General features: G+C 39.9%; 4 protein-coding genes, 1 long non-coding RNA gene, 1 other non-coding gene and 2 pseudogenes across 7 annotated transcripts; 5 read left to right on the plus strand and 3 right to left on the minus strand.

The window, feature by feature from the left end:
* The first annotated feature begins 7,174 nt into the window (after positions 1 to 7,174).
* b3gnt7 (UDP-GlcNAc:betaGal beta-1,3-N-acetylglucosaminyltransferase 7) lies at positions 7,175 to 15,269 on the plus strand. The gene is made up of 2 exons (XM_088350373.1): positions 7,175 to 7,356; positions 13,614 to 15,269. Coding segments are annotated over exons 1-2 (1,242 nt in total). The 5' UTR covers positions 7,175 to 7,354; the 3' UTR covers positions 14,854 to 15,269.
* A 7,026-nt stretch (positions 15,270 to 22,295) lies between these two features.
* nucleolin (nucleolin multifunctional protein) lies at positions 22,296 to 29,504 on the minus strand. Its single transcript, XM_088349795.1, has 16 exons — positions 29,332 to 29,504; positions 28,360 to 28,455; positions 27,368 to 27,482; positions 27,172 to 27,279; positions 26,689 to 26,931; positions 26,364 to 26,516; positions 26,135 to 26,218; positions 25,915 to 26,038; positions 25,699 to 25,835; positions 25,499 to 25,625; positions 25,301 to 25,437; positions 25,087 to 25,210; positions 24,772 to 24,917; positions 23,954 to 24,080; positions 23,324 to 23,637; positions 22,296 to 22,973 (listed from the first exon to the last, which is right to left on the minus strand). The coding sequence occupies exons 1-16, from the start codon at positions 29,347 to 29,349 to the stop codon at positions 22,906 to 22,908; spliced, it is 2,121 nt and encodes a 706-aa protein (XP_088205921.1). The 5' UTR covers positions 29,350 to 29,504; the 3' UTR covers positions 22,296 to 22,905.
* On the minus strand, positions 27,002 to 27,139 carry LOC148355254 (small nucleolar RNA SNORA57). Its single transcript, XR_015852364.1, has one exon. It is a non-coding gene; the product is annotated as a small nucleolar RNA SNORA57 (small nucleolar RNA).
* A 355-nt stretch (positions 29,505 to 29,859) lies between the features above and the next one.
* LOC148355255 (U2 spliceosomal RNA) lies at positions 29,860 to 29,949 on the plus strand (annotated as a pseudogene).
* A 337-nt stretch (positions 29,950 to 30,286) lies between these two features.
* LOC148355256 (U2 spliceosomal RNA) lies at positions 30,287 to 30,443 on the plus strand (annotated as a pseudogene).
* Positions 30,444 to 36,082: 5,639 nt separating this feature from the next.
* On the plus strand, positions 36,083 to 41,675 carry LOC148355257 (WD repeat and FYVE domain-containing protein 2-like). 2 transcript variants are annotated; one of them, XM_088350386.1, is made up of 5 exons: positions 36,083 to 36,340; positions 37,176 to 37,231; positions 39,283 to 39,356; positions 40,425 to 40,479; positions 40,539 to 41,675. In XM_088350386.1, the coding sequence occupies exons 2-5, from the start codon at positions 37,192 to 37,194 to the stop codon at positions 40,718 to 40,720; spliced, it is 351 nt and encodes a 116-aa protein (XP_088206512.1). In that variant the 5' UTR covers positions 36,083 to 36,340; positions 37,176 to 37,191; the 3' UTR covers positions 40,721 to 41,675. The 2 variants fall into 2 exon arrangements, with proteins under 2 accessions (XP_088206512.1, XP_088206511.1); XM_088350385.1 differs by lacking the exon at positions 36,083 to 36,340 and adding an exon at positions 36,443 to 37,104.
* A 3,530-nt stretch (positions 41,676 to 45,205) lies between these two features.
* Positions 45,206 to 47,271, minus strand: nppc (natriuretic peptide C). The gene is made up of 2 exons (XM_088349625.1): positions 46,985 to 47,271; positions 45,206 to 45,506 (listed from the first exon to the last, which is right to left on the minus strand). Exons 1-2 carry the CDS (start codon positions 47,255 to 47,257, stop codon positions 45,237 to 45,239), a joined length of 543 nt encoding a protein of 180 aa, XP_088205751.1. The 5' UTR covers positions 47,258 to 47,271; the 3' UTR covers positions 45,206 to 45,236.
* Positions 47,272 to 58,700: 11,429 nt separating this feature from the next.
* On the plus strand, positions 58,701 to 66,977 carry LOC148355259 (uncharacterized). Its single transcript, XR_015852237.1, has 3 exons — positions 58,701 to 58,846; positions 64,741 to 64,833; positions 66,878 to 66,977. It is a non-coding gene; the product is annotated as an uncharacterized LOC148355259 (long non-coding RNA).
* The last annotated feature ends 4,612 nt before the right edge of the window (positions 66,978 to 71,589 follow it).

Consider the following 71,589-nt stretch of genomic DNA (forward strand, 5'->3'; position numbering starts at 1 on the left):
GTTATTTTGTTACAGTCGTATACTCTCAGTCGGGAAGGACGTCATTTTGAGGTAAGTTTTACCCCTGAGGGCTTTGAAATAAATTGTGTTGAAATAAATGTATGCTACTTTTCTGTATAGGAGAAACTGTTATACATTTTTTTTAGATATTTTAACTCCTCTCAGATCATCTGCAAAGCACAAATATAGATTCATCTTTGCAGAGGATAAATAACCTATACACATACTTTTTTCTGTCTATATTCGACAGTTTCTTAAATTAAAGTAGAACTACTACCTATACTTTCAAGTATAGGCAGTAAAATATACTTTAAGTATATCGGTATTATTTGGCCACCAGATGTGCTGAATTGTGCCATGCAACCAAAAACGAGTATTTGAGTATTTATTGTACTACAAATGCATATTTGGTCCTTTCAGCCAGATTTCAGTCAGCGACCTAATGGAGAGAAACTTATGATATTTTCTGGTTTTGGCAAAAATACCCCCATAACAGTTAACATACAAATTTCTCAACCAATGAGTATTTCAAATAATGGACTTTTATTTGATAGTTATTGTATTTTTGCCTATTTTTAGATCTACATTTTTAATCAATGATGTTTTATTACTACCAAGAGGCACACTATGCATTTGAGTAAACATAGAAAAGTACTTGAATGCAAAAAGTGAAAATAATTTATACCGGTTCAGTCATATCTGTTCATCAAAAAACAAAGTGAGACAAAAACAGCAACAACTCACTAGCAAATACTGAGTTTAGATTGATGGAAAGGCAGTAAGGCGAATTGTTATTGGTTGCTGGTTGTTAAGCAGTTACCACCGCCTGCCACTTTTCTGGTAAGTGTATCCGAATGTATGTCATGTGTGTCAAAAGTAGTGCACTAAAGACTACAGATTGCATTTTTCCTCAAACAAAAGTATTCATCATCAAATGCACTCACTTAAAGTACATAAGAATAAGTACTATAGCGAACTATATTTACGTTGTTTTACACTGGTTCAAACCCTCTTCAGTGTTACTATTAAACTAGCAGACTAAAGGTAAACTGTGTTGTTGTTTGAAACACTCAAGGTATGATTTTTTTCTGTTTCAACCTGCTGCCGTCCGGGAAACGGCTGCAGAGTCTCAGAACCCGAACCAGCAGGCTCAAGGACACTTTCTTGCATCAGGCTGTCAGGAATCTGAACTCTCCTGGCTTTACTTTTTACCTCATTGTTCTTTGTATTGTGTCTTATTCATTGCATGTTTGAACGCGGAGAAGAGTAAGTAATGTCATCTGTGCTGTATTTTTGTGCATAAGGCATAGTTGACAACAAAGTTGAACGTTAATTTGGCAGAAGTTGGATGGAGCAATAAACCAACAGCAAGAGACCAATTAGAGGCCAGGATTCCGGGGTCACCAACTCGTATCGTTGGAAGAGTTTTGGGGAAAAGCTTGTGGATTTTCAGTCAACATTTAGGGAAAGACAGGGAAATTAATTATAGATCTCTTTTAAACATTAAAGCAATGAGTATTCATTTTTAATGGTAACTTTTAACACGACATGAGAGAAGCATGAAAATTTTAAACATACAGGTGTTGGATATCGGGATTTACTCGGGAGTAGTGACACTGGCGGGGTCGTTAATAGTAACCCTTAGTCACATAGTGACCAAGAAAAAAGGGAAGACTCGTTTATAAAAAAACAGAAAGAAAACAAAACATTGAGAGTTTGCACAGTCACTGCTCATTAACAACAGGACCTTCAGCTGACATCACATCGTATTGTATCACCAAGACTATTGACACTAAAGTTACTCATTGTGGAGCTTGTGTAATGGAAATTATTTTGTGAGCAATATTGATTACCTTCAGTTTTGTTTTTTGAAAGGTTATCCAATACAGATGCTGCCCAACTTACAAACGAGATTCCGGACGATCGTTCATAAGTTGAATTTGTTGGTAAGTTGCCGCAGTCCTATATTTTGTATGTTTAAGGTTTGTATAAGTATGTTTAAGGCAGGGATGTCAAACTCATTTTAACTCGGGGGCCCCACGATAGAACAAACATTCTGTCGGGGGCAGGACTTGTAAATTAAAGAGAAAGAAAAAGAGAGATAAATAAAAAAGAGAAAGAGGGAGGGAAAAGGAGAGAGAGCGGGACAAAGAAAGAAAAAAGGGAGAGAGGGAGAGAGTGTGAGAAACAAAAGAGATAAAAAGAGAAGTTGTGAGAGAGGGGGAAAGAAAGGGAGAGGAAGAACAAAATCCAAAGAGAAATAGAAACACAGAAGGAGAGAAAAAAGAAAAGAAAGCGCAAAGGGTAGGAAGTGAGAAAGAGAAAAGGAAAAAAAGATGTTAGAGCAAAAGAAGTTAAAAAGATACAGAGAGAGAAAGAGACAAAAGAAGAGAAAAAAAGAGACATAGAAAATTACAGAGACAGAGAGTGGGAGAAACAGGGTGGAAAAGAGAGAGTGAGAGAGAGAGAAAGAAATACAAGTACAGTGTCTTTGTTCGAGGCACCTGGCTTTGGCAACATCAAGTTGACATATTTCAACCTAGAGCTTGTTTTTCTCTTGCGCTTCTCTGAGTGTTGTCTCGCTGTGGTTTGAGGCTTGTATTAGTAACCTGAATTGTTTTGTCCTAAAAAATAAACATTTCATAAAATATGTGTGTAAGAGTTAGGCAACTTCCTCCTCCGTGGTAAAAAGTGGCCGAAAAAAGCATTACAACCATTTTCTCAACCGCATCAAGCTTTCTTATTCCACTTTTATTTCAAAAGAAACGGCTCGCCTCCTCTTTACACTTTACACCAACCCTTTTGAATGGATGCACGAGATATTAAACAACAAAAACGTCAAAGTTCTTAGCGCGCTAGAGATACAGTATACGTAGTATGTTTACACACGAAGTAGAAGTAGAAGCCGAATTTTTTTCTCCAGGATGGATGCTGGGTGACCTCTCACAGCGCCACTCGGCGGTAAGAAGCAGGACAGTCATGTACTGAACTTAGAAAAAGGTGCACTCAATACAAAATCGAATTTACAGCAGTGTTCGACATCCCATTACCTTTTTTTGTAAATCGAATGGTCGTAAGTAGGGGAGCTTCTGTATATTTTCTACATCTCCCATATCTGGGCAGGGCAAACTTTTAAACTCACAGGCCACATTGGTTTCTCAAATTCTGCAGAGGGTGTTCTCCCGAAACGTCCTAACCAATGTTCCCTCTAATTTTCCAGGGGTCTGAGCGTTCACACAAAGTCGGTGAGCAACGCTTGAACCAACAGTGAGCAACAGCAATCCCAAGTGTGGCAACTAAACCATTATCAAACATGTCCAAAACTTGACATCAAGTTACATTTTGCTGAGTTTCCGGCAATGCAAAATTATTTTTCTCTTTTGAATGAATTGATTCCTGTGCTATTGCCAAGGTTGTAAGGCCTACAAACGTCAGTTGTTTTTACAATTATTTCACAAGATATCCATTTCTTTTTTTTCCTGATATATTTTGTCGCATAATACTAACATTTTGGGTGGCTTATTTAGTCGGTTGCAAGATACAGAACTGTACTTAATCACCTTTTTTAGTGGAAGTACAATGTTGGCAACAAGATTCACTTGATATAAGTGGAAATTATTTGAATGCAACACAAACTTTTCTTTTTCCCTGTTTTTAAATTCCTTTAAAAAAATCTCATTGTGTTTATTTTTTCCTAGCTGTTACTTTTTCCTTTTTGTTCTCCATTTACTTTTTTCCTTTGTTTCTTTCTTTTCTTTTTTTCCTGGCTTTTTTCTAAAATTTTCCATCTTTTTTTGACTTCCTTTTGTTTCTTTTTTTCTCAGCTTTTCACTACTTTTTCATTTTGGTATTTTTTTCTTTTTTGTTCGATTCCCCCCTTCCTTTAAGTCATTCTGTGCATAATTTTACATAATATTTGGTCATGTTGGGATTAAAGAAGCAAAAACAACCTGATGAGCCGTTTAGGACCCTAAAGAGCCGGTTCCTTTTAGTGAGCCGTTCCAAAAAAGCCGGTTCTCGAAAAACTCTACTGACTTTACTCAACTTCATTCTACTTGGACTTTGACTTCAAAATACCGCATTTAGAACACAGCGTCAGTGGAACCCGTGTATTTTTTCCTTCATGCACTGTAACTTTGACCTAATTCTCTTTTTAATTAGCAATTTTGAGCCCTCATCTTTGTGAGCTGGCTAGATTTTCTTGTGCGCTGAGAATGTGAGGGCAGTGCGCGATTGCGCACGCGCGCAGCTTAGAGGGAACATTGCTCCTAAGTTGAAACGTCCTATCGTGGGCTGACCTAACAGCAGCAATTTTGCACTGACATCAGAATTATTGCAATGAGAACTTTTAATAATGATATAAATCGAGGGTTGGTATGGAAACATACAGGGCCTGATTGCCGTGGTCAACAAACTCCATGCTAGAAAGCTACAGTATTTTAAGTGGACAGTAAGCTCTTACATGTTCTTTTGCTCCTTCACTCCTCCCTCACCACAGACTCACCTCTGTTACGGCAACTCCCTCCATGCTCATAATAAACTCACATTTTATTTTGATAATATCATTTCATTTATCTTTTTACTGTAATTGTTATGTTTTGTTACTATTTGAATGCGTTTTTAGTGAGCAGGAAGTTGCGTTTTATTACTGTTTAGGGTTAACTTGGATGCTTTTGCAAGTCGGCTACTGATCGATTGGTTCTTAACTATTTCATATCGGGAAAAATTGTTCGTTACACGAGCAATTCGAGCTGTGAGCACGATCCTGGAACAAATTAAGGAAATGCAGAGATCCCTCGGTTTTTGGGGTTAATGGGGACCAGAACCACCCGTGGAAAGTGAAAATCCGTAAAGAAGTGTCCCCCCCCCCTTTTTTTTTTAGTAAAGCAGACTTGCCGACTGAAAAAGCGAGAAAAAGAGAAAACAAATCGAAAACAGTTCGATTTTAAAGGTAAACAGTCATTTAAATTAGTCTATGTGTCTTTTGGGGGTGGTGTGCCTTCATGAGAGCGAATTTGCCGATTCACAGACAGGGAGAGAGAGAGAGAAAGAATGAGGGAGAGAGAGAGAGAGAGAGAAAGAAAGAGAGAGAGAGAGAGAGAGAGAAAGAGAGGGAGGAGCATGCTAATATCTGCTCGCTCCTACCACTCAGCCAATCAAATTGCTCTGGATGCTTGGCTGGTGTTTTTGGCTGTTTACTTTTTGTTCTGTGGATTTTCATCATAAAGTGTCCCAACAGTGACCATGCATTGTTTAGTATCTTCTATACAAAGAATTCCTTAGAGACGTAGTTGGAACCAGGTACAGTTGTAACCTATTTTGCTTTCTCCCTCCCCATTTTATGAACTTTTGTGATAGTCCTCTCAAACCTTTATACACAGTACTGTACCTTAATTGGTCTTTTACAAGTAAACATCAATGGTAGAGTGCTTAGTAGCCCCAAAGCTCCAAAAGGACAAAGGGTGAGGGACACAATCTCTTCTCACCAAGATGCAGAAAGAACATAGAGCAGGTTTTACAGTCACAATACAGTATTGAAGATGCTATGATATGGATTAACCAATCAGCATCGGCTTGAATCTTGGCTGTTCCTCGATGGTGCGGAAAGCATCCCTTGGATTTGTTTTGTTAATTCAATCTTTTTTTTTTTATTGTATATTTTTTTCTTGCGAAGGAATGATTTAGCAATCACCAAAGTGCCAAGTATTAAACCGTCTCTGTACCACTGTATTTTTATTTGGCTGGTCTGTTTTAAAAGCCTTACAGTCCGGAGGTGGCCCACGGGCCATAGTTTGCCCATTTCTGTTCTAAATACACTTTTTGATCCACACTTATATTCCATCCCTTTTGAATGACCTATATTTCATGTTGACGATCGATAACGTCCATGCAGCCTGGTCATCCTGGAAGAGGGATTATCTCAAGTGGGGTACATTCTCAAGGTTTCGTCACTTTACCTTTTCCCTTGCCCTCATGTAGGTTTTAGATCAGGGGATAGTGTAATCATATTCTGTGCAGCCCTTTTAGACTTCTTGTGATCAAGGGCTATAAAAAATAAATATGACTTGACTTGATTAGCTTTGCATTCCTGTCAAGATCCAGGGCTCCATGCCTTACAAACTCATATTTTCCCTTACAACATACAAAACAATCTTACACCATATTTTTTATCCAAACGTGTTTATTTATGTAGTTTAACATGTTATATGCTACATGTGTTTCGTTAGATCATATATATCGTTAATTAACATTTTGTTGTTAGATACTGAGTTGCTCGACATGAATGAGGTTCATTATAAAAAAAAGTTAAAAAACGAAGTAGCTTGGACGTTCACTGTAGAAGGAAAAAATACATGCAAATATAATTAAGTAGAATAATACTTTTTCTTATTCAAATTATCAATTCATTTTCTGCATTAAATTATTGTTGGTAGTATACTGATTAAAGGGATAACCACAAACCTGTCTTTTTTCATTTTCTCCTTTTATACTTCCTTTTTTTCTTAACTTCTTTATACAACATAATAATTCGTAATATAATGCATCAAAGCAAGTGAGCCGTTTGAGAGACAGCTCTCTTTAATGAGTTGAGCCAAAAAAGCCGGTTCTCTAAAAAGAGACGGACTTCCTTTCACTACACAACTACCACATGGATGCAATGGGAAATCCCTAGGTGGCAGACGCATGCGCACAGTAGCATCAAACCACTCGCTTCGTTTGCAATGGAAAAAAAACGATACCGAGAAAGAGAAACCGCGGCGAACTTGTTTGACTTGATTGATTTGCCGTTTCGTGATAGTCGTGTATAACGGATGGTACCCATAATTGAAAAATTTGCGTTTTTCCGTACAGATTTTCTTGTACGTCGTACACGTCTTAAAATGCATAATTAACGTACTTTGTACGGCAAAAACGTACAGGTTGACAGGCATGGCTTTCTAAATATAAATCATTAAAATAACAGGTTAAATATTGTACATCAAATTCGGATGGTGAGTTTGTGCAAAAACAGAAGGGAAAAAAAATTCACTGTTATGACCGAAGATGCGAAAAGTGTGAAGCAGTTTTGTGTGCGCCGTTCTGGTTGGTTGGCCGGGCTCTCCTCCGTGACGTCATGCGCGAGTGCGCGTATTAAGCACGCGCAGTGGGTGCACGTTCAAAAGCGCGAGCTGTGCTGAGAGCGCGTCGAGTCGAAGGCTGCGCGCCACGCCAAGTCGTGATTTCTTTTGAAAATTGCGCACCAAGTTCACGTTTCCTGGACATTATTATATGTAGTTATTTTGCCTTCGAATGGTTGACCGTCTTCAACTGCTGGTCCAAAGAGAATTGGTTTCCCTGGTCACCCGTGCAGACAATGTGAGTGGTATTTAAATATTTTGGGGGTTTTCTTTTGGACTTTTTTATGGAACCTCTGAGGGGCTGTACCTGAACACACCACGAAGGCAAAAAATAGCTAGGTTTGTGCTTACCTGGGCATTTCTATGTCTCTTGATTAGGTTGCCCCTCTGCTTTTCATCTTGGTGTACTGACAGTGATACTTTGCACAAAACTCCAGGCTTGCAAGGGTGCTTGAAATCCTTGAATTTGAAAGTTGCGTTTTCAAAGTTTGAAAAGAGTTCGATTTTAAGTGGATGTCTTTTAAATGCTTGAAATTCTTACAATGTTTCTGTTAGTCTGACCCAATAGACCACACATTAGATGAAAAAAAAAAAGAAGTCGGCTTGAAAATGACGCCAACACGTCTTCGTTCACACTGAAGTTAAACTTTAGAAAAACTGACTTTCCTTTCTCTACAGTTTGACGTCATCGAATGCTGACAGTTGGTAAAAGACCCAAGAACATTTGGTACAACATGGAGGAAGAGAAGCACCAATAAATTGGGCACAACAACTCCGTTTTATATTCTATGTCCCATTTAGTGAACGATAGCTCCTGTATTGATATTTGGCTAAGGATTTGTCACATTTTATGTTTCCTTTACCTACTGGCAGCACTCAGTCACCCCAAATAACACAGTTATGGATTGATTCACCTTGGATTTTATTATTTTAATGGTACTGGAGAATTCGGAAAACTGGGTCTATAAGACTTTAAAAAGTGCTTGAATTTAGCAATGAAAAAGGTGTAAAAATCTGACTATGTAATTATAACTGCATTTAGTTAAAAAATAAAATAAAAATGTATCCTTTTCTTCAACTCATTTCCTACCAGTTTCAACTAAACGTGTTACAGACGCTGCCCTAATTACAAACGAGGTTCCGGACGATCGTTCGCAAGTTGAATTTGTTTGTAAGTTGCTTTAGTGCTATATTTTTGTAAGAGTAACCTGTATTGTTTTATACTAAAAAATAAACATTTCATAAAATAATATGCTCTATAAAGATAGATAAGGTTGAGTTTAACCTACTTTTGGAAGATGCGCTTCACGAGTTAGGCGACTTCCTCCTCCGTGGTAAAAAATGGCCGAAAAAAGCGTTCCAACCGCATCAAGCTCTTATTCCACTTTCATTTCAAAAGAAACAGCTCGCCTCTTCTTTACACTTCACACCAATCATATTGAATTGATGCATGAGTTATTGAACAATAAAAATGTCAAACTCTTAGCGCGCTGGAGATACAGTACTGTACACGTAGTATGTTTACACACGAATAGAAGTAGAAGACGGATTTCTTCTTCGGGATAGATGCTGCGTGACCTCTCACAGCGCCACCGCACACCGGTAGTGGCGAAAGAAGAACTACAGCACACAATAAAAAATCTAACCTTCAGCAATGTCCGGATATTTTCCCGAAAAAAAATGTTCGTATCTACCGTTTTACGTAAGTCGAATGGTCGTAAGTAGGGGAGCGTCTGTATAATGTTTACTGTTTAAATTTGTTGAACTTTAAGTGTCCGGGTAAATCTGTAGCTGGTAAGGTGCAATACATATGACAAGGTTCTAGAACACAACTACATGTTTGTTCTTCTCGATTTAACTGAGTCGAATACTGCTCAGAAAATGTCAAACTCTTTGACATACAACAACTTTGGTTCAAAGTAACGGAAATAGTTACTTTTACTCAATAGTAATTCAGTTACTTACTTTCTGGAAGAAGTAGGGAGTTACTATAACTAATTGCCTTTTTTAAAATAAGGTGCCCATCATTGCTCATACAACACATAAGATCTTCAGGGGGACAAGGATCTTGAATAAGTATCCTGCTAATCATCAGATGATGTTTTGGTAACAGAATGAATGAATGAATTAATGGCCTTTATTGTCAATATACAAATGTCCAACCAAATTCTCCCCTCAGTGCAAAGCAAGACGAATTCGAAAAACGAAAATGTGTAAAAGGATAAAAATACTATATATTCATGATATATTATAAATGCGTGTATATCCAAATGGGCAGTAGTACTGAACATTATGTTCATGAGTACTGTAAAAAGGGGTTCAGTATAGCACGTTATATGAGAAATGAAAACTATAGAGAGGGGACATCAAAGACACTCAAAAAATGACTGTGAAAAATGATGCAGCACACTGGTTCATCTTGCCAGGATGTTGTTGTTCTTAGGGTCTGGTGCACCTCCTTCTGCCAGGGGGACACCAACCAGAAGAAACTAAATATGAATAAAATGATGACTCACAACACGTGGTAAGCTTTCTCTCCTGGCTTTGATCTCTTTGATCTCCGGCAAAACTAACATAAAATGCGACAGAAATGAAAATAAATCCAAACAGCTTGCCAACATCATTTTTGCCATTCCATGTATTCCGTTACTCCCCAAGCCTGCACAAAATTTTGTAATTTTATTCATATTTAGTTTCTTTTGTCTTTTATTAGCATAGCGTATTGGTGTAATCCAAAAGTAGTTGAGAGTAATCAAGTTAAAGTAACCCTACCCAACCCTGGCACCAACATTGTTGAAACTGGGCACAGGTATGCAGAGATTGGAAGTAACGAGTTACACTTACTCTGTTAAATATATTCGAGTAAGGTTTGGGACATTTTGTCCTTCTGGGAAATGTTTACATTTCTATGCTTTTTACTTTCACTTGAGTAGATTTGTGAAGAAGAAACAGTAGTCTTACTCCGCTGTATTAGCCCACATTAAACCCGTTAATAAGTAAATTAAATCCCCCTCCACGTAAATACGCGCATTTCTCTGAGTCCTTTGTTGGCTTTTTTTACTTTCCAATGAGAGCCACTGTGCAGCCCAAGCCCTCGTGAACCAAGGAGGTGGCTATTTTTAAGCAAACCGGAAATCAAACTTAAACTGGATTACTGTGATTTACTTATTATATAAGTTTTATTGCACTCTTTTTGTTGGACAAAAAGGGGCACATTATGCACCTTTGTAGTTGTATTTCCAATCCTCAAAATAAAATGATATCAAAAATTGGATTTCTTAATTGCATTTCTCTAATTTTATCAAAACAATTAAACATTATGTAAATTATTAATAAATACAACAGAGTAGTCACGTCAATTTTCACAGGATGTGGTGCAGTTCGCGCCCCGGCCGAGTCATTCCTAAGACTTAAAAAGTGGTCGGCGGCGCCCTCTGTTGGCTGCGGCTGCATCGGCTCGCTACAACGGGTCAGGTGCAATCGACATTTCGTTCTGTGTACATTGTTACACAGAATGACAATACAAGGAAATTATTATTATTATTATTACCCAACTTTTGTCACGGTTGCCCCCAATAGGCCCCGCCCGTTTGGCGCCAGTTGCGGCTCGTTGACTGGCTTCCCTCCTCTTTGAGCACAGTGCTCTCACTCACCCTTTGTCAGTCCGTCAACAAACCTCTGCACCCGCAAGACGTGTGCTTTGACTCTGTTCGGCACCGTTTGTGTATCCTGTCCGTTATCGATCCCGTCTATCTCGTCCTGTTTGATATCGAACTCCAGTCCCCAGTGTCTGGTGTCGATCCCGTCTGTCTCGTCCTGTCTGATACCTTGCTACAATCTCCAGTATCGGGTATCGATCGCGTCTATCTCGTCCTGTTTGACACTGGACTCCAGTCTCCAGTGTCTGGTATTGATCCCGACCGTCTCGTTCTCTCTGATACCTTAGTACAATCTCCGGTATCCAGTATCGATCCCGCCTGTCTCATCTTGTCCGATATCTTTCGCCAATCTCCAGTTTCCGGTATCGATCCCGTCTGTCTCGTCCTGTCTGATATCTTTCTCCAGTCGCCTGTATCTGATATCGATCCTGTCTGTCCCGTCCTTTCCGGTATCGATCCCGTCTGTCCAGTATCTGCTTGTGTAACTGGTATCAATCCTGTCTGTGCCATCCTGTCCAATATTGACCCCGTCAGTCTGGTATCTGCTCGTGTATCTGGTATCTATCTCGTCGACCACTGGCTTCCTGTTATTCCACGCCGGACTTCTGCTTTACTTCTTCCGCCCAGTAATCGCCGACTCACTGGCGTCTGTGTTAACGTGCATGACTGCCCCATTCCCGTAATATAAAGCTTGTGTGAGAAACGTTACGCATTTTAGTCCTCCTCCTGTTCTGGTTCTGACAACTTTGTCATTTTGACAACAGGCTAATATTAATACAAACAGAATGTGTTGCATTGATTTTAAGGCTTTTAATTTTTAATGCTCCAATATTGGCTTTAAATGTGTTGCCTGTGCTTTACTTATTTCTTTAAATTTTGCTATTATCACTGTATTGGGTTTTTTTGAGGACTTGAGTTTACCTTGATTGTTGTAATCTATTTTTAAATTAAATGCTGTTTTATGTTTTATGTTGGATTTTGATGGTGTGATTATATGGTTGTTTTTTTACAACATCAATATTCAAGACTTTGCTACAGTTATTCAGAACCTGAGTTTTTTCAGAATTTATTTTTTCTTCTTTGTTTTTTATTGAAGTTTCATGTGGTGATGGAAGGGTTCCTTGTTACAGTAGTAGAGGTAGTGCTAAAGAATTTTGCGCAGTTAGGTAACAAATAACAGATAGTAGTTGGGGCGGCAGTAGCTCAGGAGGTAGAGCGATCGTTTTAGGATTAAGGGATCCCAGTTCGAATCCCGGCTTGTCCGTGTTACATGTCGAAGTGTCCTTGGGTAAGACACTGAACCCCCAATACCCCCAATAAGCATGTTAGCGCCTTACATGGCTGCACAGATCACGGCCGCTATTGGGAAATGTGAAGCACAATGTAAAGCGCTTTGGGAAGTCATTGACTTGAAAAGCGCTATATAAATGCAGATCATTCAATTATCATTTAGTTATCAGGTTGAAAACCTTCAACAGAGAGCAGAAACACAAAGCTTCAAAAAAAAGAGTGCACATTGTTCATGTTGAAAAAAACTAAATAAATAAATTACTGTATTAACATATGCATCATAAATGTACAAGGTGGTTAGCACGCAGCACCAGAATCCGGAGGTTCAGGGTTCAAGTCCAGCAATTGCAGCCTCCCCGTGCGGAGTTTGCATGTTCTCCCCGTGCTTGCGTGGGTTTCCTCCGGGCACTCGGTTTTTCTACCACATTCCCAAAAACATGCATGTCGGGTTAATTGGCTGGTTCCGGAGTGAGTGAGTTCTGAGGTCATGGGATAAAATCCAGCTACCAGCCTTTATGTGCGGAGTTTGCATGTTCTCCCTGTGCTTGCATGGGTTTCCTCCGGGCACTCCAGTTTCCTCCCACATTAAGAAAACATGCATGTCATGTTAATTCGCCGGTCCAAATTGTCTCTAAGTGTAATTGAACGATTGAGTTGTCTGTCTCTGTGTGCCCTGCGATTGGCTGGCAACCAGTTCAGGGTGTCCCCTGCCCACTGCCCGGAAATAGCTGGGATGGGCTACAGCCCCCCCGCGACCCTACTGAAAATAAGCGGTGCAGATGAGGGATGGATATTTATACATATTCCAAACTAATATCTGGCCTCAACCTCCAAAAATCTAGCTTTGTTTGGTTTTATGAACAAACATTTTACTTTCTTTGTCTCTGGTGCACGTGTTGGTTTGAAGCCAATATGGCTGTTTTGAGGAAGCTGGTATTACCTGACAGGAAATTGGGAACTTTTCGTCTACTGATTGTTGTTCCGACCCCTGCAGGTCCAGATGAGGACATAGGTGTTGTGAATGGGAATTAGGTTTTAGATGATGGGATGGTGTCATAATAGTCTGTAGTTTGCAATAGTCTTTGATCTGTGCAGCCCTTTGAGACTTTTTGTGATTAAGGGGTATACAAATAAACATGACTTTAATTGACTTGACTTTTTTTTATGTTCAGTCAGTAACTTGATTTCTTGCTATTTCCATTTCCGGTTTCGTCTTTTTTTCTCATATTGGCTTTGTCAGGTTTGATTTTCCTCTTTTTCGTGAACCCTTTTTTTGTTGTCACTTTGTACCTCCTTTGATAATTAAATACTATCCCTCTACTTGAGCACCCCGGATACCAGTTCCTGATTCCCCCACATCTGTCTGTCACACTCAATACTTAACAGTTGAAGCAATAACAAATAATTACCAGTCGTTTTTGTGCCCCCCACTCGCTTGTACGCATGCCTGACAACGTCGAGGCATTTTGTTCCTGAGGCAGCAGCTGGCGTCCGGGGGGATCTCAATCTAACTGTACTGTTTTTTTCTTGTCTTCTGTTTGATTAGGATGAACAACAGAGATCGCTGGAAGGTGTACAAGAGGGTGGCTGCCATGTTTTGCCTGGCAGTGGTGGCACTGACTATTGTCCAGAGGGGTAGCATCAACATGGCGGCTCCATTCCAACTCGAGAGACGGGCTCGCATGGATGCTTCAGAAAGAACAGAATCTGGGGCTTTTCCCCATTCTCAGAAATTCCAAAGTTTCTGGAAGGCGAGCAAACCCAAGCCTCTTCGGCCCGGTCGTTCAACCACCCGGGAACCGAGCGTGACCGAAAACAACAGCGCAACCGCCTGGGATGTAACCAGCTCCAACTGCAGCGCCAACCACAATCTCTCAGGTCAGGATTGGTTTCGGGGACTAGAGGACAATTTCAAGCAGTTCCTTCTTTACCGACACTGCCGCTACTTCCCGATGTTACTCAATCACCCGGAGAAGTGCTCAGGTGACATCTATTTACTCATGGTGATCAAGTCGGTGGCAACCCAGCACGACCGCAGAGAAGTCATTCGGAAAACTTGGGGAAAAGAGCGAGTCCTGAATGGTAAAAGGGTCAAAATGCTTTTCCTTCTTGGGAAACCGTCCAACTATGCTGAAAGAGAAAACCATCAGAAACTGGTAGAGTACGAGAACCGCATCTATGGGGATATCCTCCAATGGGGCTTCCTGGATAGCTTCTTCAACTTAACACTCAAGGAGACCCATTTTCTAAAATGGTTTCACACCTACTGCCAAAACGTTCACTACATTTTCAAGGGGGATGACGACGTCTTTGTCAATGTGAACAACATTTTCGAGTTCCTTGACAGTACTGACCATGCCAGGAATCTCTTTGTAGGAGATGTGATTTTTAAGGCCAAGCCGATCCGTAAAAAGGAAAATAAGTACTACATTCCACAAGCAATGTATAATAAGACCCATTACCCTCCGTATGCTGGCGGAGGGGGGTTTCTGATGGACGGGACGGTGGCGCGAAGGCTTCACGGGGTGGCGGACACTATGGAGCTCTACCCCATCGATGATGTCTTCTTGGGAATGTGTCTGGAGGTTCTTCAGGTCACTCCCATTAAACACAACGCCTTTAAAACGTTCGGACTTGTGAAAAACAAGAGCAGTAAGTTGAACAAAGAACCTTGTTTCTTCAGGAGCATGATCGTCGTTCACAAACTGCTCCCGCCAGAACTCAGGCACATGTGGAATCTGGTCAACAGTGACCTGGTCTGTGCACAAAAAGTGGAGATCCTATAGCTTGGCCAGTAAAAATGTTGATGTTTGTGTAAACTTTCATTGGCAAAATGAGGGCTCTCCTTTCTGTGGAGAGGGACTGAGACAGTATTTGCGAGCTCTCCGCTGATTATGAAGAGGTTCGATAAAACACATGTAACTTATTGAGGTGGTAATTGTGGTATTTAAAATGAACTTTAAAGATCTAGCCCAAATACATTGGCATCATGGGTAAAGAAATAAAGAGATGTACACTAGGGCTATCAAATGTTCTTGGACGGAAGTGGCAGTGAATGGTTTAAAACTGGGATTTTTGGTGAAAGCCGCATAAATTACACCAAGAACTATATAATGAAATTTAAATGCCAGTTTGTGTGGTTGTGTTGTTATTTTGGATAACGCTAAATGCTAGCTTGTTTCAACTGCTGATCATTCAATTCACAATTTTGCTCAAATCCGTAAACTATTGGAAGCTAGCTGCGTTGTTTACTTTGGGAGTAAAGCTACTGGTATATTTTCCATTATATTTATTCATGGTGACAGGAAGACATTTTGGTTCGAGAAACACGAGTTTTAGCAATTAAATATAACTAAATAAGTGGTGTGAATTGCTACAACTCGGTTATAAAAAGAGTAAAAGCAGGACAACAGGGGGAGATTTATGTGGATGGCGGGTGTAAAACCTAAACGAGGGGTAAAAACCGTGACGTTCCCGTTTCGATTAAAACATCTGGTTCACCCTTTACGATATTAGTCTGCTTGAAGGGACATTGTAGTTTACTTAGCGCCTCCAAGTGGTGGTGTACAAAAAAATAATCTTCAGTCACGTCGGTCATGGACAAGAGGCAAATATACAAGAGCTGGATATAAACGTGAATTTTTTTAAATGCTCGTCGGTCGAGACAATTCATTTTACATAGCATGAGCCTCACCAATAGGGAGCTGACATGATTGTCCGCCATCTTGCTGCTATGGACTTCCAAGGACCCAAAAACCTTATGCTTGGGTGCTAAAGAAGTTTCACAAAGCTGGGCAAGGAAATTGTTGCGGTTTTGTCCCTTTGAGTCTCTGTAGTTTGTTATCTTTTTTGTGCCTTGTAGCAACATCTACTATTTGAATATTACACGGTCCATTTAACACTCTGCACTCCTGTGAGCTTGCATCCTTGGCTATCATTCATAACATACTGCACTTCTTTTGATGGTCTTTAGACCAGAAGTGAATGACTGATCATTAACCCCATAAATGTGAATACATACATACTACTCCTTGTAATCACTTTACCATTGCCAATATTTAGCTCCTCGACCTTCTTCTAAGGCAGTGTCTAGAGGCTAATGCTGCAAAAATTTGTGTACGAAATATTTACCAGTATATAAGTGCCTCGTGGCCAAAACTATCAAAGAGAAATACTCTCTACCTCAGGTATCCAGACTCAATCTTCAAGGCCTGAGGTAGACATTTGTATGGACGAAGCAGCTCAGCATGGGATTTGTTTGCCAGGTTTTGTTTTGCAGATGCCCTTAATGTAAAACTGGGTTTCCTTTGTTGCTTTATAGGCCTGGCAGGCCTCCACTCATTATTGCTTAAGTTGAACATTTTGTTGTTGAATATTTTGCAATTGTGTTTTTTTGTCTAGCCATGACCACCAGGCATGGCGAGGTTTCTGTGTAAAAAACATTTAATTTGATTAATATTTAAATTCAAGTTAGACCTGTATCTGGGAATGAAAACTCTAAAAGGGAGCCACACTACCAGTATGTTGTTTGTAATTTTCAATCGAATCGGTATTGCAATGGTCCTTACACTAAAAACCGAGTCAGGTGGCGATCTACCCCATTCTACTGGATACAATAAATAAACACAATGTGGGCTACACGTGAAACGATATACTTGACATGATAGAAAGTTTACATTATAACACTGTACTAAACAATCACTGGTACGATTATGTAAAATGTTAATTTAAGAGTCGTGTGGGTTACTTATTTTGGGGTGTTTGTTTAATTTAAAGCATGAAATGTTTCATGACCACTGTGTTGGGAGAAGATGTTTATTCAGTGAAATTGTATACAGTACATGAATGTGAATATGGGAATAAATGTCCTCTTTTTGGTCCCAGCATTTTTTCGTCTTCGTCTACATCCGATATCTTTGTGGGAAATATACAACAGATAATACGATAACAGTGTAAATTGTTGACACTTTATTTGAGATTTAAGTCAAGTCATGTTTATTTGTATAGCCTTTAATCACAAGGAGCCTCAAAGAGCTGCACAGACCACAGTCTATGGCAAACTACAGACTATTATTACACCACCCCCTGATCTAAAACCTACATGAGAGCAAGGAAAAACTCAAAAACCTCTACATGGGGAAAATGAAGAAAACTTGAGAAGGGACCGCACATGAGGTAATTCCCCCTCCAGGATGACCAGGCTGCAATGGATGTTGCAATAACTAATAATACGCAGATATCGTCAAAAGGAAATATAGGTCATTCATAAGCTATAGAATAGAAGTGTGTTTAAAGCCTAGATTTAAACATTTCCACTGAGGCAACTACTTTAAAAGTAAATGGTACATTTATATTGTTTTTCCGAAGTAGACAGTGACGTGCAGTCAGGGAAGGCAGGTGAAGCTGTGCCTCAGCTAGCATCATGGTAATACAAAATTAAAAATATATTGTTGTTTTTATTCAGTGTTGAAGTATTTTTTCATTTAACTACAATTTTTAGATTCTTTATTTTGGCAAATCTCTGAATTTGCGCATTATTTGAATATTGTTAAAACAAATAGTATACAAGATATTGCTGTGCTGAGTGTCTGCAGCTGCAGAGCGAGGCACGCAATTCTCTTGCTCATATGATGACAATTACAAAAGTCGAGAAAAAAAAAAAAGAAATCGAGCAATGTTCAGTTTTTTTATTGTCAATGTTGACCGTTCCGTGGTTATTTATGGAACATTGAAGCCATCTGCTGGAGACTTGCAGTAACAGCAAGTTGGAGATTCTGTTTCTTTATAATCTAAGAACCACTTTCACTTAAAAATGGCGCTCTAATTGCTACTACTAGAAAAGGAAAAAAAAATTGATCCATTCCGATATCTGATTTTCAATGTTAGGTAGCGCTGTAAAATCAAAACTTGATTGCAATCAAGAGGTCGCAGGTTTGATTCCCGGCTCCTCTGTGTTATATGTCGAAGTGTCCTTGCGCAAGACACTGAATCCTTAATGCCCCTGATAGCAGGTAGTTACCTTGCATGGCTGACTCTGCTATCGGTTAGTTAGTGTGTAAAAGGGAAAAGTGTGCTTTGGGAGGTCTTGAAAAGCGCTATAAAAATGCAGACCATTTAGATTGATTTTCATAAAAATTGGAATTGAATTATATTTGAGATGAAAAAAAAGTTGAAGTTAATCATTTTACACTTATTTAATCATCTGATCTAGAAATGACAATTGTCAGGGCATTCGTTTATCAAATTTGTGGACTCTAAAACTGCATGGTAAGAAGGGATATTTTCAACATCAAATACGAAGGTGAGAGGGATTCTGGGTTAATCGAAATTGTTTATGATGGAACAATGTTAATGCCCAAATTCTGCACACATTTTCAGACGTTGGACGTGTAAAGGATTATTGTCTCGAACGAAAACGGCATTTTAAACTCCTAGTTAGCGGCAGAATATTTACATACCGCAGACCAAATTGCATCCTGTGTAAATTTGCCACACAAGTGTCGCTATTTGGCTTGACTGAAGAAGCTTGCTGACCACTAGGATATTGTTGACATGCTCAGGAGGAATCTTTAGATGTCTGCCTGATGGGTTGCCTGGAGGCCACCGTGGTTCTTCACACCACTAAACAAACTATTCTCAAAGAGCCAACAAATGGCTAACTTTGGTTATGTTTACATGCGGGACATAGCGTTGGGTTAGTCCTCACATTTTCGGATTACTTCTGCATGTTATACTGATTGGATTGAATCAACCACTATCTTCACTCTGTGATTTTCTTTTTCTCCTTTGTTGGTATCGCAAAGAACTGTGAACTTGACGTATAGACACACGAATGTTACACAAATACAACCATCATATAAAAGAAATATTTTTTACATAACATGAGCCTCACCTAAAGTGAACTGACGTCATGTTCAGACATCTTGCTGCTGCGGGTGCCTTAGATTTCTAAGAGTAGTGCGGTTTTTGTTTCTTAGTTTTTAAAAAAAAAAATAATTCTTCCTTGTGCTTTTTTAACACTCGTTTTTTAGTTGCAATACCCCATATGGTGACGTCCAGTGCTCAAGCAATAATGTCCCTCATCTGACCATTGTTCATTCACAACATTTTGTAGTAAGTTTAATTAAAATTGATGGGCTATTTTGATATCAAATGGTCCTTTTCTTGACAAAAAGATTTATCTGCACTTCCTGTGTAGGCTCGGAATTCACAACTGTGAGCAATCACTGACTTGTCGCATAATTTAACAAGTCAAATATGTTGGAAAGACATTGGTGTCTATGATACATGGTACCTTAATGTGTCTTTTACAAGTAGACATCAGCGGTAGAGTGCTAAGGAGACAAGGAGTCTCAAATGGCTGCACAGACCACGGATGATTGCAAACCACAGACTATAATTATACCATACCCTGATCGAAAAGCTACATGAGAGCAAGGAAAAACTCAAAAACCTCAACATGAGGAAAATGAAGAAACCTTAAGAAGGGACCACACATGAGGTACTCTCCCTTCCAGGATGTTGCAATAACAAATAATATACAGATATTGTCAATTTGAAATATAGGTGTTTTAAACCTAGATTTAAACAGTTCCACTGAGGTTGCAGATCGAATCTCAGGGGGGCAGAGCATTCCACAACATCGGGGCCCGAATAGACAACGCTCTCGGATCTGCGGTTCTCTTCTTGGCTCTTGGAATCACTAGACCAGCATTTTCAGAGCGAAGGCGCCGGAACAGAACATGACAGTCTTATCTGAGATACACAATGTTACAACCGTACCCGGTACCGGGCAGTTGTAAAAATGCTAGTGGACAGTTGTAACGGCATGATTTATTAATTAGAAATGAGCTTCAAATAGTCCAACATTTGAAGATCTCTTGAATATACACTGTATAAGAATACGAGACCAAAAGAGCATGGAATTGAACAAAATGCTTGTCATCCCTTTATATGAACACAATACCTTATCGGTCAACAAGCAGTTGTGGAGGCAAATTTCTAGCAATTGGAAACACTGTACCCAATTTTGTTTGTCCTTGCATTCTTCCATACGGACTTTAAAGTCTTCACATGATTTTGAGGGTTTGGGTCTTCCCCCCCTTCCTTGTTCTCATTTCTCATGAACTGAGAAAGACTTGTGAAGACTTTTTGCACTGGGTGGTCACTTATTATCCCTCTGAGAATTTCACTCTGTACCTTCTTTCTCTTGCTTTTGACATTTTTTCTTGGTACTGTTTTCGGTTGAAAATTTGAGCTGCAGCATGAGAAAGCTAGCTGGGCCATGCTGGTCTGCAGAGTTTACAGGTAAGCCATTTGGTTAGCAGAGTTGGGACTTTATTCGTTTTTCATTGTCCTCTAAGCATGCAAGAAAAAAAAGAGCAGAACCATTTAAGGACATAGCACATATAGAAAAAGTATCAGTGCAGTGGTGGAAATATGCCATTCACTCCACTTACTGGGACGGTTAATCTTTGGATGTTAACAATCCCCATACTTGTCAGCTATAAAGCTAACATTTTCTCGATGCGGTTGTTAGCCATCATGAAAAGAAAATAATGTGGACATTAGAGCCATGTGCCAGAAACTTGCCAATAGTTAGCATATTAGACTTGGGGGAAGAAAAGTGAGAAAAAGCTCGAAATCTTACCTGAATTTTTTTAGTACCATAGAATTGAGCCAATCATCAAACGTCTTGGGTGAGGACCAAATAGAAAAGGGAATATCCTTGACCAACGGCTTCAAACTCAATTGGTCAACTTTGACCTTTAAAACTGTTCTAACAGTGCCCAATATCCCCTATGCAAGGGTTTTTCCCCAATTATGGCCTTTTTATGCCTCCATAGATGGTGTAGCTTGAAGAGCATTGAGAATAGAATTGTCGTAAGTGGTTTAGTTCTCTACACTAAACTACCCTCTAGTGACAGAGTTTGGAACAAACAATTTAATCCTTTTACGATATACCGATTAAAACGTGCACTCCCCAGGCAATAGCAACTCAAATTACTGAAAATATTCAGCGACAATCTAAAAATTCAAAATACCTCGTTCACAGGTTGAAGTTTTACTGTTAACACGTAAATATATCATCTCTGGAATAAGCCCGTCATTCAAAATAATTAGATTTTATAATTGAATAGCAGCTTGTAATTAGGTTGGACGGCCAACTGTTAGAGCCTAGAGCAGGGGTCGGGAACCTATGGCTCGCGTGCCATATATGGCTATGAGTACCTGTGGCTCGGAGACAAATTTGATTGCATGCAAATTTTCTCCATCTCGTCCAAAACGCAAGCTGTTAATCCTGTTCAAAGACTCGCAAAGCCAAACCAAAGCTCACACAAGGGTTGTGCTTGGCAGTATATATAGGGCACGTTTTTCACTACAATTTACAGTCAAGGTGTTGCACGAAAAAAAAAAAAAAAAAACTCGTTCTGGCTGTAGATCGCTAAAGAATCCGTTGTATAAAACCTCACTATATTATCTGTCTTCAGTGTTCAGATACCTTATAATGAATCCACAGAACACACTGTAAATACGCCAAAACACCGGAAGAGAACTTATTTGATTGGGTGAGTGGGAGGGATGGGTGGAGCTAAGCAAAAAGTGCAAGCACTCCCTCCCATCTCTCGCCCTACGCCGTCTGCGCCATAGATAAGCACATCAGGCTCCCTGTTTGCAGAATGTTGTGTGACGTTTTTACAAAATAACTGCTTACATCTGGTTTTGAAACCAATATGTGTGAAAAAAAGGGTCAAAATGAGTTTAACCCATCTTGAGTAATTGCAAGAAAGACACAAGTTTAAAGTGGTATGTTTGTTGATTTTGGGACACGGGCTCTGGCATTATTCTCTTTTCATAATTTTTATCAAATCAAAAATAAATGTGCTAAAGACTAAGCTTTTGTCTGTGGCGCGGGTTTAGCAATTTAGTAAATTTGTCTCATAATATATGGTGTGGCTCTTTCCCAAAATAAAATTAATATATTTTGCTTTTATGGCTCTTCTAGTCAAAAAGGTTCCCGACCCCTGGCCTAGAGAAACTGCATTCTTCAATCCGCATGGAAATATCCTGTCCATGGGGAAAAACTGCGTTGAAACAAGGTCGTTTAAGATGAGATCTCACACAAGCTGGTAAGACTTGTCTCAAAAGGTGTAAGAACTTGCTCAAGATCGAGTAAGACCACATACGTCCAACCACATAATTGACACACAAACTCAAATGAGCACAATTTGAAAAATCACCTTTAAGGTTTATTCAAGACAATTAAATTCTCAGGTGGGAAACAGTTAACACACACTACAAATATGTTACATAATTCTGAGGTGCAGTTCATTCTCCAACTTGGACACATCTTGATAAACATCACCGTAACACCACTCTTCAGCACGCAAATCTTAACAAAATATGCTTTACATAGAACATTAAGACGAAAGAAAACTAAAAGAAAAATGTGGATAAAGAATTTTTTTACAAAAATGGTAAAACAAATCTACTGTATTAATTTACACATGTATCGGAGAAAATTCGTCTCAGCTTTCACAGCAAACTTGTTGTCAGACCATTCCTTTTATAGAGGACAAGGGAGCAGGTGTATATTCCGGACATTCAGCACTCAAGCCAACGGTCAAATGTGTCGTCATGGCAAATGAAGGTGGGTAAAAGCTGAACGTTTCGAGTTACACGGACTAAAATTGCCCGTTTTACAGTTAAATATATAATCAAAGTTGCTTTCTGGAATGTCCAAAAGCTCTGAAAAAATGATGAAACCAGAGTCCATTCAAGAAGTAAAAAACAAAAAAAAAACAAAAAAAAAAAACACTTAAAAAAATGACTAAAATTTAGTCATCAAACTTTATTTTTTTCCCCTGGGGCCTGCCTCCAAATCCGCCACCACCACCTCGGCCACCTAAAAACAAACATTTTAGTCAGCACATGAATATTTGATCATAGAGTACAGTGCTACCTCTTTATACGCACACCAAGAAAAAAAAAAGCAGATTTCAGTTTTATAAAAACTCCCAGAGGCTACCACGAGAGACTTCACTGCCTATTGCCAACAGAGTTTGCAAGACCTAGAATAAAACCTTTTCTGTAAATATTTGAGAACTTCTACGTTGTTACAGTAGCTTTAACTTTAAGTGCTACTGCTGACTGAGACGGACAGTTAAGAGCTATTTAAGAGTCATAGCATGAGCACAATCACGGAAAGACGCAAGCATGAAGAGGTAAAACTTGAAATAAAACTTATCCATTTACCTCCAAATCCACCACGTCCACGGCCGCCCCCACGAGGACCACCTCTTCCCCTGCCACCGAAGCCGCCGCCGAAGCCGCCACCACGGCCAAAACCGCCTCGTCCTCCCCTGCCGCCACGGCCGCCTCCGTAACCACCGCCGCCGCCGTAACCACCGCCTCCGTAGCCTCCTCCGCCGCGACCACCACGGAAACCGCCTTCACCCTTTGGCTTGGCATAGTCCAGAGTCACCTTCATACCATCCACTTCACCCTCCTCCATGGCTTCCTTAGCTGCTTTGCAGTCATCTTCGTTATCGAAGTCCACAAAGCCAAAACTGCATGGGAAACATAACCTTTTTACTTGACTGCCAACATTTCATATAAACGGCGCACAGAATCAAGAATGTAGGTTTAAGTTTGCACAAAAAATAAAGTACCCTCTTTGTGTAATGATTGATCAATTGAAATGTCAATGATCACAATTGCATAACACATCCAGGTGGATAGGATTTGGTAGGTTTTTTTCGGCCAAGTTGGGGCTTTAATTCAGTTCATATCCCAAAACACAGTACATACATATGTGGCCATTAAAAAAAAAAAATAAACAGCCACCCCCAATAAAAAAAACGACAATATTGGCATTTTACGTACCATTTGGAAGCACCTGTTTCCCTGTCTGTGACAATCCTTGCACTCACTGAGCTTTCAAATGCACCTTTGAGGGTTTGATCTGTGGTTTCATCTGAGAGACCCTTGACAAACAAAGTCTTTGTTGGACCTGGGAACAGAAACGGTAAGTGGTCAGCCTCGTTTGAAATTAAAATCAAGAGCAGCAACAAGTTGACGGGATCAGTACTTGACTATCTTTGAACTCATCAGAGTTTCAGAATACCAAGTTTTCATCACATCTGACCAAAAACAAGGCGTAGGCTGATAAACTGATCCATGGTTTAATAAATAACTATTGCAGGGTAAAATAATGACTGTAAACTGATTTTTTTTTAAAGCCAGAAACAGAGTGAGTGGGAGCTAAACTCACATTTAAAAAGCAAAAACAAATTGACTTGTAATCTCAAATTTGCTCACTTAACTGCATTTTAAATTAAATCAAAAAGGCTTAACTTCAGTGGCTTTGCCCTGAAAGGTTAAAATCCATCTACTTTTTCTGCATTTGCCCATACTTAACATGTGTTAACCATAGCTGCTTTTGTCTTATGTGTCAACTCGCGTTTTCAGTTCAGTATAGCCATCTACCGTTAAGAGTTTAATAGAACAAAAACAGGTCCGTGACAAAGCAGATGGAGAACTGTTTCTAAACCATGAGTAACGATAATTGTTAAAAAAATAAACCTGTATTCTGTCATTAAAGATTGGCCAACCCATAATTTTTTTTTTTACAGAACTGCCTCATAGGATTGATTTTAGACTCCCTACGATGTTATCAGCCCATACTCTAAGAGCAAACTTACCTGAACTTCCCCTGCCTCCTTCTTGCCGACCAGAGCTGTTTGAAGAGAACTCAAGCCGGACTGAGCGCCCGTCAATCTCTGTGTGGTTCAGCGTTTCCATAGCTTCTTTTGCATCTTCAACACTCTCAAACTCCAAAAAGGCAAACCTGTAGAAGAGATGAATGAGGACCACATGTTTGGAGATGTTAAACAGCAGACGTGGACATTAAACTTGTGCATATTAAACAAAATTACAAGCAGCTATGAGAGAAGGTACAAACCGGACGGTAAAAAAAAAGAAATAAAATTAAAAAAAGAAAAGAAAAGACAACACACCCTTTTGCTCTGCCGTCTCTCTGTGGGATTCTTATTGAGACTGCTTTCTCAAATGTGGACTGCAAGGAGTCTTCTGTGGCGTTGTATGACAGGTTGTTCACCACTAACGTTTTGCTGGCCGCAACTGCACAAGAAAACGTGGGTTAAGACTACCAAGTGGATGCCCAAGTGAACATTTCAACGAAAGTAGTGAACTCTGTTTTGGTACATTTACCTGCAAACTGCCCCCCTTTCTGGCTTTTTTCTCCCACATAGTCTATCACAATGGACCTCCCCTGAACATCAGAACCCTGTGCATCTTCCAACATCTTCTCTGCCTCGGCCTCAGTCTTGAATTCAATGTAGGCGATTCTGAAAAAGACGACAGTTAATGGTTGCATTGAATCGACATTGACTTCATTCATCAACTTACCCTCTGCCACTCCCATTTAAGCCAAGTGGTACTCTGATATCAACCGCATCTTCAAAAACCTCCTTCAGGTCATCTGCAGTGGCTGCAAAGGGGAGGTTTTTCACGAAAAGCGTCCGCGAATCCCTCTCTGAAAAAACATATCAACCGTGTAAAACACAAGATGGCATTCCCCCCGTTAGGTAGTTGTACACCAATACTACCTTTCTTTGAGTCCTGGGAGCCTTCCTTAGTCCTGGCCTTGTCAAGTTTTATTTCCTGTCCCATGACCTTTTTGCCGTTGAGTTCAAGGGCCTTTTGCATGTCCTCCTCAGATGAAAATTCAACATAGCCAAATTTCCTGTTCGAAACGATAATTATATGTGATGCTGGATTCAAAACACAACCCTTCACAAACTGGACGTGAATTAAAAAATTACCTTGATGCTCCTAAGCGAACTTCAAGAACTTCAATGTCATTTTTGGCAAAGAATTTCCTCATGGCATCTTTGAGTTCATCAAAGTCCTTGTTTGAGTTCAAGTTGCCAGCAAATAGACAGAAACCTTCAGACCAAGACAGGAAATCCACATCAGCAGATGGAAAGACATGAGTGTATGCGAGTCAATCATCAATAAACACGCAACTACCCGTCCCTTTACCTTCGCCATCCGATTTTGCTTTTTTGGCAGGCGGTGTGTCTTTTTTGCTGTCGGCCTTTCTCTTAGCAGGGGTCGCTGGAGCATCTGTCAATAAATAATTATTGAACAATTTAACACATAATCCCACGGCTGTATGGAATATAAATGCAATTTACCGCATTGTGTTACTGAAATTGACACTTGAACCTTCCAATATTCATATCTATTTTGCTCCACATTGTAAATTCACCTTCCGCGTCATCGTCATCCTCCTCGTCATCCTCATCATCATCTTCCTCCTCGTCATCGTCGTCCTCCTCCTCAGACTCTTCCTTAGCTTTTACCATGCCAGCCTTCTTTGCTTTGGTTGGGGCAGGTGCAGTGTCCATTTCCTCTTCAGATTCTGATCAATATCAGATACATGTTAGGTCAGAGACAAAGTTGTTGCATAAGACAAAAACACATGTCACATAATAAAGCATCAGAAAACATAAGTTGACATCATACTATTTCAGTATTAAGTCCCTAATTGTCATCATCTGCAAAAACCAACAGTTCCCATCCATCAGTCGTACCCTCATCATCTTCCTCTTCATCATCATCGTCCTCATCCTCCTCGACTGAGGCAGCTTTAGCATTTGGTTTCGCAGCTTTTTTAGCAGCCTTCTTTGGAGGGGGGGCCTCTTCCTCAGACTCATCTTCATCTTCCTCATCGTCTGAGGGTTCCTTGGCAGGTTTGGCCTTGACCTGCTTGGCAGGTGTCTTCACATGAGCCTTGGCTGATTTTTTGGGTGGTGGTGGCTCCTCTTCAGAATCATCTAGAGACAGAACAAACAAAATCACCCATTTTCACGTCATGCAAAAGGATTAACTGCCCAGAAATATTCTCCATGTCACAGCGATTGAGGATAGAACTGGTGGACATTGAAACACACCAGTACCGAAGACATAGCACCGTTTTTCACTCTTCCTCCGTACATTACACACACATGAACTGGTAATCGCGTGTGTGCCAAGAAATGGAGGTTTTGTTAGAAGTAAACCATTGTACGACATACCATCGTCATCGTCTTCTTCGTCATCATCATCAGACTCCTGGGGTGGTGGGGGTTTTGCCACCCCCTTGGCTGCTTTTTTGGGAGGTGGGGCCTTCTCTTCTTCAGAATCTGTAGAATGAAATTGGATTAAAGTTAACAAAAGTTTTAATTACTATTTTTAACTAAGTGCATCACGTGTTTGCCCAAGACCACTGACCAGATTCTTCCTCGTCTTCCATCTGTTCTTTCTTGGCAGCTTTGCCATTCTTGGCATTAGCCTTGGGAGTAGCTTTGGCTTGTGTAGCTTTCTTTACCACCTTGGGTGGGGGAACCTGCAAAACATTACAGGACATGTAATCATTACAACTCTAGAAGAGCCGCCATGCTCAACGGCATCAAAGCTACTTTGGCAAGTGACAAACACAGAAAATCAAACCATAAAGTCAGGGTCTTCAACCGTATTCAAACCAAGAGTTATTTTTGTTCAGTGCCATTTAATGCAAAGGGCAACCAAGTCCGATATACATTTGTAAAACACCATTTTATTTTGTTACTGCCAAGCCATTTATTGGAAGTAGGGTTGAGTAGACTCACCAAGGGCTGCACAATTAGTCGAAATCCAATAGACTATGCAATGGATCGTGTAGTCACACAACACTACATTTTCCCCCCAGAATTTGGTGAGCTAACCCTAACCAAGTGCCTCAGAAGAGTTTACTGTTAAAAATAAATGCGACACTGGTCTTAAAATCATGATTCCCCCCCAAACTCAATCGCTATAAACCATTCTATGAGAAAATTGACCGGCACAAAGCTATTTAAGGATGGGTCAGAGGGTACCTCAGCCGTACTTAGGGGGCACAACGTTGGAGACCCCATGTAGATGATGATCTGCATTTTATATAGCACCATGCACTTAAAATATGGCAGACGACGAGTAAATATAAGCCATTAGGTGACGAGGAAAGGAGTCAGAAGAAATAGCTATTTGTGCATGCTAGCACATTTGAACTTCGCAATCAAGTACTTGGACGAGTGCAGTGAATATAGAAGGGCTGGCATATAACAGGGCGCAGATCAAAGTCAAGTGATAGTTTGCAACCTTGAGTTAATATCAAATTTACCGCTCGGCCATTATATTAGTTTCATTCAAGTATCAAGTATTGATATCAAAAGCGCAAATACCACAATTGTGAAAACATGGCATACCTCATCCTCTTCACTTTCTTCTTCTTCACTGGATTCTTCCACATCTTTTGGAGGCGGGGGTGCTTTTTTCTTCTGGTTGGTTTGTTTAGTCGCTGCCTGAAAATACACGCAACACAATGAATATTGAAATGTGCATACTTCGTCCACGTATTTTGGGGGCAATCGCTGTTTTATTTACACCTAAATTGATATAAATGTCAATTAATTCCCACAGAAACTAGGCTATGACTTAACGATTTCGTATTTTATTACATAATTTATAAATTCAAGGGTAAAACTCTTGAGTTATAAATCTGGCAACGTGCTCTGCCTCGTGTGCTACGGTGGGGGTGGCGCAAAACCCACGTGTTGCCGCACCGAAATGCGTGTTAGCATACATGCTAACGATACATTAGTAATGTAAATCACAACATAGCGAGGATTACGCCTGGTCCGATTTTCAAAGACAAATAAGCGGTTTAAAATGTATATCCCAATAGTCTGCGAAAAATTAACGTGAGACTTCGCGACGCACGACACCACAATGAGTCGAACGCTTCACTATGGTTTAACTAACCTCGTGGGAAACGCGATTGTTGGGAATTTCTCTTTAGACTATTAAAAACCATCTCGAAACTTATACATCAAATCGGCATCTTAAGGTGAAACATCGTGGCGAGAACGCGCACGAATGGCCATTTTGAGACGCTAACTCTTAGCGGGCCGCGTTAGCAGCCATCACTGAGGCAACATGGCCGCTCGGGATTTAAGAATATGAGCTGGTTATACGGTTATTTCATCACACTTGCGGTTCGGCGTTTACTATAAATTTAACCCAATCATATATTTAATATCAGGAATAATACCCAAAACACTACACATTTGATTTAAAGCGGCACTAAATCACTGAGGCCTAGTGCGCGGAGCTCATCTACTTAAGCCTGAAACGCTAAGAAAACGTTTAGACATCAAAATGACTACGGCTGTTCTTACCTTCGCTAACTTCACCATTGTTCTGCCGTCTTTTTCAATGAAATGGACGTTGTAATAAAGGAAAAAGTCTGCAAAAAAAACTGCTGCATGCACGTGGTTATGACTACACGATAGGGGACTTGGGCAAGAAAGACAGAGAAAGGGACGTGCTCGTACTCTTTTGCTAAGCGCGTTCACGCGAAATCGTGCAACGTGACTGTTTGGACCAATCAGAAAGGATATTCTTTGAATCTTCTAGACACGCCTTTAAACTGATTTTGCCTTTAAAACTTATTTTTTTTAGTCCACGCACATTTTAAATGGTCAAATTTGAAAAGAAAATTTGAGATTATTCGTTTGCATGCGAAGCGGTATCCATAACAATTTTTCTCCACGCTGCATTTACGGCAAGGGGCAGTAAAGATGGTAAATGGCCTGCATTTATATAGCGCTTTTCAAGTCAATGAAGACTTCCCAAGCGCTTTACAATGTGCTTCACACTGACCTGAGAGTCTAGATGTGTCGGCATGCGACAGTCGGGTCAGTACCTTTGATTTTTGCAATCCGGAGATGGAATAAGAGCTTGCTCTGTCCACTCCACGCATCGGCCCGGTATTGCAGTACCTCCGGGAACGGTGCATTCGCAATGATCGCAGCAAGGCTTTAGGGCTAGGACCTTAGCTTGGCCTTTTGGCTGAGAGTAAGTGTCCCGGCTCCTAGGCTCTGTAGCGTATTATGAACTGACCGATAACGGATAATGGATAATAAATAACGAAGATAGAACAATAACCCTTAAAAACCCCAAAACCCCATACAGTAAGAGTCCCGGCTCCTAGGCTTTGTAGCGTATTATGAACTGACCGATAACGGATAATGGAAAATTAATAACGAAGATAGAACAATAACCCTTAAAAACCCCATACGGCCCGGTATTTGGCCTAGCAGTTAGCACTTCATTTTGAATAAATCTTTCGCTATAGTTGCTGGGCAATGGCGCTAATGACTAAGCTAGTGATTGTTGAGCTGAGTACTTTATGCTGATTTTTGCTATCCGGAGATGGAATAATAGCTTACTCTGTCCACTCCACGCATCGGCCCGGTATTGCAGTACCTCCGGGAACGGTGCATTCGCAATGATCTTAGCAAGGCATTGAGGCTAGGACCTTAGCTCGGCCTTTTGGCTGAGAGTAAGTGTCTTGGCTCCTTGGCTTTGTAGCGTATCATGAACTGACCGATAACAGATAATGGATAATTAATAAAGAAAATAGAACAATAACCCTCAAAAAATCCCCCCCCATTCACACACACTCACACACCAATAGCAGACGTGCAGCCATGCAAGGCACCAACCTGCTTACTGGGGGCATTAGGGATTCAGTGTCTTGCCCAAGGACACTTCGACATATAACACGGAGCAGCCGGGAATCGAACCTGCAATCTCCTGATCCCAAGACGAGCGCTCTACCTCCTGAGCTAATGCCGATAAACACAAACGGGAGCATTCCCCCATATTTGTCTCGGATTTCTCACTTTGGGATTCAAATTCGTAATCCTCATTTAAAGGGGGGAATTTTGCGATGCTGAGTACATCCATACATCCATTATCTGCACCTCTTATCCTCAGTAGGGTCGCGGGGGTGCTGGGGCCCATCCCATCTATTTTCAGGCAGTGAGCAGAGGACACCCTTAACTGCTTGCCAGCCAGTCACAGGGCACACAGAGACAAAAAAAACTCACCCGCTCAGTAAAGGGACAATTTGGATTTTGATCAGGGGACGGTGTAATAATAGTCTGTAGTTTGCAATGATCTGTGGTCTGTGCAGCCTTTTGAGACTCCTTGTGAGTAAGGGCTGTACAAATAAACATGACTTGACTTGACTGGCCAATTATCTTGACATGCATGTTTTTGGAATGTTGGAGGAAATCGGAGTGCCCAGAGGAAACCAATTCAAGCGCAGGAACAACCCTCAAACTCTGCACAGGACGGCTGGTAGTTGGATTTGAACCCATGACCTCAGAACTGTGCCGTGGACACATTAACCACTTATCTGCCGTGCCGCCCATTCCTGAGTACAGTGATCACTTTTAAAGGGACTGTGTGTATTAGTTAGCTCCTACTAATGTATAATGTGATACTAAAACATTCAGAATTAAGTCGTATTTTTGTCCCCCAGTGTGGGATGATGCCGTATACCAGGGGTAGGGAACCTATGGCTCGGAGCCATATATGGCTCTTTTCATGAGTACATATGGCCCCGAAATAAAATGTAACTATTGCACATTTCTCTGTGGTGTTCCAAAGTCAAGTGATTTCATCTCGATTTTGGTCCATATAAAGCCGAAGCAACTTAATGCAGAAGTTTGATTAGAAACCATTTAAACTGATGAATAAAAACGCTGGCAAACGACTTTGATTGGGTGAGCAGCACAGGTGGGCGGATCCCTGCACACAGCGCAAGGCACTTCCTTTGCTCTCTCTGGCTCAGTGCAGTCTACACCGAAAGTGAATATGACAATATGCTTATCGTTTGCAGTAATTTTTGACATTTTTACAAAAGAACTTTACATGCACATTGTTTTGAAACCGTTATTAAGGATAAATTTCATGGAAAAATTGCCTCAACACTCTTAACTTAAGGTGGAAGACAAATTGTAAATTGCATATTTACATTGATTTGGGACGCCGGATTTGGCATTATTATCATTTCATACATTTGATTAAATCATCAAATGACACACAGTGAAATAAAATGTGCTGAAGAATTAGCTTTTGTCTAGAGAGCGTGTTTGGCAGGTTTTTCAATTTTGTCTGAAAATATATGTCTCTCTCAATTTCTTTTTAAAACATTTTTTGCTTTTATGGCTCTTTGGGCCAAAAAGGTTCCTGACCCCTGCTGTACACTGAAAAAAAAACGGCAACCAGATCATGGAGGTGCTGTATCTAAATTAGATTAGGAGGCTTATCATGCTGCTGGCAACCATGGAATCCAGTACTGTCTGTTTCAATGATGGCTTTTTTTCCGACCGTCTGCATTTTTCTGGGCTCAGGGCATATCAACACCAGCTTGTGTCCAGTTAAGGCTGCATTTAAAAAAAATATTTTTTATATCTACCAATCCATCATGTATGTTCGTCTCTCTTTCGTCACTTCTATCCACTAAGGACCCCATATGTTCAGCCCCGATATCAACAAATATACCACTTAAAACTCCCTTTTGCAGTTACTTAACATCGTTGGGGCTCAGTTTGACTTTCATTTTTCTCATGAATAAAGGTTTTAAAACAAGGAGTGAAAAGAGTCACAAAATACTGCAAATTAAAGGTTTAAGGCTGTATTCATTCCCCTTCAGTGCAGTGGGTGCATATATACAGGGAGTGCAGAATTATTAGGCATATGAGTATTTTGACCACATCATCCTCTTTATGCATGTTGTCTTACTCCAAGCTGTATAGGCTCGAACGCCTACTACCAATTAAGCATATCAGGTGATGTGCATCTCTGTAATGAGAAGGGGTGTGGTCTAATGACATCAACACCCTATATCAGGTGTGCATAATTATTAGGCAACTTCCTTTCCTTTGGCAAAATGGGTCAGAAGAGGGACTTGACAGGCTCTGAAAAGTCAAAAATAGTGAGATATCTTGCAGAGGGATGCAGCACTCTTAAAATTGCCAAGCTTCTGAAGCGTGATCATCGAACAATCAAGCGTTACATTCAAAATAGTCAACAGGGTCGCAAGAAGCGTGTAGAAAAACCAAGGCGCAAAATAACTGCCCGTGAACTGAGAAAAGTCAAGCGTACAGCTGCCAAGATGCCACTTGCCACCAGTTTTGCCATATTTCAGAGCTGCAACATCACTGGAGTGCCCAAAAGCACAAGGTGTGCAATACTCAGAGACATGGCCAAGGTAAGAAAGGCTGAAAAACGACGACCACTGAACAAGACACACAAGCTGAAACGTCAAGACTGGGCCAAGAAAAATCTCAAGACGGATTTTTCTAAGGTTTTATGGACTGATGAAATGAGAGTGAGTCTTGATGGGCCAGATGGATGGGCCCGTGGCTGGATCGGCAAAGGGCAGAGAGCTCCAGTCCGCCTCAGACGCCAGCAAGGTGGAGGTGGGGTACTGGTATGGGCTGGTATCATCAAAGATGAGCTTGTGGGGCCTTTTCGGGTTGAGGATGGACTCAAGCTCAACTCCCAGTCCTACTGCCAGTTTCTGGAAGACACCTTCTTCAAGCAGTGGTACAGGAAGAAGTCCGCATCCTTCAAGAAAAACATGATTTTCATGCAGGACAACGCTCCATCACACGCATCCAAGTACTCCACAGCGTGGCTGGCAAGAAAGGGTCTAAAAGAAGAAAATCTAATGACATGGCCTCCTTGTTCACCTGATCTGAACCCCATAGAGAACCTGTGGTCCCTCATCAAATGTGAGATTTACAAGGAGGGAAAACAGTACACCTCTCTGAAAAGTGTCTGGGAGGCTGTGGTTGCTGCTGCACGCAATGTTGATCGTGAACAGATCAAAGCACTGACAGAATCCATGGATGGCAGGCTTTTGAGTGTCCTTGCAAAGAAAGGTGGCTATATTGGTCACTGATTTGTTTTTGTTTTGTTTTTGAATGTCAGAAATGTATATTTGTGAATGTTGAGCTGTTATATTGGTTTCCCTGATGAAAATAAATAATTGAAATGGGTATACATTTGTTTTTTGTTAAGTTGCCTAATAATTATGCACAGTAATAGTCACCTGCACACACAGATATCCTCCTAAAATAGCTAAAACTAAAAAAGCCCCACTCCAACTTCCAAAATATTCAGCTTTGATATTAATGAGACTTTTGGGTTCATTAAGAACATGGTTGTTGTTCAATAATAAAATTAATCCTCAAAAATACAACTTGCCTAATAATTCTGCAGTATTTCTGAAGTCAGATTTTTATTTTTGAGTTATTACTGTAGTTTTATTTTTGTAGTATTCTTGTAGTATTTCTTAAGTATTTTTTTGTAGTATTTCTATAGTGGTATCTTTTAGTATTTTTGTAGTACTTATATTGTATCTGGAAAGTAAATCTGTAGTATTTTAGTAGTATTTTTGTATTATTGCAGTAGCTTTATGATTATAGTATTTTTGTAGTTGTACTGTAGTATTATTTTTTTTAAATATTTTTATACTATCTATGTTGTATTTGGTAGTATTTCCATATAAAATGTTTGTTGTATATCTGTAATATTTCTGTAATATATTTGTAATACAGTGTTATTGTAGTTTTATTTTTGTAATATTTTTGTAATATTGCCATAGGATCAATTTTGCAGTGGAATGCTCTTACCCCTGAGATTCGATCTGCAATCTCAGTGGAAATGTTTAAATCTAAGCTTAAAACACACTTCTACTCTACAGCATATGAATAACCTATATTTTATGTTGATAATATGTATATTATTTGCCCTCATGTAGGTTTTAGATGAGGGGATGGGGTCATAATAGTCTGTAATAATAGTTTGCAATAGTCTTTGATCTGTACAGCCCTTTAAGACTATTTGTGATTAAGGGCTATACAAATAAAAATGACTTGACTTGAAAGTATCACTACAGATACTTTCAAGTCAAGTCATTTTTCTGTGATCTGTGCAGCCCTTTGATACTCTTTGTGATTAAGGGCTATACAAATAAACATGACTTGACTTGACCTGCACAGATCACAGATGATTGCAAACCACAGACTATTATGACACCATCCCCTGATCTAAAACTTACATGAGGGCAAATAATTCACAGCTATTGTCATCATACAATATAGGTTATTCATGTTATAAAATAGAAGTGTGTTTTAAGCCTATATTTAAACAGTTCCTCTGAGGTTGCAGGAGTAATTTGCAGTATTTCTGTTGTAAACCCGTTGTAGTAATATTTCTCTAGTAGTTTTTATATTATAGTATTATGTCTCTCATCTCATCTCATTAGCTACACCGCTTATCCTCAGTAGGGTCGCGAGGGTGCTGGAGCCCATCCCATCAATCATCGGGCAGTGGGCAGGGACACCCTGAACCGGTTCCTGAACCGGTTGCCAGCCAATCGCAGGGCACAAAGGGACAGACAACTCACTCGCTCAATCACACCTAGGGACAATTTGGACTGGCCAATTCACCTTACATGCATGTTTTTGAAATGTGGGAGGAAACCGGAGTGCCCGGAGGAAACCCACGCAAGCACGGGGAGAACATACAAACTCCGCACAGGAAGTCTGGAGCTGGATTTGAACCCACGCAGGAGGTTCCCAAGACATGAACTGTGCCGCACATGCGCTAACCACTGCGCCGCCGTGCTGCCCATAGTATTATGTATTGATATTTTTTTAGTATTTCACTAGAAGTATAATTGATGTATTTCCAAAGCAGTATTTTAGTAGTATTTTTGTAAATTTTTTGAAGGATTTTCCATTGCATTATTATTGTAATATTACTGTAGTTGTCTATTTGTAGTATTTTGGAGTAAATAATTCTGTCGAAGTAGTTTGTAATAAAGTGTTACTGTAGTAGTATTTTTAGAGTAATTCCACAATATTTTTTATCATCAGAATTAGAGCAAAATAATATACGAGGTCCTTGTTTTTTAACTCTGTATTTGATATTTAGTTTGTAGTTATTGTGTAGTATTTTTTTGGTATTTCTGTAGAAGTATTTTTGAGGGGAGACACCAAGCGACAATGTTGGCATCGAACAAGTGAACCACTCTTGGGGGCCCCCTAGTGGCGGTGTGGCCCTAAATAGCCGCTTTGCTCGCTTATGCCTCGGGCGGGCTCTGGCCAATGGGACTGCGACGTCTCGACTCCGGGTGACGTTTTGTTTCTCCCCCGGGTGGTTTGATCATGAGCGCGGCGCCATGGCAGCCGAATTCGAACCGCGGCCGCAGGTTCGGAAGCAATGTTTGCTGATTAAAATCGACGCCTTCCAGCCTGGACGTGGTGAGCGCGGCGGTCATCACCCCTAGGAAGACGGCGTCATAAGCGTATCTTAAGACAGGTGAGACCGCCTGGAAGCGTCCCCCTATCTCCCTGACGCCCCCTGACGCTCCACAACCCCTCGCCTCTTTCTTTAACCTCCTTTCTTTGATTCACAAGTCCCTCTGGATTATTATTTTCACCCTTTCGTACGTCATAGATTGAATGGCGTCATGCGTGGTGACGTCATAACTTCAGCTAGTTAGCAACATGCTAAGTCATAAGTCTTTTGATTTAGTGTTGATCGTTAGCTAGTCTTTTGTTTTGCATGTGCACAGAAGTGTGCATACAATTTAATACTTTAAACTGTCTGGTTTAGTCATGCTATCGTTTGATTTTTGTGACATAGAATTGTCTTTATTGTCACTGATTACAACATAGTGTGCATTGTTTAAAATACTAAAGACAAAACTTCTAATATTTGTTATTTACATCAGCCATGTATTTTAACAGGTTTTTTGGTTTGTAGTAATCGTAGAAGCAGTGGTAGTGTAAGTGGTACAGTAGTAATGGTGGCGCTGGTGCTGTTAGGGGTATTGCTAGTAATGTTGATAATGGTAGTCATAATGGTGTCTTTTTGGGTTACAAACAAAAACAAACGTGAGAGTCCAAGCCCCAGGCCTGCTTTGGAATGCACCGTTTGCGGACGAACTTGTAGAGCTCGCATCGGACTTTACAGCCACTCAAGAACTCACGAGAATACTCATCGTCTTCATTGGATGTGAGGGACAAGCGGAAAATGAGTAGGGACACAAGTGGAATACTGAGTATTTTCTGGAGTACATGGTACTTGCGTTTTTGTGTTTTTTGTTGGCTGTTGTTGGTTTTTAAAATCCTCTTCTTTTGGACTCCGACAGGACAATTCGTGTTTGGATGAAGCAGTACTGGCCCAGTGTCTATCACGAGATGCCATGTGAGTGTGCAACCCCTTTGATTTACCAATGGACAACTTTAAGAAAAGTTTTATTGTCAATGATAACGTTTACATGCAATAATCCGATTGTAAATGGGCGATTGCCAGTATTTCAATTTTGTAAAGTCACGGAAATGTGCACAGAAACCTAATAAAGGTCCAACTGTGCGTAATTTGATTGGGTTATTCTTTTAATTTCCAATTAAGCGAGCATGAATAAGCGTTAGAGCATGGGTCTATAGCGTAGTGCCTGTGATTACAAAGGTGTCTCTAAAGACCTGTTTCTAAATACTGTAGCTCACCAGTGCTGGGTCATTGTGATTTTCCTGTAAAATTATAATTTTAGTGGTTGACTGAGGATATGAAACCTACTTCAAATAAATAACCTGGTATGACCGTAGTAACAACATAGAATTGCATATCAAACTGGGTGCCCTTTGTGCTAATTAGTAACAAAAAGTAGCTGTCAGCTTGAAAAAGGTTGGAGATCCCTGCATTAGAGAAATTCAATTGCGGGATAAAAATAGGCAAAGTTTTTTTTTCACAGCATCTAAACGAGTTGTACTCATGCAAAAAAGTATTAATTGTCCAAGATGTTACCATCACATAACTCTAACGGATTAGGATTTGTGTGCATTTACTTTTAGACTATGACTTCTTTTTCCTATTAGTAAAAAATAATTAATTTTAAAAAACTTTTTCGATTAACATATTTTGCACATGGAAAGGGTTCGACATTTTAACTGAACAAAAATGCACATTTGAAAAAACATTTCCCAAAACAATTTAGTATTGTGGGCGGCACGGCAGATGATTGATTAGCGCGTCCGCGGCATAGTTCTGAGGCCATGGGTTAAAATCCAGCAAACAGCTTTCCTGGCCGGAGTTTGCATGTTCTCCCCGTGCTTGCGTGGGTTTCCTCCGGGCACTCCGGTTTGATCCCACATTCCAAAAACAGGCATGTCAGGTTAATTGGCAAGTCCCAATTGTCCCTAGGAGTGAATGAGTATCTTTTTTCCTCAAATAATATATCTATATATCTTTATTCCTTTTAAAAAATATAATATTTCATCCAGATATTAGCATTTTTTCCCCAAATACCTGAAAAAAATAATTTTACTTAAACCCCTATAGCAGGGGTCAGGAACCTTTTGAATACATCTGGCTCGGAGATAAAATAGAAATGTTGTACATTTCGCTGTGGCATACCTAGAGGTGATCAGATCCCAGTTCTGATACATGCGTTGCCAAAGCAACACTGAGGTATCTCCCGGTTTAGTCCAGTATATATAGGGCACATTCTTAACTACAGTTTACTATCTGGATGTCACATAATACCCTGTTTTGGCAGTAGGTCGATAAGAAATCTTTTAAAATCTAAAGGATTTCTTGTCGACCTACATTTAAAGTTTAAATGGAAGCTTATCAAACTATGCATGTTCACTGTTGAAATACTTTATGCTGAAAACCCACAGAGCAAACTTTAAACACCCCAAAATGCCTGTCAACCACTCAGAGCAAATTGATAAGGTGAGCGGTAGAGGTGGGCGCCGAAGGTAAATCAGACGATAGCCTTATTGTTTGCAGTACTTTGTGACATTTTTTACAAAATAACTTTGCTTGCACCTTGTTCTGAAACCATTATTTAGAAAAAAAATGGTTGTCAAAATGAGCCCCTTACGTAACGGTGGAAGGAAGACTCATTTTAAGTGGGATATTTATATTGATATGGGACACTGACTCTGGCATTAATGTTGTTTAAGAGATTTGATCCATTCATCAAATGCGACACTGAAATAAATGTGCTGAGGAATAAGGTTTTTTTATGGAGAGCAGGTAGGGCGGTAATGTTGAATTTTGTCTTATAGTATATGCTCTGACTCTCAAAATAATAAATCTAAATTGCATTTATGGCTCTTTTGGGTCAAAAAAGTTCCCGACTCCAGCCCTAGAGAGAGAAGGGATAACATGAAAAATAAAACGAAAAATATATTGCCTATTTTGTTATAATATGTTCACTTTTTAAAGACCTTTTCAATTGATGTGTCTAGCTACATGCTCCTGCATGACCTTCAACCCCGAGCCCTGGCGTCTGCTGGTGGGCATGGACACTGGCAGTTTTTGCGTAAGTAGCCAGAACACAACCCTTCAGAGCTTCACGATTTTGGGAAAAAAACCGAATTGCGATTTTTCATACCTGCATTGCAAATTTCTTGCGATTTTTGATTTTAAAAGAAAATGGCCTTTTCTGTACAAAATTTCTTTTTTGTGAAAACTTAATCTTTGTGACTTGAAAACTTTCCTCGAGATCACATCATTCCCGACAGAGTATACGACATTAAAAATATAACAATTATAGCTCTATGAATACAAACAGAATAACAGTTAAAATGGTCTTTATTGTCATTGAACAAAAGTTTAGTTTTATTGGAGGGCTTCACGTTTCTCACTAGGAAAGCAATTTCCTACTGGCTAGCTGCATCGGGTAGTCGCGACTTCAGCAGGGTTTCCGCGATGATTAAAAAAAAAGAGTTATGAATGTAGCTGTTTCCTACGAGTTGTAGCTCCAGGCCATCCGTTTCATCAGGCGTTGGCATGATACAGGCTCGGCAAGGGTGGCTTAATAGAGTTGTTAGATTAGCAGTAGCATTGGTCCAGACCACTACTGCTTTTTCTCTGGAGTTCTCCCCAGTAAATTCCCGGTGATCACCATATTTCGGTGCTCTTTTGACTTTCCTTAGAGTCCGATTCATTCAACAAATTTATTTTAAATGTGCGCGCCGCTGATGCAACTAGCTGTTGCGTCGTGCCGTTGTTTGTTTTGGTGGGGAATTGTGCAGCCCGCCGGACAATCCCAGCTGTTTGACTGACAGCATACACCAGCCTATCACAGTTGTGCACCCACTGCTTGCAAATTTTTTTCTCGCCTTTGTTGAGAAGTGCCGTTAATACTTGCGTCTGATTGGCCAAAAACCTGAGCTGTGATAATTCTGGTTGGCCAAACACTCCATCACTCCAAAAACAAAGAATGAAAAAACATGGAACTCTAAATCCTTGAAAAAACACCGCAGTGTATTGGGATTACACAATCGCACAACATCACATCACAATATCGATTCAATTTCTGTTAATCGTGCAGCTCTGTAACCCGTCCTAAAATCTTTCCAAGCCAATCCATCAAAACACTTTTCAGGAGTTCATCTGGGCCGAGCATTACAATAAAACGACGCCTACACACACCTACCAAGGTGAGTTTGCGCTCATGTTGTTACGTTGCGTTTGTTTTTGACGTGAGTTTTTCACACAGCTCACCAGATCAGAGCGACGGTGGTCTTGTTTGTCCTGCAGATGGAATGGATGGTATGCACGGACCAGGACAAGACTTTAGTCTGGCCCTGCTCGGAGAGAAAGAGCAGCAGCTGGGGTCCTACCACACCTTGGCTCGGGTTTCCGGACTGCAAAATCCTTACCTCAACAACCGTTTGTTAGATCAGGCCTCTTAGTTTTCAAGATAGAAGACTTGATGCTAACCGCTAGGTTGCTGCGAGCTGTCCTTGCTTGGTGCTTTTAAGTCATTTTTATTAGTATAGCCCTTAATTACAAGAAGTCTCAAAAGGGCTGTACTGACTACAGACTACTATCACACCATCCTTTGATCTAAAACCCTACAGAGGGCAAGGAAAAACTCAAAACATGAAGAAATGAAGAAACCTTTAGAAGGGGCTGCACATGAGGTAATCCCCCTCCAGGATGTGCAGGCTGCAATGGATGTTGCAAGGGCAACAACAGACAATACACAGACATCATCGACATGAAATTTAGGTCACAACAGAGTGTCTGGTTTACAGCTACCTGAGGTCAACTATAACCGAACTATAAGGCGAATAAACCTGAGTAGGATCTAAAAGGTTTATTTGTGTGTAACTCTATACAGTTAAGACTTATAGTAATATTTGATATAATAGTTCAAAGACAAACCAGTCGATAATAAATTTCATATCTATATCTCCTTTCATTCAATAAATTTGAGAATTTCTTGTTATCTGGATGGGATGCTGTGTCCTCCAGTCAGACCAATTGAGAAGAACTGGTGTTGTGAACGTATTTTTCATTAGGCATCTCGTCGGGCAACTAGAGGTCCTCAGGGGACGTGACTACTGTACTGAACTTTATTTGTCTTTTATTTTCAGAAGTTTTTTTTTTTTAAATAAATGCTTTATTTACAAAAGACGCGTTTACTTTGATTGGTTTTGAGGCAGTTTTCTAGCATTTTATGCTAACGTACCGGTCGAAAAAAAAAACTCAATGTTTGCTGCACTTTTCCCTTTCACAAGGTAGTTAACGTACACCTAATCTAGCTAAACTACGCACGCCGAAGTATAGTTTTTTCCATTGTTTTTAAAGGAATCATTGTTATTAGTCTTATAATAAATTGGAAACACGGTGCCTGGTTTCACTTCTTGTCCAAAACAAATTTTGACGTTCTTTCAATCATTGTGCCTCCGCTTATCGTCGAAAATAAAGAGCATAATGTCGGGGTAATGGATTGGCTCAAGGGCATTTCCTCATCAGTCACTTTAATCGTATCCATCCATTATCTGCACCGCTTATCCTTAGTAGGGTCGCGTGGGTGCTGGAGCTCATCCCAGTTATCTTTGGGCAGTGGGCAAGGGACACCCTAAATTGGTTGGCAGCCACTCGCAGGGCACAAAGAGACAGACAAGTCACTCGCTCATTCATACCTAGGGATATTACGGACTGGCCAATTAACCCGACATGCATGTTTTTGGATTGTGGGAGGGAACCGAAGTGCCCGGAGGAAACCCACGCAAGCACAGGGAGGACATGCAAACTCCACATAGGTTTGATCTCATGACCTCAGAACTGTGGCGCACATCGCTAACCACTGCGCTACCATGCTTGCCCACTTCAATAGTATTTGTTATAAATGTAAAAAAAACGGTGCATTTGAACTATCTTAAGACCAACTTCTGAATTATAACAGCCATAATCAACTTTGTCTGATTTGGTGGAAACTTCAATCATCATGATTCTATGAATTGATACTACTGTACAGCTGAAGAGACTGGAAACCCAAGTTTTCTTCTTTCCAGCTTGTTCTACCCTCTAGTGGAGAACCTTTGTACTTGACATTAAAGTTTTAAAGAGCATCAGGCACAGTCCAGTAGTACCACGTCTCTGTAAAAAGGTGTAAGGTACATGATATATACAATGAACGGAAATTGCTCATGTTTTCAAAAGGTGAACATTAATGTCTAAAAGTGTTTTTTTAAGTTCTAGATTAGTTGGTGTCAATTTTGTGGGGGTTACTATTTTAACTATTCACACAGCAATTTTCTTGCTTGCCTTTTTCTAATAAAAAAGGAGTCGTAAATGTTTTGTTTGATTTTTTTCAAAGCAGAAAGGTAGCCGTCAAAACTCTTCAAATGAAAGGCAGCGGTTCCCAACCTTTATTGAGCCAAGGCACATGAGAAAAATGACAAGTCACAACACAAAAAAATACAAAGAAAAATGAAAACTTAAATAAACACAACAGTGTCTCTATTTACTCACAGACTTATTCCGTGAGTTCTAACATGCCTTTCCAGTTTGATGAATGGCATTGGGTGAATTCACAGATTTGTTGTACTTTTTACTTCATGTATATACTTAACTTAGCACTGCATGGAAAGAAGGCATATGCTGTTACTGTACTTGTCTTCATTCGCAAAAAATATGACTAAACTTGTTGATCATATTCGAAAACATAACAGCCTGACAAGACACAAGTGCACATAGAATACTTTTTGTTTTTTGTTTTATCGTTTTTTTAAAAACAATTACAGACAACAGAAAAAGTTACAAACATAATTGACCTGCAGTTCGCATCCTTTTTCAAACCGTTACATAAATAAGTCATTTATAAATATCTCTTTGTTTATAAACATATAAATAGTTAACATAAATACTTTTTTCTTCTTCCAGGAGGATGACATACATTAATGTACATCCGCAGCAATATACAGCTTTGCGGTTTGTAGTCTATACACCTTTTTCTGAACATTGTGTATGGAACAGTATACATCACTCTTTATTTATACAGGGACCTGGACGTTATTTTGCTGTATTTATATCAGCCTTTTGTCATTTTTGTCCCCTTGAATGTTAGTCACGGTGACTTTTGTACCGAAAGTACTTTTTGTTGAGTTTTTTTCTTTCTTCCCTTCAGATGAGAACAAAACGTCATTTTCCAAACCCATCCTTTAGAGATCTGCAAAAGAGAAAAGAAAATATTTCTTGTGTGAGTAATTTTGATTTATTTTTTATTGTACTGCATACATAAAACTCACACGGGCTGAGTGTTACATAATCAAAAATCTCACTCTCATTTAAAGTTGAATTATAGTACATAAGCACAAGCGCTACTATGGTCAAGCCATAGGGTAGGTAATAGGAATGCCCCCCTTATGCATCTCATGTGGCCCCCTTGAGACTGATGTCTGGCAACTGGGTCCATACATGAGTCAATTACTCGTCCGAGATTTTCTTTTGTTACTTTATCTATATTCAATTTAATTGTATTTATGATGCACCTTTCTTAGGTGAAATACATCTCAAAGTGCTTGAATTCAAATTTTTAAAAAAAAATATGATCCCTTTTCAAACATCACTAGGCATAAACATGCACACTCAGCCACACATCCCTGTATACAGTAAAGACCACACATGATGAGGCGCAGAGACACTGAGTGAGGAAATTCGATAAGGGAGCCTCATCGCTGTCAATTACAGCCAACAACAAGGTTGTAGGTTTGGTTTTGGCATTGGTGGTGACATAGAGCATTTTTTTTGTAAGTACAGTATTATAATCACAAATATCAACAAAACAATGAAATTTTGATATCCGTGGGGACGCGTCACACACAAAAACTGCGCCCTTGGCCCACAGGAAGCAATGTCCATAAGGAGGCGAGCCACCTGTGACATTCTGAAGCCCCCTTATGAAGGGAATACATAAGTTATTAATAAAAATAATAAAGTATCAGATTAAAACAAAGCAAAAGAGTTAAATAATGAATAATCAATTAACTAACACGAGACTAAAAGTAAAGTACAATCAACAACTTCAGAGTAAAATAAACCTAAAATAATAATTTGTCTTCAATAAGTTAAAAGGCCTGGTGTTGCCACACCGAAAGAAGATTGGATTTGGCTGCATTGAGTGGTCGATAGTTGGAAGCTGCAGTACTTAATTTGGCTGCCAGAGGGCTTTAGAGAGCTCACAAAAGCAGAACACATTCAAGCAGTTGTGTATGGATTTCGTTGGTATTTATAAGGAGTGCCTTGACATGAAACCCAGCTAAAGACACTCATGTAGGCCAAAAGTAATGCGGTGTATATTTTCACAAAAATCGGTTCTGCCATTTCCGAGCCTATTAGTCACATACAAACACATACCCATGCACACACAAATTAGGCTTTATAAAGAAGTTTAGATGGATGATATTTAGATTAGATAGATCTTATTCTATGGTCTCACGAGGCAGGACACTTCTCACACTTCCTCCAGAATATTCCTTTTTCCAATCTTCACTCCCTTTGGCTAACACTTTGGAATTTGAGGTTTTACTCATAATGTAGGCATATTTGTAAGGGAGAACAGAATTGTAAAAGAAACAAACCCATTGAGAAGCCCTAAAATATATAGCGTTTCAAACTACGTGATCATTTTAAATATTGATAGAAGAAGGTATTTTATTCAAAAAGTTATTTTGAAAATGGGTAATTTATAAGCCATTGGCTTCAACCTGTCATCCCTTTCTTTCTTCTCAGGGGATTTGTTCATTTTGTGATGTGATGTTTGTTGAATATGATCAAAAAGACAAAAATAGAAGAACATATGTCAATCTTATTTCACCCCATTTAAAATATTTAGTGTTCCTAAATGCAAGACTAGTACTCACCGTCAAAAAAAGGGATGATAAACAGATCTTTTGATCCAATACTAGCAGCCCATGCCGCTGATGGTCCCTATCCTGTCCATCTTGTGTCCGAAACAGCCACTCCTTGCGGTGGAGCCCGCTTTCTTGCTTCCTGCTTTGTGCCTCCTGAGCGCAGGCGGGTCGTTGAGCAGCCGAGCCCACATCCCTCTCCGGGTGTCCATGCGTAAATCTCGCAGCAAGCGCATCCGAGCTCGCACGGCATCCATCCGCCTGTCCCGTTCCTCCGACTCCAGAAGCTCTGTCAGCTCGTCCCCCAGCAAATTCAGGAGAGACTAAAAACACAAGCATCAAAGACTAGATGAGGGACGTCGTGAGTCACTTAGCAAAGCACTCGGTTCCTGGAACGCAATTACTTCTCACTGTAACATTTATTATTCAAACGCCATTACAATATGGTGCGTTACTCTGTTACTTACTAAAACAGTTAAAAATATTCATCGTCATTTAATTAGTTTCTGTTCCTCCTTCGGAAAGCATGAAATTATTAACACTTAGTTCGCCAGCATCACACCGTTACTCACGTCGCAAAGCGGAGTTGATATGTTTATATGGCTGTACAAAGTACAACTTAATACACCTACAGTGGCACAATCTCAAGTACAGAGTCCAAGAATTTCTCCCTTCTGATATTCTCCCTACCATATATACTCGCATCTGAGCTGTATGTACAACAATAAAATAAAACACTGAATTCAAGGGTTCAGCTTAAATGCACAAATTTGGTTGTGTGTCACCAGTATCAAATGGCAGGCAGCGTGTGGGGAGGGAGTGTGGCTTATACAGGAATGACAAACCAACAGGAAATCAATGGGGCAAACGTGAGCACAGCATTTACAGTAAACATGTACGGAAGGATCTAGTATTATTATTGTTGCACACCCGTCAATGCTGAGGTCCAGCTCATTTCACAAAAGCGGGTTAACGCTTCACACCGAAAACAACAGTGACCAGGTGATGAAGGTTCTGCATCTGAGTCAGGTCAGGAAGCTTCTCCTGCTATAGGTAATCTGGTATCTATTTCATGTAGGGGAGAAAACCCCTACCAAAAAAAATATTTCTGGAGAGGGAAGGGTACCGCCATGCTGTACTTGCCCAAAACACACCACAAGAATTGGTGCCCTGGCAACCCTGGCAGTTAAGCGACCCGTGAACTGTGTATTTGTAAAATCGTTTTTATAATACACCACATCTGGAGAAATGAAACATCTTGGCCAGTGCTTAGCAATGGTGGATGATATTTTCAGGTGGTTTGAAGCCCACAGACAAAATAGATATGGAGTGTCTTAGTGTAGTTTTCCTTTGCAGGATTGCACAAGATGTATGTAGGCTTCACCACTTCTACCGGTTGGTGTTCACGTTTTCTTCTATTCATTCTATTACATTTTCAAAAAGTTTTAGATGGTCAGTTTCAATGTGAGTCTATATGGTAATTTGAAACTACATAGTTTTTAATTTTTTCAAAATAACGCTACTTTTGGGTATCAGTAATCCGTGGGTAACAGAATTACTTTTTAAATGAAGTAACTAGTACGGTAACTCATTACCAATTTTTTCAGTAAAGCGTGCAACACTGGTCTCACGTTTAAAAAAATGGTGCACGGATGACGCAAACCCTCGTACCGCTTGGCAGGTGGCATTTGACCTTTCTCTTAGCTCAAAGCAAAAACGTAACAACTACAAAAAAAGTGCATATTAATTGAAAGACAGAATCACGAAACTAATAATCTGGATGCGTCAAGCGCAATCTTACCTTCTGTTGCGCATCGGATAAAGGTTTTGCGCGCATCCTCCCCGAAAGTAGCGTGACCATAAGTCCACACGCTACCAAATAGGACAAGTTCATCTTCAAAGTTGTCTCCTCTGAGAGAGGGAGAGGAGGAGATTCCTCTGCTTGGAGTTTACGTAGCGAGGACGCCAATGAAAGCTTGGGAACCGTCCCGTAGTCCAAAGCTCCTCCAAGCGCTCTTCTGCTTGTGTGTATGAACCCCGTGAGCGCTTTATAGCCAACCCACGGTGATGTCATGACAACCTGCGTAATAGTCGTCCTTCCGCGCCAATTCCCCTGTTTTCTCGATACCAGCTCCCCCCCACCCCCCGAATATACGTCATGCCAAGGATTAATTGAATGATACAAGCCCCGGTCATCGGGGCCTTGGAGGAAACGGGAGGGACCTTTGATCCATTAATATGCATACTTCTTTTTTTTAGAGAGCACTTTAAAAATCTGGCTGGTGTTTGAAACAAGAGGTGGTTTCAAAGAATGAGAGTGATGAGGAGCAGGTTCATGTTTCTTAAAGTGGGGATCAGAAATGTGCCATTTTGTCCTACCAATATGATCTACAAGCAATCTTACTATCAGTTTAGCGTGATAGTGAAGAAATCAAAGTAAGATATTTGGCATTTATGCTCTGAGGTCATTGATTCTCCACACCAGGGGTCCCCAACCTCTTTTTTCTTTGAGGGCCACATAACTTTTTCTTACTTTGTTAAGGGCCTGGGGGTCAATGTGACAATTGTAGGAATTTGAACTAAATTGTCTTTATTGTGGGGCGGCACAACTAATGAGTGGTTAGCGCGTCCGCGGCACAGTTCTGAGGTTATGGGATCAAATCCAGCTACCAGCCTTCCCTGTGCAGAGTTTGCATGTACTCCCTGTGCTTCTGTGGGTTTCCTCTGGGCACTCCAGTTTCCTCCCACATTACGGAAACAAGCATGTCAGGTTAATTGGTCGGTCCAAATTGTCTCCAAGTGTGAATGAACATGTGAGTTGTCTGTCTCTGTGTGCCCTGCGACTGTCTGCCAACCAGTTCAGGGTGTCCCCTGCCCACTGCCTGAAGACAACTGGGATGGGCTCCAGCACCTCACGACCCTATTGAGGATAAGTGGTACAAATAATGCATGAATGGATAGCCTTTACTGTTGTTGGTTTCATCATCATTGCAGGGTGGCACCTTGTAATGATAATGCAACCATGGCTGACCCCACTATCCATGTGTGAGTGTGTGTGTGAATGGGTAAAGTGTGAAGTGCATTGTAAAGTGCTTTGGAGGTCCTCAGTGACTGTTTAAAGCGCGATATAAATGCAGTTAATTTACCATTGCTATCAACGTTGTGAAACAGTGTATGCAACAAGATTAGACATGGCACTCCATGGTAAACATGGAACAAAGACTTAAAAGAGAAAAAATGATAAACGAATATCAAGATAAAAGGCAGAACAAATATTTATAACATTTGCTTAGAGACTGTTATAATAATAGTGAAGAAGAATAGTGCATTGTTACAATAGTGCAATCAAAACAAATGCAATAACATTTAGCAGAAACAAAACCCTCCAAATAAGTCACAGGGTATATATTTTCATAGTTTCGTGCAATAACATTAGCAGCAAGTTTGACCCAATTTCATGTTTTTTTTTTTGCACCCACACCCCCATTTTTTCTTAAATAAAGTCGCTACAAGTCGCTGGTGAATTTGGTTTGATATATATTAATCTAACCCTACAACTGAACAAATGGGTTTGAATGTTAAAAATAAAACCTCCTTGGTTGCTTATTATCACGTAAAATACTAACATTGGGTTATATTGTGCGAAGCCTAAAAGACCTGTGTCATTCACCATGGTTATTTATTTTCATACAAAAAAGCTGTGTAAAAAAGTGTGGTTATGGTCTAGAGTAGTAACCCAAAAGAGTTTTTGATTCTATCTATGAAAAAAAGTAATTTTACATTGGGTCCATTTGTACAAATGTCTTGCAAAATTGGGTCATTTTGTTTGAAATCGATTGAAAGAAAAGGGTCCTTTCATTGAAATTGTCATGGCCAGCATGGTCGCCTTGGCGACCGGCTGGCCCCGCCCCCTGGGCACCAGCTGAAGCAGATCAGCTAATTGCGTGTGTGTTACTTAAGGCTGGGTTGTGGGTTTTGCGGGTGCTGGCTCATTACACATTTTCCGTTCTGTTATGCCCTGTCCTGTTTAGTTTGAGTCGGAGGAAACCTGTACCTGCCCATTCTGAGTGTAAGAATGTTTTTGTTCTGTTTTGTCCTGGAGTTTTGGACGACTTTTATTTTGTTAAATAAAAGTTATGATTGTCACCGCAAATGAGTTCTCCCTTCCTGCCTCCTGCCTCCGTTCTGGTCCGCCCTTCCCCGTGACAGAAATGTTGATATCTAAAAATTAAAACCCACAAAATTGTGCCTTGAAAAAGGGTTATTGTTTAAAATTAAATCCCAAAATATATTCAATTAAACTAAAAAACACGAGCACAAAAATAATCACGTTTAGAAAAAAACCAAGAGACTGGGTTGTTTAGTATAAAAGTGATCCAACTATGTATCCAGTCTATTTTCTGCCCCAATTTTTGTAAATTTTTAGTGGAAAGCCCTACGAGTTTGTTAAAAATAACACATCGAAAGAAAACATGAATTGATCCCAGGACCTCTGAACTGTGAGGCAAATGTGCAAACCAGTCATGCACCGTGCCATCCAAAAGAAAGTAATTCCAAAAAATGTAACTGGTTGATTAATTACGACCTAAAAAAGTGTCTTCTGTTTCTATTACCTTTTCTATATGTAACCTCCGCTTTAAAAATGTGGACAGTTCTGATTTAAAAAAAATAATCAGCTTTCCTTAGGTACAAAATGGTTCAAAACCCTTGATTTATAGTAATACAATGTATTTCTCAAGTGTTTAGTGTCCCGAATAACATGCACGATCATGTATCTCCAAATATAATTTGTAAAAGACAAGGAGTTGTATATTTATGCAAACATGACATTTCAAGGATTTTTCTTTTAATCTGCAAATCACACGAACGGAATAATTGTAACATTACTGACCATGCCAACAATTGAGGAAGTCTTTTTGAGTCTGAAAGTTACACTCATTCGGCACTGTCTGTTTTGAGACACAGAGTGGCACTGTTTGCTGTGCCGAAAAGGGAATTGCACTCAGATTCAATGGATTAATAAAAGATAAATAGCCCTGAGCAAGCATATAAAAACACATACACGTCCAAGTGATTTGACCCTCAACAAGATTCTGTAAAAAGAAAAATTCCTTTTAACTCATTCAATGCAAGACGTTTCTCTCTAATTGGAGGAGCCAGCTTGTGCGGGCCAATTTTGCCATTTTGACTCATTTTCAAAGGCCTATAGAAAATTTAGTTCTGTTGGAAATGCGATATCAAAACAACCCTCATGAACCCTCATTTTTCATTCAAAGAAAAGTATGTTTCTAGCTTTTGCCATTGTTTGGCTAACATTGACATTTAGTAAACATTTATAAAACAATACAATTTTATTGCAAAAACACTGAAATTATGTATGAACGATGCAAGAACCTTGCATGAAGTGATCACTTGATTTTGGTCACAATGGTGAACCCGGTCCTCCAGACATGCTCAAAAGGTCATCCTTGTCTGCCCCGCATATGACGAAGGGACTTTGTCATCTTTTTTAGAAAGAAAAAATCTCGGTTAAGTCATTAACTGTCTGTAATTATCCATAGCTTTGCTACTCCGGCAACACTGGTATACTGCGCCTACTGGCCCTAGGAGGACGCCTACACATTCTCAATCTCTGGATAAAGGTCGCAACACTAGGAAGTGGGGGCTTCCTCTTTATTGACAAGGATCCTGATCAAAGCCACTAAAATTAGAGGTTTGAAACTTACTGATAAAAAGAAAAGAAATGTATACAAATATATATATGTATATATATATATATATATATATATATATATATATATATATATATATATATATATATATATATATATATATATATATATATATATATGTTTTTAAAATCATATCTATATGTTATAACATTATAACCTTGAATGAGTTGATACAGTATCTACAAAAAGGTGACTCTTTTAACCTTTTGCTGAACACATACATAAGTGAGAAAGTGAAGGAACGGGAAGCTTCCCAGCACCCGGAGAGCCATTGAGATATTTTGGTGGTGTACTCATTCTACCCATGATGGAGTTTGATCCGTCCCAATATTCCCAGAAATAAATGTTGGAGTAGTGCAGGTGACTTTTCTGCAGGAGATAGCAACCAGATACTGTAACAACGTTGCATGAACTGGGAAAACCCGATAATGTGTGACTGAATCAGGATGTTGACAAAGGGACACATTTATGTATTTGAAAATGTTGCTTCATTTTAATAGTAATCGTTTTGCAACTGACATTTGAACTATATAGTCCAAGGGATGTAAAACTCAGTTTGTCTCCAAGGCCAGATTCAGACTTTCTGTTCTCAGTAAAAGAATGTCAACTCCAAATTGTTAGCTTTGTTTTTTAATATTATGCTTTATCATTCAGCCCGCATTAGTGACCTACCCTATATATTAAAATAACAGATGAAAAGGGATATTTTATAAACACAACACATTAATTCACAAACAATGGGGAAAACATTTTCATGTTTGGCATTAAACTAGTTTATTTTAAAAGTTGACTGAATGCAAGTTACACAGAAGTCTCATTTAATGTACGATGAATACAAATTTCTTTACCAATGAATATTTTAAAAAATGTATGTTTATATGAAAGTTCATATTTTTTGGCATACTATACAAATCAATATATTTTTTTAATGAATGTAGCTTTTTTTCAACACTTAGAAGGGCTAAATAATGCATAATGTCCCTTTAATAAGCCCAGCAACATATTAAAGGTAAGCCAAAGCTTATAATTGGCTCGGCCTATGAATGTCACTTGACAAAACTCAGAAAAACAAGGTGTGATTGATCAGTGCCCAAAATGTAAAACACAGAAAAACTTAACAAAAAACCCACATTTATTTTGGGATGAAACAAAGCGGAATACCATTATGAATTATGTTTTTAAAGTATAAAAACTGTAAGCTGGCTTGTTGTTAACGCACCTATTTGACAAAATGGCCGCCTGGTTAAAATCAGATAAAAACATGTAGCATTTTTTTGCTAACCAAATTATTGCTGATTTAAGACATGCGGCAGTGATTATTTGGTCCCTAGTATTGTTGACTGAGGCAACAATATAAATCGTAGGAAAACACCAGAAGAAGATAAAGCCATGGGTTACAAACGTAATTCTCCAATAGTGCGTCACGAGAACTGAAGAAGAAAAGAAGCAGCCCTGGAGGAGCAGCCAAGTATAGAGTAGCTTGAGAAAGGCAAAAGAGAAATGGATCAAAGACCAATGCTAAGAGTTAGAATAGTTCCTCAACAAGAACAATTTAAAGAAAGCTGTTCAGGTTGTAAAATACCTCACACAAACAAATAAACAGGAAAAAGTCAGAAGCATTCAGGATGCAGCGAAAGGGGTTCCAAATCAGGACGAAAGAGCATTCCACCTGGACTCAACTGACGTGAGAAAGACCCTGAGAGGGGTCAACACAAGGAAGGCTCCAGGCCCGGACAACATTCCGGGGCAGATACTTAGGGAGTGCGCCGATCAGCTGGCTTGTGTACTAACAGACATTTTCAACACCTCGCTAGACCAAGCCAAAGTACCATCATGCTTCAAAATTGCCAACATCATCCCAGTGCCAAAGAAACCCCAGATCTTATCATTCAACGATTACCGGCCCGTTGCACTGACTCCTATCATAATGAAGTGCTTTGAGAGACTGGTTAAAGAGCACATCACCTCCAGTCTCCCCTCCTCATTCGACCCCTTTCAGTTTGCCTACCGGACAAACCGCTCCACCAGGGATGCCATCTCCTCTGCGCTTCACCTGAGCCTGACACACCTAGAGGAGAAGAACACCCATGTGCGGATGCTGTTCCTGGACTTCAGTTCAGCATTCAACACCATCATCCCACAACATCTGGTAGACAAAATGAGACTCCTGGGTTTCAACACCCCCCTGCGGAACTGGCTGCTGGACTTCCTCAGTGACAGATCCCAATCAGTGCGGATAGGTCAGAACATCTCAGATGTCATCTACCTCAGCACGGGCTCCCCCCAAGGCTGTGTCCTGAGCCCCTTGCTGTTCACCTTGATGACACACGACTGCGTCCCTAGGTCCGCCACAAACCACATCGTGAAGTATGCTGACGACACAACAGTGGTGGGCCTCATCAGGGACGACAACGACCTGGCCTACAGAGAGGAGGTGGAGCAGTTGGTGGGCTGGTGCAGGGACAACAGCCTGGTCCTGAATGTTGACAAAACTAAAGAGATCATTGTCGACTTTAGGAAAAACCAGCCCAACCATGCCCCACTTTGCATCAACAACAAGGCTGTGGAGGTTGTCAGCAGTATCAAGTTCCTAGGGGTGCACATTACAAACAAACTCACCTGGTCCGTGAACACTGCATCACTGGTTAAGAGGGCACAGCAACGCCTGTACTTCCTGCGGAGGATGAGGAGAGCCCACCTGCCCCGACCTTCCCTCATCGCATTCTACAGGGGCACCATAGAGAGTATCCTGACCAGCTGTATCTCTGTGTGGTGTGGAGGCTGCAGCGCTACCGACTGGGGTAGTGTGAGGAGGGTAACGAGGACAGCAGAGAAAATAATCGGGACTACACTTCCCTCCATTCAGGACATCGGCCAGAAGCGCTGCCTATCCCATGCTAAGAACATTATCGGGGACCCCTCTCACCCCCATCATGGACTGTTCACTCTGCTAGCCTCTGGGAAGAGGTACTGCAGTGTGCGGTGCAGGACCACCAGGTTCCGCAGTAGTCTAGTCCCCCTGGCCATTAGACTGTTAAATGGTCAATCTAACATATACTGGTAGTTAACCTAAATCTAAACGGCTGCTAATTTGACTTTTTGCACTACTGGCAGTTCTTTATAGCTTGCCACTCCTTGCACAATTGCTCTCTGCACTATTGTACTTACAGCGTTATTGTTACAGTGTTAATGTTACTGTTTACCTGACTTGTTAACCTGACTGCCCATTTTGCACATCTGGTTAGCTACTCCTCTTGCACTATCGGCACTATGGTAAAATACTATACGTAGCCATAATACAATACAACTTTTACTTATATCTGTACATTCAAGGAAACTGGGCGGGTCAGATGTATCGACATTTCGTTCTGTATACACGTGTACTAGAATGACAATAAAGTAGATCTGAATCTGAATCTGAATCTGATGATGTAGGGAAAAAGCGAACTGAAGAAAAAGAGATCATGAATAGATGGACAGAATACTGCTCCAAACTCTACATCCACCCTGAGGTCCTTAAGAATTGCAACCCAAGGGAAAGTGAAAACCTCCCTATACTGAGAGAAGAAGTAGAGTCAGCAATTAACACACTGAAAAACGGAAAGTCTCCAGGAATTTACAACATCCCATCAGAACTCATTAAAGGGTGTTGATGTCCCTGTTGAACAAACTATCTGAGCCTGTTAGTTAGCTGTAGCTAGGGAAACAGGTCAAAGAGGTGGTGGCCAGCGTGAGAAGAGTCCTTGCTAAGATATGGCGATGTGACAATAAGGAGTTGAAAAGAAACTAAATGAAAGCAAGCAGGCAAAATACACTAAAGAAGAAAGAAAATTAAGACTGTAAACGAGTACGTATGCAGAACCTAATGGAAAGACGCTGGTGAGACCGTTAACACTAATTGGACAAACAGGAAAAAAAGCACATGTTAAATCAATTGAAGTCTACATGTCAACATGAGATAGAATCCTGAAACAGCAATTATTATTATGACATTTTTTGCAATCTTCATTTTAGACATGCACAATCTAAGTAAATCGCTGAGAGTAATCACAAAGACTAACTGTTGCCTCCACTAGGGCGCCTAAGTCTGATTTGTAATCACCTTTATTTGTCATCAAAGAGAATGTATTTCGCACGTCACTAAATACCAGATGCCAGGAATTCCTGCCAAAGTTTTCAGAACGTTCTGAGCTGACTGGAAATGAATTGCAATCTACCTGCCACTGGCACACCGTTTCGATGCAACCGTAATCAAGTGAACTCCAGGCCAAATCCAACAAATCAAGATTGTCTGGCACGGCTATGTAAGCGAGGGGTCAAAATGAGTTAATATTTCTTCCTCACATCTGCCCCTGATTGTTGACATCAAACCTCTTCGCTGAGCGTGAGCAAGTTTGCATGCATCTGCGAAACAACACTCACGTACATTTATCGTGTTTAGGCGAACATTACGCATCAAAAAAGGATATATGATCTCAGAAAATGTTTCATTCACATTAATGAATTCATCTCTTAATTTGGGCAGGGTAATAAGGCCAAAAGTTAAAATCTGGAATTGGTGAGTCATTCTGTGTGATCACAATTTTAGAGAAAATCATAAATGTAAAGCACAGTATTTTCCATACTATAAGTAACAGTTTTTTTTTAAGTCTGGCCGGGGGTGCGACTAACAGTATACTCCGGTGAGACTTATATGGGAATTTATTAAGACATTATTATATCATTGAGTTATATTTTTTTCATTACCAGTACAGTGGAACCTCAGTTTTCGAACGACTCACAGTTAGAACAAATCGGAGTCCAAACAAAAAATTCGAGAAATTCTTGCTTCGTAGTTCGAACAAAAATCGGAGTTCGAACGCCGGTACGACGCGTGAGTGCGCACGCGAGGGTGGGATGCTGAGCGGCGTACGGGTGATGAAAATACGTAAAGGCGCAAAACCACGTTAAGTATTCCGCGATACAGCTATGGCTAACTGTAGTGCAGTGGTACTGTCTAGGGGTGGATGTTTCACATCACATTTTTTTTACTCCTTTTAATTTTCTCAGGTGCAATTGCACCTCCACTACACTAGGGGACGTCCGAGATTAAACAAATGTGTAGCAAATGGGCCGAGTTACAGAATTTTGTCGAAATCCACCACCTCGATGAAGCTGCAGCCACCAGAGTCATCAATGACTTTAACGACACTGTCATGAACCACTTCCGAAAAGTGCTAAAAAGAAGGCAGAAGCAAGTGTCATCTGATAGATATTTTAAGAGAAAAGAAAATCCTGTAGCCGAGTCATCCGTAGCGAAGAGATTTGAACGTGTGAGCACCCCTCACACAGAAGAGCTCCCCAAAGTTTTTATGGAAGGGGACTCTCCTTCCAAACAATAATTTTCCTTCCTCCTCCACCCCTTTCCACCGTCCACCTGCGCCTTCAGCTGACCACCACAAAGGTAAAAAATCCTATTCATAATTCTTTTCTTTATCCTTTTTTTTATTTTTACACGTTCATGTTAGCGTAATCTTTCGTACGGAAGATTACGATAACGCGAACGTACGATTAGCCTGGGTTACATTTATGTTTATGTTATTTGTGTGTTAAAGGTAAACAAAGGTAAACATTCAGGGTGTTGGAACGGCTTAAAACGATTTACATTATTTGTAATGGGAAAAATGATTTCGGTGTTCGAACAAATCGCTTTTCGAACAGGGTTCTGAAACGGATTTTGGTCGAGAACCGAGGTTCCACTGTGCTTTATATCAGTGGGTTTCACCCAGTGTGCCGGGGTACACAAGTGTGCCGTGAGACCTTGTCTAGTGTGCCGCAGGAATTTGCCCAATTTTATCTTTCCAAAAAATCAGGCCATCATTCAGTATTTTTGCTTTCCTCAGCCGAGGAACTGTAATACCCATCCATATCAGTAGGTGGCAGTAGATTTTTACTTACTTTTTGTATACTAATTATCTGCTCATGAGATAGCACACTACATTTAAAAACTTAATTTGTTTAACAAAGCGGTTTAAGATTGCTCTGTAAAAAATAAAATCATAAATAAAGCACATCATTCTTTTTTATTTTAAGTATTATTTTCTTCTTTTTATATACTAATTATCTGCTTATGAGTTAGTACAGTGAAATATTTGACATAACTTCATTTTCAAACATTTTCGACGGGCGGTGTGTATCGGAACATTTTTATAAATAAAAGTGTACCTTGGTTCAAAGAGGGTTGAAAAACATTGCTCTATATCACTTAACATGTTTTTTTTTTCACACTAAACAGAAAGAAGGTGCTCTACGCCTGTGTTGATCATTTCAACCTTGACCACGACGTAAAACGGAAGGAGGAAGCTTGCGCTTCGTCTACCTCCAGGACCTACCAGGAGTTGCTTACTGGTAAAAATGACACAGATAATGAAAATTTAATTGGGTTTAGTTATTAAAATTGAAGCTGATAGTTTGGTAAGCATGTTCTTCATGTAAGAGTTTTCCGAATATCTCTTAATATGTTACGTCGTTACTGACGAACGTGTCCAAGATATGCAAATAAGTGTAACCTTTGTATACCATGTTCTATATTTTATTTGAATTTTAATTAGTCTTTCAAGTGTCACGATTGCCGATTCAAGGCACCTGTGACTGCCCAATTGGCGCCAACAGCCCTGAGAGCTGATTGGCTATGAGACTCTTTTTAAACCCCCAGCTCCAAGAGGAAGCCGTCAGATCGTCACGAACCGATGCTCCCAGCTAGGCAAGCTCACACTTTCAGACATTTTTCCTGCCCTGTTTTCTCCTGCCTGATACCCGTTGCCGACCTGTTTCTGGACCCGATTCTGCCTGACACATGTTGCCGACCTCGTTTCTGAACTCGATACCGCCCTTGCTCTCCTGTCCTGGCTAACGTATAATATTCCTGCAACTCTACGATTATCCTTGCTGGACACGGAAGTGCCTCCTCAGCGTTTCCAGCTACCTGCTACCCATGTCCGTCAACCATCGAATCGTGGAAGCAAGCCCCGCTCTCCCTCTTTATCAATAAAACTGAGTAGACGAACGCTACTGGGTCCTGTCTCTGTTTCTGGTCCATGACATCAAGATGACAATAATTTTTTTTGTGTTGGATTTTGTCAAATACATTTTCCCTAGAAATGCGACTTATACTCCAAGTGGGATTTGCAAATTTTTTTCCTTCTTAATTATTAAATTTTTGGCTGGTACGAATTATACTCCGGAGGGATTCATAGTCCAGAAAATACAGTAGTTTATATAAAGTGTGTTTTATATAGTGACCCCAACTGATGTGAACACATTTTAGTATTTTAACATTGATTGTTATGTGTTACTTTGTTTATTTTTGTGCTTATGCAACAAGTGAAAATGTAAAATAAATTGGTAAAATAAAGTTCTTATTCTCTTTAAGTTTTTGGACTAAGGCGAGTTTAAGAGGGATCCATAAAGTTACTTTGCCACTTTTATTTCCAACTACACTCAAACCTAGGAAATCATTTTCTGAAACAGTCAAGTGGTAAACCCCTTTTCAGCGCTTACGTCATCAACACACACCTCGACTCGCGGTTCATGAACCAACCATCTAAAATACCTGGCACACGCCATCACTAGTTAAAGGATCCGTAAACTTTGATACTCCAGAGAAATTTTTGAACATCACTCTTTTGAACTCTTAGTGACATCACCTCAAACACAGATATGACATTTATTGTGAAACTTCAAATCTCTTATAATTTATGCTCTACATTACCCTTAATTTTATAATGTTGCAAACATTTAAATAGTTGATTTTTGTCCAATTAATCGGGTTCATTTAATTCATTGTCCAGCTCTACTTTGTTCAACCTATCCGGCAGTGCATTGAAACTCCCACGCGTCAAGAGTGACGCGCTGGCCTCAGACCTGACAAAAAGTCCCTCGCTTGATCACAGGTAATTTCACTGTTGGCGACTAATTCAATAAAGATCAGTTTTCATTTTAAACGCGAGAAGAAAGATCATTGCAACCCTAAGTGCTGCGAAACAGCGGCTGACTGGCAGTACTGAGGACAATCCCGGCGCTGCTGTCAAACTGCTTGTATAAACTGTTACTAGCCCATAACCTCGGCATGACCTCTTACCCCGTACTTTCATGGGTCAAATGAGAAACGGAGGGGCTGTTCAGCAGATGTGCTATTTTGTCTGGCTCACAGCATGCAGGTCGCATATCTAGGTAGCCTCAACTTGACTTGATCAGATAAAGTCAAGTAACCGCACGTGGGTCATCCAACAGCATGTGAGGTCATTGTGGATTCTGAGGAAGAGCTCAGGGCCAGTCGGGTAAACCGGGGTGCGGTCGTGAAACTGTTTAATGAAATGCGAGTTAGGGTTTTAGTACGTTCACATGGAGTCATTTGCTCACAGCTGGTGGAGGACACTGAAGCAACACGTATTATTAGTAAAACAAATTCGGATCCGTCAGTCCGCTACGCGTCATGCTCACTTGAGAAGCTGGAAACGCAAGCAGCGGGGCTTAGTCACAGACTTCGAAAGAACTGGATGTTTTCCTTTGTTCTTTCTGCTAAATAAGCAGCGGTATTTTGTGGCTCTTGTGAAATGAGGCATTGAAACCACAGACTGCTACCTTGAAAGTTGTATACATTGCAGGAAAATGCATTTAAAGTTACTCAAAACATTGACACTTAAATCTTAAAGCCCTCCATTTTGGACGATTGGTAACCAGCAGTTACCCTGAACCATCGTTGGTTTGATCAGGGTTCAGGAACCTTTTTTACTCAAAGAGCCATGAAAGAAAAATATTAAGATTTTTTTTGTGAGAGCCACACCATATGTTGTAAAGTAAAATTAAACAAACTCGTCAAACATGATCTCCAGACAAAAGTCAATTCTCCAGTGCATTTTATTTCACTGTGTGACATTTGATGATTTGATAAAATATATGAAATAATATATGCATGTCAGGTTAATTGGCTTGTCCAAATATTCCCTAAGTGAGAACGGGTGAGCGAGTTGTCTGTCTCTGTGTCCCCTGCGACTGGCTGGCAACCAGTTCAGGGTCTCCCCTGCCCACTGCCGGAAGATAGGTGGGATGTGCTCCAGCACCCCTGCGACCCTACCGAGAATAAGTGGTGCAGATAATGGATGGATGAAATAATATTGACAGAGCCTGTGTCCCATATTAACATTTACCCCACTTAAAATGTGTCTCCCTCGGAATTGAGGTTTATTTTGTGTGTAATATTTGTAGTTAATAAGGATTTGAAAAAAATTGCAAGCGGAGGTTTTCCTCAAAAATGTCACTAAATACTGCAAACATATGAACCTTCAGCTATGCAATGTGGTCACGGTTCTGACTTTGTGAATCGAGTGGTCATTATTCATCCTCCATTCCATTTTGTAGATGCAAATCCTAGACATCTTCTAAAAACTACCGCATCGTTGATCATTCGTCTTTTTTTCATAACTTGAGGAAACAATATGCTCAAAATACTTGTGCGCCACTTGTCCTGGCTTAAACTGTCAGGATTGTCAATGCCCTCAACTGGGCCCGCTCGTTTGGCGCTGCTCGTTGCCTGATTGGCTCCCCTCCTATTTAAACTCAGTGCTCTCATTCACTCCTTGTCAGTCCGTCAACGAACCTCTGCACTTGCAAGACATGCATTTTGACTCTGTCCGGTATCATGCGCGTGTATCCAGTATCCGGTATCGACCCCATCTGTCCCGTCCTGTCCGGTATCTTTTTCATGTATCCAGTATCCGGTATCGATCCCGTCTGTCCCGTCCTGTCCAGGTATCTTGCTCGTGCATCCTGTATCCGGTGTCGATCACGTCATTCCCGTCCTGTCCGGTATTCTGCTCGTGTATCCAGTATCCAGTATCGATCTTGTCTGTCCCGTCCTGTCCGGTATCTTGCTCGAGCATCTTGATCCGGTATCAATCCCATCCTGTCTGATATCCTGCTTGAGTATTCAGTATCCGGTATCATACCTGTCTGTCCCGTCCTGTCCGGTATCTTGCTCGTGCATCCTGTATCAGGTATCGATCCCGTCTGTCCTGTTCTGACCCGTATCTGGTCGTGTATCTTGTATCTTATCGATCCCGTCTATCCTGTCCAGTTTCAATCTCGTCTACGCCTGGCTTCCCGTTTTCCCGCGCATTACTTCTCTGTCTCACTTCTTCTACCAGGGATCGCTTTGTGTTCCCGCGTATGACTATCCCGTTTCCGTAAAATAAAGCTTGGTGTGAAAATGTTACGCGTTTTGGTCCACTGTCTGTTTGGGTTCTGACTCAAACACAACAATAATAGTTTCCAGTTCTGGTTTAATTTAGAGGATAAGCTGAACAGTTTTTAACATTCAGCTTATTTTGTCAATCTTCTTATTCTGTCCCAATATTACACATATTTTGTCATTCGGTACATTGTTTATAATTGATATGTCAATAACACAGGTGTCACAGTAAGTGAAAATTAAAACAAGGAACATTTAATCCAAGCTTTACATTCTTTATATTTACATTGAAAATTGTGGTATGTACCTACATACACTGTATTTTTTTTGCAGGAAAACTAAGAACCATATAAAATGAGAATTTACTTTCCATTATTCTCCACTTAAACACTGGACTTATGTGCACCCCAAACTCTTACATTAGCTTAGCATTTAGCATAGCTTGTCTGTCTTTTATTTTGTCAACACTTTGTGGTAGGACGTTGGTTAGATATAGTCTCATCTCATTAGCTGCACCGCTTATCCTCAGTAGGGTTGCGGGGGTGTTGGAGCCCATCCCAGTAATCATCGGGCAGCAGGCAGGGGACACCCTGAACTGATTGCCAGCCAATCGCAGGGCACACAGGGACAGACAACTCGCTCGCTCAGTCACACCTAGGGACAATTTGGACCAGCCAATCCACCTGAAATGCATGTCTTTGGAATGTAGGAGGAAACCGGAGTGCCCGAAGGAAACCCACACAAGCACGGGGAGAACATACAGACTCCGCACAGGAAGTCCGGTAGCTGGATTTGAACCCACACAGGAGGTTCCCAAGACCTTAGAACTGTGCTGCACACGCGCTAACTGCCATGCTGCCCGGTTAGATATAGTGTGTGTCAGAAATGGAGCATGTTCATTTCCATGCAGGTGAAGATTACTGACTTCCAAGTGATTATTATCTTCCCACTGGTTTTGCCAAGCAAAGATTTTTCGGGGTTTTGTTAGTGCTTAATTAATTTGCTTTGTTTTGACGGTTCTCCCAGCATTCCCAATTGGATTGAATTGAATGAATCTTCTAATCTACACTCAAATCCATCATACCATGTTGACATCACAAATATTTGAGAAGAAACACCTAAGTGCTTTCCAACTTAGTCCTCATTCCGATTTTCAAATTTGACTTAACTCATACACACACAACAACACACTCATGCTAACTGCGTGGTACTTTTCCGTTCGAGTGCAGTTCCCGTGTACTGTTAGGCTTTTCCTCATTCTGTTTTCCTACCATGTTGATGTCTCAAAAATTCGAGGAGAGACTCCCAAATCCTTTCCATCATTCGAGATCGATTTTTCGAATTTTACTTAACACAAATACAATAAAAATAAGTGGTACTTTTTTGTTTTAGTCCACTTCCAGTGTACTGTTAATGCTTTTCCTTATTCTGTTTTCTTACCATGTTGACGTCCCCCCAAATTTGAGAGGAGACACTAAATGCTTTCCAAATGGTATTAATTCCAGATCAATTTTTGTAATTTGACTTGACATATACACACCCGAAACAATTGAGTGGTACTGTTACGCTTTTCAGGATTCTTTTTACCCTTAATATAACCGACCCAAGAAGGATTCTAGCGATCCTGTTGTTGCCTCGTCCCAGTGTTGCTATGCATGCAGTCTTTTCCATTGGCTGAGTTTAACCAGTCTTCCTGATTACTCCTGATTGTTCAGCGGAATTAGGGACTGGTAATGGCCGTCAAGTCCTCGTCCGAGGCATTATGCTCAAGGGTGTGGGCCCACCTCACATTTCCCATCTGGGTTTCCTTCAGTCCTTGCTTCTAAGCGGGATCGTCAGCTTTGTTTCATTACGAGCTAATCTAAAGGATTAGTGACTAAAACAACAGATTAAAAAAATGGGTGAGAGTGATGTTCCACGACTCCAATTATGTTCGTAATTGGCCACTTCATCCATCCTGCTTTTTATTCCATGACCGGAGCGCATAATTTGTAGTACTTAAACATCCTGTAGCGCTCGGAAATGTCTCATGCTACTACGACTTAAAGTGCTTGTACTAATCTATGTGGAAATTCCAGAGTCAATTTTCTCTTTACTCTCTACTTGATTTATAGTTGAGGACATAGACGAGTACCGATTGAACAAATCTGTGCGTAATTCTGTGAGAACAGAATAAATAGCAGTGTCCATAGAGTCTTTGTTTTTGTGATAAAAGGAAATGTGACTTGTGACAAGTTGATATCTCGTGGTCCTGTGATCTAAAAAAAATAATGTAATATTGCAGTTATTCTTGCAACTTTTAAAGGACACCTCAAATGATGCACTACATTATTAAGGTTACTTATTGTTACATGAGCAGCCAATACTGCTACAGCTTCCATTGTGAATACTGATACCTTTAAAAAAGGTTGATGTATCTTCATTAGGGTGATACATGGTTACAGTACTTGCCAACCTCAAATTGACATTTAATTTGATGACAAAATTGTAATTGCCATATATGATCTTGAGAAAGATTATTACAGTGGAACCTCGGTTCTCGACCATAATCCGTTCCAGAACCCTGTTCGAAAACCGATTTGGTCGATCACCGAAAATCGTTTTTGCCATTAAAAGTAATGTAAAATCCTTTTAATCCGTTCCAAATCCTTGAAGGCTTACCATGAACGTAAACATGAAGCTAACCCAGGCTAATCGTACGTTCGCGTTAGCGTAATCGTCCGTACGAAAGATTACGCTAACATGAACGTGTAAAAATAAAAAAATCAGGTCGTTTACACGTCTTTTAGCACCGAGGTCTCCACAACAAGTGGTGAGTGATTAAAAGATAAAGAAAAGATTTATGAATAGGATTTCTTACCTTTGTGGTGGTCTGCAGAAGCCATGCTCTATTCCCTCGAAAGAAGGGAAACTCGCACATCTTCTTCATATTTTGCTGTTATTTCTTTCTTAAATGCAATAGTTGTACGCACTACTCTTCTTTTTTCACCTGTAGCAACTTTGCTGCTTGCACCGACCTTCTTCCGAGGCATAATTAGGGGTTAAAACACTCCGTTCACCAATATTCAAAACGAAAACAAAAAGAAGTGCGCGGTCACGTAACAACAGTTCTTCACGAGGGGTGGGGGCAATCTACACCCGTACGCCGTCAGCATCGCCCCTAGCGTACCAGCGTTCAAACTCCGATTTTTTGAACAAAAAGCGAAGCAAGAATTTCTCGAAATTTTGGGTCGAGAACCGATTTGTTCGAACTGAGAGGCGTTCGAAAACCGAGGTTCCACTATATTATTAATGTTACTTGCAAATAAGAAATATATGACCCAAAGAGAGTATGGATTATTTATTTTAACAACTTTGATTTGACAATTTCACACTCCATTAATTCAAGCAAACGAGCTACAACTCTTGCTGTCACTTGATGTATTGTAGACCATGAGAAAATCCGAAAGATGTCCATTGGGATACATTGTGGTCTTCTACAACTGAGAGTTTCTATTTCACAGTGCTCCCAGTCACTGATGTTTCATTTGTGGTGCACATGACAGCTGTATTTTGAATTGCATCAATACAGTGTCTGAATTAAAGTCATTTGGCCAGGTCAACAGACAGGAAACACACAGCAGACAGAAAAACACAGAAACTTCCGCTTGAGCGCTCAATGAGAAGAGGCTCCTCCGAGGGCCATCAAAGGTTAGTGGAAACGCGGCTGGAGACCTGGGATCGACTTGTGTTTGGAGAGTTATCTGAGGTAGACCATTTGTTCTGGGGCGGGAATGTTGTTCTGAACCGAAAAGAGGACGGGAAACTCAATATCAGCGCTACAAGTAGGGAAAAACACCCAAAGGGCATTAAGCTAGAGCAATTTGGCACTCGGTAAAAGGCTCAGTGTCATTAATGGCAAGGCCATTATATCTCGGCGATAATAAATTGCAATTCGTCACCGTATTGCAACTAAGTTGCTTTTTCTTCGGTGTTCATTTTCATTCCGTACTCAACTCGCACCACCATTTTAATTTCTACAACTGGGTTCAAACCAGAAATGTCAGCTCATTTTAAAATTCATTTCAATGGAAAGACAAAGATGACCTAATAGTAAACTCCGGCAAATGCCTAGAAACAAAGATTTATAGTGACATTTAAGACATGTCTAACTGCGTTCATTTAAATAACACCTCCAGACACGGAATATGTTCTGGTTTACACATTGGTCTGGATATAAATTAATGGAATGCCCTTGGATGACTCTGGAAATCCTACATGACAAACACTAAATATAACTGTCACACAACAAATTTTCTATTTTCACTGGAAGGCCACCGGGATTCTGGTGAGTATTTTCCAGTGAGTGAAATATGTGTTTGGGCTGGTTTGTGTCCAGAGACAGAATGACCTGCTTTAATCGAAAGGGTCCAGAACGACATCAAACGTCTTGTCTTACATAGAGAAGTTCTAAAGGGATGGTAAATAAATGAAGTCAATGAATAATTGATTGTGATTTCCATACACCAAAGAGACGTTGTGGTCATTTAGACCTGCATATTTCTATTTAAATCTAGCATCTAGCACATTGAAACATTTTTAACAGGAAAATTCTGTATATGCCATCATGGGTTCGACATTTTTTCCTAGGTTTAATATTGAATGAAGATGTGCATTTATATTTTTTGTTATGATGTCAATTATTTATTGTTTATTTTAGCGATACACAACCAGCCTTTTAAAAGGTAGCTTTACTTTTGACGGAGCCTGCTAGTTGCTAGTTAGGAGCTGATAGTTGGAGGACTAATAAATGGTCATTTATCACGGTTCATGGATCCCTTACCCGCACTGGTCGTCGGGGACTAATGAGAACGCAACTCTGGACAACCTTCTCAACTGTTGACCGTCCATGGCCTGTTGTTGTGGCAAAGTTGGCACCAGTCCATTCCCTAAGGTTGCCGGCCCAGTTGTTTTTAAGTCTTCCTTTCCTCCTGCCCCCTTGGACTTGTGCCCTGGAGTATTATCTGGTCAGTCCTGATGATCTTGTACCACTGAAGTTTCTGTTTGCGCACAGTTGACAATAGTTCTTCCAGGGTTTAATGTGCCCTCTGATGGTGTTGTGCACTGTTTTGTTTGTCACTTGGGCAAAGTAGCTCATGCCTAGAAGTTTCCTCTAGCATCACATCCCCATGGCCTGGATTTTCTTTTCCTGATTTGCTGTGAGAGTCCATGTCTCGCAAGCATTGAGGAAGATGGAAGTATCCAGCGCTTGCATGAGTCTGATCTTTGATTTCACTACTATGTTCTTGTCCCTCTAGATGGGTTTAAGTCTTGCAAGTGCAGCTGTGGTTTGAGCTATCCTGGCCATGATTTATGGTTCTGGCCCCTCTCCTGATATGACAGCCCCAATATAGTTAAATTTGGTGACAGGTTTTAGCTCTCTGTGGTTGATGGGTATGTTTTGGTGATTGTTGGTCAATTCTTTAGTTGTTTTTGTGCTGATTTCTATTCTACTTTGGATTTATGTTTTGTCCAGGTGTTTTTGCTTTTTTTGTGTGTGGGTGGTCTTTTACAATCTGGAAGGCTTTTATTTGAATTGTTCTTGTTACGGCACTATTATAACTAAGTCATTAATAATTGCAATATTAAGGGAAATCTACTTTTCGGCTTTGAAAACATCTATTTTTTTAATGAGGCACGTGTGTGAGGGATGTGACTCTGTGACTCCGACTGCCTGCCTGGTGGTGATACGAAGGAGAAGGACGATTTGAGATGAGTCAGTGGACCAGCGTTTGACCTGAAGCATGTGAACGACTGCATGGACCAACTGGCAGAGATGGGAAGCTGCGTCGTGGCCGTCATAGACTTTCTGGACTAGTTTACAGGCTGGGGGCGTCGCTGTTGTCATGCACTTTACAGACAAATTTTCAACATGTTACCTAGTGTTTACTATGTTTGTGTACTGTAGTGCTAAATGTAATTCACCCTGGTCATCCTGAAAGGGGGATACCACTTGTGTTGTCCCTTCTCAGGGTTTCTCTTTTTCCTCACGCTGAGGTTTTGAGTTGTTCCTTGCCCGCGTGTTGGTTTGGGATCAGGTAATTGTGTCATTGTAATCTTGTGCAGTCCTTTGAGACATTTTTGTGATTAAGGGCTATATAAATAATTTTGACTTGACTTGACTTGAACCTGTTAATCTTGTCTGTTTTACATATGCTGGGGGTAAGAGGCTGAGGGATGGGCATAGAATTAAAATGGAAGATGGGCAAACTAAAAATAAAAATAGTCATGATTTATCCTTCCTTCCTTCCTTCCTTCCTTCCTTCCTTCCTTCCTTCCTTCCTTCCTTCCTTCCTTCCTTCCTTCCTTCCTTCCTTCCTTCCTTCCTTCCTTCCTTTCTTTCTTCCTTTCTTCCTTCTTCTTTCCTTCCTTCCTTCTTTCCTTCCTTCTTATTAAAACATTTTGATATGGTCTAATTTTTTCATTATCGTATTATTTTTGAATTATTTTTATTTCTTGTATTATATTGAATTGTTCCAACAAGATCCGATTTAAAGGAAGTATTTTTGCAAACCCTTTTCTTGGTATCCTCACAGATTTTCTTGGATTTCTTGGATATGGATGATTCAAAACAAAAGCAATTTTGTCTTTGCTTTATTTGGATATAGACTTGAGATGCTTGTCATGTTACAAAAAACATTCCCCTTCAGCTTTCATTTTCACTAAGATATTCAAGAATTTTTGTTAGAAGGCACAGGGACATTCTTTTTCTTTAAACCCATTTGAGGACAAAGAAGCAAAAGCAAAACACTATTCCTTCATGGTATGGTGTTGTTCAAGTAAAGCACTGTGGTTTGTGGTGTAATTTGGGGAATTGTGGCCAAAATGTTTTGGTTCCATTCAACTACAGGGTGACCCAAAAAGATGCGTACCCATATTTTATTCAATAAAAAAATCCATTTTTTAACGAATGTCTTTTCTGTTGCAGGACGTGAAAGGTGAACCTATGGATGATCATTTGCAGCTATAGTTGCCCTGAAAATGTCTTGGACAAATCAGCAGAAGATATTCTCCCTGGACACCTATTTTGGGACAAAATCATACCAGAGTGTACAGATTCAGTTTCGAAAGCGTTTCCATCAAAATCAACGATTGTTAGTTGGATTAAGAAATTTAGAGAGCATGGAACTGTAGTGGATTGTTAGTTGGATTAAGAAGTTTATAGAGCATGGAACTGTAGTGGACCTATGTTCTAAAGCCACAGATGAAGCCCATTTTTTGCTTTGTCAATAGCAAAAACAATATTTTTGGGGGTTTGAAGGTTCCTGCCTGAATAAGTTTCCCCTGTGGCTTTAGAACATAGATCCACTACAGTTCCATGCTCTCTGAACTTCTTAATCCAACTAACAATCGTTGATTTTGATGGAAAGTTGCGACAATTGAAACGCTTTCGAAACTGAATCTGTACACTCTGGTATGATTTTGTCCCAAAATAGGTCTCCAGGGAGAATATCTTCTGCTGATTTGTCCAAAACATTTTCAGGGCAACTATAGCTGCAAATGATCATCCATAGGTTCACCTTTCACGTACTGCAACAGAAAAGACATTCGTTAAAAAATGGATTTTTTTATCAAATAAAACATAGGTACGCATCTTTTTGGGTCACCCTTGTATAACCAATTTTTCATTATTTTACAGTTTCAATGAGACTACAAACTATAAGAAAACGCCTCTAAGTATCTTGCCTGTCTTAACAATCAATAGAGCAGAAAATTCAAATCCACTAAGCTCCCTGAGTGACGGTCCCTCCTCAGTTGGAGACCCCTCTGCTGCACGTTAGCTATAGTTTGGCAGTTCTGCTTTGCATCACCGTCTCCTACATACCTGCTTTTGTGCAGCTGTGTTGTCCTCTATGTAACCTAGCACGGTGGAACCTCTGTCCTGATGTGCTTCAGGGAACCCCGCTCAACTCCACTAATGCGTGCGTGTTCACCCAACGCGTAACTGCCTGTACCGCCCACACAAACACAGCAGGACTTTGCAGTCATACGGCAATGATGATTTAAGGAACGCAGCGTGTATGAAGATTGGTCATGCTGTCTTTCGGGAAATCATCAGATGCTCTGCTGGTAACTATAAAGAAAAAGCAAGATTTCACTATCTTGATATCCATGGAAAAGAAAATAATGTTGATAACTAAGTAGTGAGTAGACACTTTATCACTGATATATTAGATCAAACTTGCTTTTGAAATAGAAACTTGCTCAACTCATTCAGTGCTGTAACGTATAAACACATTTTCCGAAGCATGGTCCCTGAGTGCCGAAAATGCGTTTGTTTTATTTTAAATAATTATTATAATTTTTTTGGTGCAGCTCATCAGTAAGCATCAATCTTCTGGGTATGATTTCGGTATCATAAATGACCATCAGATGGCAGGAGTCGCTCTGATCAGATCTTTATCCTTACATTGAGAGAGAACCCACTTCCTTGTCTTTGCTTCCTGTATCTCGCAATTGAAGTGTGTGGTCAGAGTAGTGAATAAATGGATAAGTATAGACGATTAAAGAATCAAGCTTTTTTTTCGAAAAAGATTAGGAAGTCTAGGCAGAGGGATGATTTTTTGTGCATTGCCATGTTGACCAACATTGTGTGATTACGTCACCGGAAACATTGGCCGCTAAATAGTTCTTGCACACTTCACGCATTGTTCATCCATAAGTTCAGTGTTCTTGCAATAAAATGTTATTTTGCAAGCAAAACAACATTGTGTTTATGTAGGAATGACAAAAGTGATAGTTCTGCTTGAAACGCATCCTTCCACAAAAAGCCGTTCTTTTCAAGTATTATTTGAAACGAGTATTTTTAAGAAACTTAGTAACGTTCAACTGTTTTTTACTAAACAATGGTAAATTCTAGAAACATATTTTTTTCTAATGAAAGATGAGGTTTCAAGCTTCTTTTGGTATGTCCTGTGCCTATAGAGCGACGGAAAGACATTTTCTGGAGGCCTTCGAAAATGAGTCAAAATGCCAAATATTGGCTGGCATCTTCCCATTTGAGGGAAACGTCTGGCATTTAATGGGTTAAGTGGGACATTGTGAAATCTGTATTCACCATTTCTAAGAAGGTATTTGAAGAGTAGTCACTTTGAAATTCTCAGCCGGTCTACATCGTAAAGCTTGCGTGTTCAAGATTCTTACCTAAATCTAAACAATCTATCTATCTACCTACCTACCTACCTAGCTAAAACACCCACCCACCTACCTACCTACCTACCTACCTAACCGCCCGCCCACCTATCCATCCATCCATCCATCCATCTATCTATCTATCTATCTATCTATCTATCTATCTATCTATCTATCTATCTATCTATCTATCTATCTATCTATCTATCTATCTATCTATCTATCTATCTATCTATCTATCTATCTATCTATCTATCTATCTATCTATCTATCTATCTATCTATCTATCTATCTATCTATCTATCTATCTATCTATCTATCTATCTATCTATCTATCTATCTATCTATCTATCTATCTATCTATCTATCTATCTATCTATCTATCTATCTATCTATCTATCTATCTATCTATCTATCTATCTATCTATCTATCTATCTATCTATCTATCTATCTATCTATCTATCTATCTATCTATCTATCTATCTATCTATCTATCTATCTATCTATCTATCTATCTATCTATCTATCTATCTATCTATCTATCTATCTATCTATCTATCTATCTATCTATCTATCTATCTATCTATCTATCTATCTATCTATCTATCTATCTATCTATCTATCTATCTATCTATCTATCTATCTATCTATCTATCTATCTATCTATCTATCTATCTATCTATCTATCTATCTATCTATCTATCTATCTATCTATCTATCTATCTATCTATCTATCTATCTATCTATCTATCTATCTATCTATCTATCTATCTATCTATCTATCTATCTATCTATCTATCTATCTATCTATCTATCTATCTATCTATCTATCTATCTATCTATCTATCTATCTATCTATCTATCTATCTATCTATCTATCTATCTATCTATCTATCTATCTATCTATCTATCTATCTATCTATCTATCTATCTATCTATCTATCTATCTATCTATCTATCTATCTATCTATCTATCTATCTATCTATCTATCTATCTATCTATCTATCTATCTATCTATCTATCTATCTATCTATCTATCTATCTATCTATCTATCTATCTATCTATCTATCTATCTATCTATCTATCTATCTATCTATCTATCTATCTATCTATCTATCTATCTATCTATCTATCTATCTATCTATCTATCTATCTATCTATCTATCTATCTATCTATCTATCTATCTATCTATCTATCTATCTATCTATCTATCTATCTATCTATCTATCTATCTATCTATCTATCTATCTATCTATCTATCTATCTATCTA

This window comes from Urocampus carinirostris, chromosome 12, assembly GCF_059441175.1.
Source record: "Urocampus carinirostris isolate Australia breed hairy pipefish chromosome 12, RoL_Ucar_1.0, whole genome shotgun sequence".
Taxonomy (NCBI): Eukaryota; Metazoa; Chordata; class Actinopteri; order Syngnathiformes; family Syngnathidae; genus Urocampus; species Urocampus carinirostris.

Excerpts from the sequence above, each read along its gene's own strand:
- nucleolin (XM_088349795.1), bottom strand. Across the intron at positions 27,483-28,359 it reads AAGAAAGTGAAGAGGATGAG|GTTCCCCCACCCAAGGTGGT; the intron begins GTATGCCATGTT and ends AATGTTTTGCAG. Across the intron at positions 25,626-25,698 it reads CTCCCAGGACTCAAAGAAAG|AGAGGGATTCGCGGACGCTT; the intron begins GTAGTATTGGTG and ends ATGTTTTTTCAG.
- LOC148355257 (XM_088350385.1), top strand. The coding sequence starts at position 37,058 with ATGAGTAGGGACACAAGTGGAATACTGAGTATTTTCTGGAGTACATG. Across the intron at positions 37,105-37,175 it reads AGTATTTTCTGGAGTACATG|GACAATTCGTGTTTGGATGA; the intron begins GTACTTGCGTTT and ends GGACTCCGACAG. Across the intron at positions 40,480-40,538 it reads GCCTACACACACCTACCAAG|CTCACCAGATCAGAGCGACG; the intron begins GTGAGTTTGCGC and ends TTTTTCACACAG.
- nppc (XM_088349625.1), bottom strand. The coding sequence starts at position 47,257 with ATGACATCACCGTGGGTTGGCTATAAAGCGCTCACGGGGTTCATACAC. Across the intron at positions 45,507-46,984 it reads TATCCGATGCGCAACAGAAG|TCTCTCCTGAATTTGCTGGG; the intron begins GTAAGATTGCGC and ends TTGTGTTTTTAG.